The sequence below is a fragment of the Glandiceps talaboti genome, chromosome 19 (genome assembly GCF_964340395.1).
Source record: "Glandiceps talaboti chromosome 19, keGlaTala1.1, whole genome shotgun sequence".
Lineage (NCBI taxonomy): Eukaryota > Metazoa > Hemichordata > Enteropneusta > Spengelidae > Glandiceps > Glandiceps talaboti.
Window position 1 is genome coordinate 21,346,395 of NC_135567.1, and position 70,197 is coordinate 21,416,591.

Consider the following 70,197-nt stretch of genomic DNA (forward strand, 5'->3'; position numbering starts at 1 on the left):
CGGCCAGTCCATATAACAAAGTGTTCTTACAATCACTGGGTCTACTACACGGCCAGTCCATATAACAAAGTGTTCTTACAATTACTGGGTCAGCTACACGGCCAGTCCATATAACAAAGTGTTCTTACAATTACTGGGTCTACTACGCACATTGCCAGTCCATATAACGAAGTGTTCTTACAATCACTGGGTATAATGCATGGCCAGTCCATATAACAAAGTGTTCTTACAATCACTGGGTCTACTGCATGGCCAGTCCATATAACAAAGTGTTCTTACAATCACTGGGTCTACTACACTGCCAGTCCATATAACAAAGTGTTCTTACAATTACTGGGTCTACTGCATGGCCAGTCCATATAACAAAGTGTTCTTACAATCACTGGGTCTACTACACTGCCAGTCCATATAACAAAGTGTTCTTACAATCACTGGGTCTACTACACGGCCAGTCCATATAACAAAGTGTTCTTACAATTACTGGGTCTACTACGCACATTGCCAGTCCATATAACAAAGTGTTCTTACAATTACTGGGTCTACTGCATGGCCAGTCCATATAACAAAGTGTTCTTACAATCACTGGGTCTACTACACTGCCAGTCCATATAACAAAGTGTTCTTACAATCACTGGGTCTACTACACGGCCAGTCCATATAACAAAGTGTTCTTACAATTACTGGGTCTACTACGCACATTGCCAGTCCATATAACAAAGTGTTCTTACAATCACTGGGTCTACTACGCACATTGCCAGTCCATATAACAAAGTGTTCTTACAATTACTGGGTCTACTGCATGGCCAGTCCATATAACAAAGTGTTCTTACAATCACTGGGTCTACTACGCACATTGCCAGTCCATATAACAAAGTGTTCTTACAATCACTGATTGTATGTTGATTGTCACTTGGAAAGTAAACAATTGAAGCCATTATGTGTAATCTTGTCAACAGAGTTTTGTTTCTATTGTAAATGTCAGTTGGAAAGTAAACAATTGAAGCCATTATGTGTAATCTTGTCAACAGAGTTCTGTTTCTATTGTAAATGTCAGTTGGAAAGTAAACAATTGAAGCCATTATGTGTAATCTTGTCAACAGAGTTCTGTTTCTATTGTAAATGTCAGTTGGAAAGTAAACAATTGTTCTACCTAGGTAGTGCCAGACAGTCCTTGTTCTACCTAGGACTGCCTGGCACTATCTAGGTAGAACAAGGACTGTCTGGCACTACCTAGGTAGAACAAGGACTGTCTGGCACCTAGGTAGAACAAGGACTGCCTGGCACTACCTAGGTAGAACAAGGACTGTCTGGCACCTAGGTAGAACAAGGACTGCCTGGCACTACCTAGGTAGAACAAGGACTGCCTGGCACTACCTAGGTAGAACAAGGACTGTCTGGCACCTAGGTAGAACAAGGACTGTCTGGCACCTAGGTAGAACAAGGACTGCCTGGCACTACCTAGGTAGAACAAGGACTGTCTGGCACTACCTAGGTAGAACAAGGACTGTCTGGCACTACCTAGGTAGAACAAGGACTGCCTGGCACTATCTAGGTAGAACAAGGACTGTCTGGCACTACCTAGGTAGAACAAGGACTGTCTGGCACCTAGGTAGAACAAGGACTGCCTGGCACTACCTAGGTAGAACAAGGACTGTCTGGCACTACCTAGGTAGAACAAGGACTGCCTGGCACTACCTAGGTAGAACAAGGACTGTCTGGCACTACCTAGGTAGAACAAGGACTGTCTGGCACTACCTAGGTAGAACAAGGACTGCCTGGCACTACCTAGGTAGAACAAGGACTGTCTGGCACTACCTAGGTAGAACAAGGACTGCCTGGCACTACCTAGGTAGAACAAGGACTGTCTGGCACTACCTAGGTAGAACAAGGACTGTCTGGCACTACCTAGGTAGAACAAGGACTGTCTGGCACTACCTAGGTAGAACAAGGACTGTCTGGCACTACCTAGGTAGAACAAGGACTGCCTGGCACTACCTAGGTAGAACAAGGACTGTCTGGCACTACCTAGGTAGAACAAGGACTGCCTGGCACTACCTAGGTAGAACAAGGACTGTCTGGCACCTAGGTAGAACAAGGACTGCCTGGCACTATATACCTAGGTAGAACAAGGACTGTCTGGCACCTAGGTAGAACAAGGACTGCCTGGCACTACCTAGGTAGATAAGGACTGCCTGGCACTATCTAGGTAAAATGTGTACTCACATATAATCACAGGTGTAGTGACACTAAGACAGGCTATCACAGTCTCCTGTGGTCAAATACACCTTGTAGTGGCCACTCACACTGTAATTTTTTACATTAAGGCTACCATCTTATGTGGTCAAAACATACCCTGTTGTTATACACATATCATTTTATATTAAGGCTACAAACTCCTGTGGTCAAATTAAACCCTGTAGTATACACATATCACTTTATATTAAGGCTACAGTCTCCTGTGGTCAAATTAAACCCTGTAGTTATACACATCTCAGTTTATATTAAGGCTACAGTCTCCTGTGGTCAAATTAAACACTGTAGTTATACATATAGTATTATATTATTAAGGCTACAGTCTCCTGTGGTCAAATTAAACCCTGTAGTTATACACATATCATCATATCATTTTATATTAAGGCTACAGTCTCCTGTGGTCAAATTAAACCCTGTAGTTATACATATAGTATTATATTATTAAGGCTACAGTCTCCTGTGGTCAAATTAAACCCTGTAGTTATACATATAGTATTTTATATTAAGGCTACAGTCTCCTGTGGTCAAGGCAAATCCTGTAGTTATAGCATTTTATATTAAGGCTACAGTCTTCTGTGGTCATACCAATTTAAACCCTGTTGTTATACACATAGTATTTTATATATGAACACACCCATCATCATTAGTACCTGACGGCGATGGTATCACTAAGATGTACCATGGTGTAAATGAGTTCAATAAACCTGCTGTCTGTATGATAACAAGTTGATTATTAGCAGACCCTACCTAGTTCATACATACCTTTATAATCTATGATGAATAATACGTTATGTATATACAGATATACAACTTGTTTGCTTGTAACTTTTGTGTACAATGTAAAAGGACATCTGAGGACACAGTTGCAGATTTCTCCACCCTGGTGTTTTTCTCATATTTTTACCTGGTTGGCAGACAATCTTCCTCACATTCTATACCTGATGATTGGTACTGTATCTGTGGGGAGGTAAAACCATATCAACAGGTAACTTTTATGTTACTATATAAAAGGGTGTGTGAGGACACAACAGAGTATTATCTCAATCTCAGTGTTTGTCTCCTTTTTATGTGTAATACAGTACATGGTTCTCTCTTCATCAAAGCTGGATCTATGGAGTGCAGTATGACCTGTTGATATACTAAGTAACTTACATTGCTAACCTTTTGAAAGGACTTCTAGGGACAGAGCAGTGAATATTACACTCATACACAATATATTGTGTTTTAGTTTTGAGAGATATATGTACACATACCTATACTCTATCCTACTGGACCTAGGACAAGAACTGATATATGTACACATACCTATACTCTATCCTACTGGACCTAGGACAAGAAATGATATATGTACACATACCTACTCTATCCTACTGGACCTAGGACAAGAACGGATATATGTACACATACCTACTCTATCCTACTGGACCGAGGACAAGAACTGATATATGTACACATACCTACTCTATCCTACTGGACCTAGGACAAGAACTGATATATGTACACATACCTACTCTATCCTACTGGACCTAGGACAATGATACATGATAAAACTGTCACATTGTATCTAAGAACTTGAAATATTTGTGCATAATTGTGCAGATACATCAATCACTGAATTTTTCTCTCATGTAGGTTATTTTCGTTCAGAAGTGATTCTTCTGTACAACTTTGGCCTGTGATAAAAACACACACAGAGAGGTTTGGGTTACCCTTAAGCTACTTACCGGGTACACTACATCTTTATAGAGACTCGCAAGTCTATGATGTTTGCCTGGGTTAACTGACGTAACAACAATTTACACCAAGGACTGAGATTCTTTAACCATTGAATCCAGGAAGTGTCAAGTAAGAGCACAGTGCAAAATACAGTGTACAAGGTATGTATATTATTTTATCACATCAATTATTTAATATAGTGAAATATGTGAACAGAAGAACTCTCACTAAACAATAAAGAGTTGAACTTCTATCAAGATTTTAAACAAGGGAAAGAACTACTCTGTTTATTTATAGCAGATAATACAAAACACTACAATGAGTCTATAAGTAAATAAATAGATAAACTTGTCAAACAATACTTATTGAAGCAAATGAAAACAGAAAAGATTTTGTTAAAACTAATATAGAATAGTTTAGCCATTAGATTTTCTGACAACTAACATTTGAAGCAGACATTTTTATTTTTATTTTCATTTTATCAATAATTATTCTTACCTCACTTTGGTTTATTTTGTTGTTTATTCCTGTATTTGATTTTTACTCGTCTTTTTAGTAGTGTATGTATTTTAATTTTTTCTTAGTGCTGCTCCTAACAATCTTAGTCAGCCCCTGATACAAAAGGGATGCAATAAATAAATAAATAAATAAATAAATAAATAAATAAAATAAATTCATATTTGTGTGGTTTCAACTGTTGGTGTTTATGTCTATCTTACACTAAGTCTAAGTGCTATTCTTTATCAAATCTCAAGATTAAATCTCTTTAGGGCTAGAGATGTTTCAATATCACGTTGGCATCTGGACTACCTTACACTGTAACAAGTCTGGCTATTGAGAAAGTCAATGTAACTTTCCACAATTCTGTAACAATCAATAAAAGCAGGGATTAAAAAACATGATGAAATGTTTTAACATCTACCAAGTAAATACTGGTAATAAGGTGTTGGTTACAAGTGTTATTTCAATATATCTTATTTTATTGTTATTGAAATCAGCTACATCGCATACTATCTCAAGTTATTTTGTAGTATGCTAACATGCAAGTATCAGGAATTCATATTTTTAACAATTTGTGAATTATGAAATTCATATTTTTAACAATTTGTGAATTATGAAATTCATACTTTTAACAATTTGTGAATTATGAAATTCATATTTTTAACAATTTGTGAATTATGAAATAATGGAATTTAAAAACCATGTAACGATGATTGTGAAATTTTGAAAGTAATGTTTTGTTTGTATTTGTTTTTGCAAAAATTTCTTAATTCATGGAATTCACCTTAAATTGAACCCATGAATGATGTTTTTTAGTAAATAAATGTTTGGTGCAAACCTAAATTTCAGATGTGTCAAATCTTAAGAATTGCTACCTCCAGAAAACATTAGCTTACTTTTGAAAAGTTGGTCACTGCATACTTGTTGCCATGGACAACAACATTACCTGGTATATACATTCCACTAATCTGTAACTGTACCTGGTATATACATTCCACTAACAATGTATGTAAACAGTAGATAAGATAGAGTAATCCAGTGAACTCTACTCAAGTGACCTGAAAACACACAATCCTGGATGACCACATATTTCAAAAGTTCAGTTTGGTCATGTGGTTGTCACATGACTTATTATAATATGCAGCCTTGTAAACAACTGATCACATGACAGCGTAGACTGAGGATTGCAGTAGTCTCTATCTACTCTACTCTACTCTACTCTACTCTACTCTACTTACCTGATCACTGACTTAACTGATCACTGACTTACCTGATCACTGATATTTATTATTTTGAGGGGGGCAGCTATATTTAATTTGAGGGGGGTGGGATATATTTATTTCAACTATAGCTAATTTCTGATATATTTTCCTGGAGATATTTACTTTTTTGAAATTGTCATGTAATGTTGATTTCTCATTTTTTTTATTTTTTGGGGGAGGGGTGGGGCTTATAATTATCAACCAATACAAATGTTAACTAATCACTCACTCACTCACTCACTCACTCACTCACTCACTCACTCACTCACTCACTCACTCACTCACTCACTCACTCACTCACTCACTCACTCACTCACTCACTCACTCACTCACTCACTCACTCACTCACTCACTCACTCACTCACTCACTCACTCACTCACTCACTCACTCACTCACTCACTCTCACTCACTCACTCACTCACTCACTCACTCACTCACTCACTCACTCACTCACTCACTCACTCACTCACTCACTCACTCACTCACTCACTCACTCCAATCAATCAATCAATCAATCAATCAATCAATCAATCAATCAATCAATCAATCAATCAATCAATCAATCAATCAATCAATCAATCAATCAATCAATCAATCAATCAATCAATCAATCAATCAATCAATCAATCAATCAATCAACTGTGGACCAACTAGTTTTCATTAGTAAGTTTAAATCATTTTTCAAGTTATTTTCAACTCTGAGGTTTTTGGTTTGCATTGGAAATAACATCTACTCTTGCATTGAATAATGGCACTCCTAGTGGCAAACCTTGACAATCTGTTGTTTTTTCAACGACTTGCATATTACATACTTTGCAACAACATACTATTTTCCTTATTAACTGAAATTACTTAATGAAAGCTATACAACAGAAAAATCAGATTGAGGTGTTTAGTAGATTTTTAAAAGTTTTGAAATGTAATCTTATTTCATATATCTTTCTACTCAAGTGAAATATACAATATAGTAACAAATTTTCTAAGACTTGGGCTACTTCTGTGCTTATTCTCATAAAAACGTATTCAGCAATGGTTTCCATACTCCATAGTGTTGCTGCCAAACAGCGTCCTCAGTGGCTACAATATACATCTCTTGCTTTTCTTATGTTAAATAAAAAACCCTGCAACTATGGCATATTGCCCAGTATTAATTATTATTATTAGCCGTACTTCAGATATCAGGCATTTCAATTAGAATTCATAATTTTTTAACACAGTTTTGTTTTCATATTTTTTCCTTGTTTCTTACAGATTTTTATATAGAGGTGTTCCTGACATTTCCCTTCAGCACATTGCAAGGAAGTGATATCGGTACAATCAGAGGTACTTTCTTAAAAAGATAGAGTAGCATACAGCAGTTGATGAAATGGCGACAACTGTTGAATCTCCCCAAGAATCACAAGTGACAAAGGAAATGGAATACTACGATCGACTTGGTAAACTCCTCAACCATGGGGGCGCTATTGCATTCAGGAAATGCTTCGACAAGATACATCCTGCAAACACACTGAGACATCGACTCACTGACCGAAACATTCACGACACCCTGCGCAATTTGTGCAGACGTAACATCATCAACACTGCACAGTACCAGATATTGTACCCGACAACAGAGTGTGAGCCAAACTCAGAAAATTTTGACATGACATTGTTGGTAATCCTTCTGATCAATATCTGTAGTCTGCCAACACCTGTAGCTGGATGGGATAATATGCCACCAATAACAGACCAGACTAAAGCAGATGATATCGCAAGAGTTCTATATTTTCAGAAGAAGTTCATCTCCAACCAAAATGGTAGTATCAGTAAGAGAAATTTCCGAGACTATTGGAATGTTATCTTAGATGCTCTGGTACGTTTGGGTGCAAATAAAGCTGACCTAGATAAATGGAGAAAGCAACATGTGGATCACAAAGTGGGAGAGAAATATCATCAGGAAATAAGAGTAGGGTTGGAGACAGTAGACACATTACTGCAAGAAGGAATAGGGGTCGGAGGTCAAGTAGCTCAAAGAAGTGGACATCGTCCTATGTCATATGCAGACAGAGACATGTGGCAGCAATATGACAGGGAGATTTCAGAAGGTGAAGATATTATTGCAACTATTCTCCATGAAACAGAAAGAGTTCCTACACAAACACATTATCATGTTGAGGGGTCAAGAGATGACCGCCAAGCTTCACCTGTGGAGGGGCCGAGAGATGACCTCCAAGCTTCACCTGTGGAGGGGCCGAGAGATGACCTCCAAGTTTCACCTGTGGAGGGGTCAAGAAATGACCTCCAAGCTTCACCTGTGGAGTTTGAAGAACAGAAAAATAACAACTTAGCTGAGAAGGTTATGGTGGTTGAAATTCAACAGCCCTGTGGAAAGGAGTTTCACCAAGACCCAGTTATGCATGACAGGGAAACACATGATGACCATTTTACTTCATCTGAGCAATTATCAATACAAAAGCAGTACGATGAAGATCCTATACAAGCAGTTCCCATGGTGATAAGGAAAGGGTCATTGGAAGATGAAGAATTCTACTATGACACCACTGAAGAACCTCAGGCTGCAGCCTCCCCCAAGAACCTTGACCAGCAGTATGACAACGAACTTGATCAGCAGTATGACAATGAGATTACAGTAGGTGTGGTGATGTTGGAATCTCGGCCAATAGCAAAGAAAATAGTTGAAGATGAGGTCTTCTACTACAAAGATGACAAAGATTACCTGAGGGCTTCTGTCAGTGACTTGCATCAACAGGACCATGGAACACGTGGTGAATATGATGATGAGTATGCAGCACAGATGATGGAAAGGGAGAGTTTCTATAATGACCAAACAGATGACTCTAAAACTGCAAGTGAACTGGAGAAGCAAAGGCAGCTCTCTACACAGTCAATAGGTAGTGATTCTGCAAGTGAACTGGAGAAGCAAAGGCAGCTCTCTACACAGTCAGTAGGTAGTGATTCTGCAAGTGAACTGGAGAAGCAAAGGCAGCTCTCTACACAGTCAGTAGGTAGTGATTCTGCAAGTGAACTGGAGAAGCAAAGGCAGCTCTCTACACAGTCAGTAGGTAGTGATTCTGCAGAGCAAAGAATTGTCAAACATCAGTACGTACAGTGCAGTGAACATGAAGATGATCCGATGAACTCATCAATGTATTGTAGAACATGCAATAACCCTCTCTACTGTGTGAAATGTACACAAACAAAACATCAACATTTTGGACATGTCCTGGTATACATCACTGCAGAAGCATCACTATTACAACAAGAAATACGACAGAAGATAACGCAACTGGTAAGCAAGAAAGCGGAGATTGACAACAGCTTGAGTACAGCAAGAATGAGTTCACAACAGCTTGAAGAAAACTTTCGTCAAGTATCTGCAAAGATACAAAGAGCTGAGGTTGAAGAGCAAACAAAGTTACGACTGACTGAAAAAGTGAAAGACCAGTACAATGAAATGAAAGGTAAAATGGACAGCGAAAGGGTTGCACTAAGGAAGGGGGCGAAATCAGTTAATCAAAGCTTGAAGTATTTGAAGGAAGTTTGTAGTGAGCAGAATGATCCTTATGATGTCATGAGTGAGCAGAAAAAAGTTGAAGCATATCTGGAGCGCCCAATGCCAATGAAAACTACATTTTATAGTGTTTATGATTTGGTTGCCGAAGTGTATGCTGATGGTGGAAAACTATATCTCTTTTATCCAGCTCTTCCTGCATCATCAAGTGTCAAACATATTCAAGTCCACAAAATTAGTCTCCCATTACGAAAAAACGAGGAAGCAGTTTTTGATATCACTACGAAGAATTATTTTGGGAATACAGTTGATGAGTTTGAGGGGTTAGAGGCATACGTTAAAGACAGTGAGGGAGATTTAGAAATGTGTGATGTATTAAGAATAGTCAAGCGGGGCAAGTTTATTACTTTTAAAGTAAAATTCACTGCTTCCAAACAAGGCTTGCATGAGATATCGGTGAAACTGCGCAATCATCACATCTATGGCTCACCGCTTACGTTCAGAGTAGCACCCTCATTTAAGCTTAAAGGCATCAACATCAAGTACAGCATAAAAAATAAAAAGCTTGATAACTTCCTGTACAGACAAACTGACAACATCATACCAGGACGACAAAAATCAGCCATGACCGTAGGCAATGAAGGGCAAATTGTCTTTGTTGATGTAGCGACACATGCACCATTAATAGGCAAAGTCCTCGTTAATCGCCTACATTTATTTGATCAAGATCTTGCACAGTATAAAAGTGTCACTCTCTCATTACCGTGTAGACATAAGTGTTTAGATCCTAGGGGTATCGTGGTTTCTCCGGAGAACACCTTTCTCATAGCCAATAAATCAAAACCCAGGTGCACCGAGCATCCAATCATTGAGTGTGATTTAGATGGTAAGGTTATCCGTATTATTGGCCAAGGTAAGATAACATCAACATACGGCATAGCCATGAATTACGATAACAATAAGTTGTACGCGACTGACCAACGATTAGGCTGCGTGTATATATTTAGATACCAAGATCGTGACTACTTGCATTACAAAACTGTCTGTCATACCGGGGAAGACCAGAATGCATTGCTGAATCCTACTTCTATTGCCCTCAACAGTGATGGCCATGTCATCGTTTCCGATTCCGGTAATCGGAGGGTAATTGCATTAGATGAAAATGGAGAATTCCTGTTTGACATAGGTGGTCCCAGTGTTGCTGACATGATGACCCAACCGAGAGGGGTCATGGTCGACAGGGATGATAATATATATGTATGCGACAAACATCAAAGCAGCGTTCTCAAGTTTGACCAGTACGGCAAATATCCATATCGCATTCTGTCACGTAGAGACAAGATCAGCAAACCATATGGCGTGACATCTACTGATGAACCATTCAGATTATTGGTAATTGACAGTGATAGACACCGTCTTAAATGCCAAGAAGGAGTTTAAGACTTGGTGATTGACAGTGACAGACACCATCTTAAATGCCAAGAAGGAGTTTAAGACTTGGTGATTGACAGTGACAGACACCATCTTAAATGCCAAGAAGGAGTTTAAGACTTGGTGATTGACAGTGACAGACACCATCTTAAATGCCAAGAAGGAGTTTAAGACTTGGTGATTGACAGTGATAGACACCATCTTAAATACCAAGAAGGAGTTTAAGACTTGGTGATTGACAGCGACAGACACCATCTTAAATACCAAGAAGGAGTTTAAGACTTGGTGATTGACAGTGACAGACACCATCTTAAATGCCAAGAAGGGGTTTAAGACTTGGTGATTGACAGTGACAGACACCATCTTAAATGCCAAGAAGGAGTTTAAGACTTGGTGATTGACAGTGACAGACACCATCTTAAATGCCAAGAAGGAGTTTAAGACTTGGTGATTGACAGTGACAGACACCATCTTAAATGCCATGAAGGGGTTTAAGACTTGGTGATTGACAGTGACAGACACCATCTTAAATACCAAGAAGGAGTTTAAGACTTGGTGATTGACAGTGATAGACACCATCTTAAATGAGCAAATGAACAAATGACCTAAACATGCCATGCCATGTCATGACATTATAAATCTCATATGTTTTGTTTGAATGCATTCAACTTGGCTTGTGCATGATAGAATATGCAATGAATAAAATGTTGGCCATATGCACAAATAGTAACTTCTGATAGCTCAGTGTAGTACCATTTGGAACCATGGCAACAAAAGGGGTGTGGTCAGGTAAAGTTTGCATATATGTAGAAAGTTCTGATAAAACTCCTAGAGAACCTTATCTACTTACCACTCTCAACAAAAATACTGGGCTTATCTAGAGTATGCAAAATAGAAAAAACCCAGAAAATGTCCACTTCTGGTTCAAACACGTCACATCTTTATGACTGTAAATGTTAAAAGATGAAAGAGTATAATATGTTCTGACGTAATATTTTTATGCTGAAATATTTTGATGTCAATAAAATGTCTGTGTTTGTTTATTTCATTGCATCACATGTTATCAGCTTGCTTCTTTAGTGCACAGGCTTCCATAGGCAATTTGTATTTCACTATGTTTGACTTCATGTTTTATCTAGGCAATTTGTATTTCACTATATTTGACTTCATGTTTTATCTGGGCAGTATGTATTTCACTATGTTTGACTTCACATTTTATCTAGGCAGTTTGTATTTCACTATGTTTGACTTCATGTTTTATCCAGGCAGTTTGTATTTCACTAACTTTAATAGCTGGCAATGGCAGTCTGAAACTTAGCTGGCAATGGTAGTCTGAAACTTAGCTGGCAATGGTAGTCTGAAACTTAGCTGGCAATGGCAGTCGGAAACTTAGCTGGCAATGGTAGTCTGAAACTTAGCTGGCAATGACAGTCTGAAACTTATCTGAAACTTTAATAGCTGGCAATGGTAGTCTGAAACTTTAATAGCTGGCAATGGTAGTCTGAAACATAGCTGGCAATGAAGTAATGAACAAATACTCTCAATATAATACACTGACTATTTAGTAGAAACTTTGCATAGATTAAAGGTAGGAGTATGCACAATAATAAGACTTGATAAATAATGTGGCGGTGTATTATATTCTGGTATGCAAAATATTTTATGATGTCATTTTATGTAAATTAATATTACAAAAGAGCTGATTATGTCAATATATGTCTGGTTTTGTGTTTGTTTTCTAAATATTGGTAATTATATTAAGCTTAATTCACACTTTACATCCTATTTTATCTTAAAGTATTCTTACATAAATATCATATGTTACTTTCAAAATATATCAAATATTATAACTGAACACGTTACTTTCAGAGAAATTTAAGTTTCTTGAAATTATCCCAGTTTTATTGCCATGTTCTCACATTAGTGTTATCTTATCAGTTAATGGCCAGTGTTTCAGTCCCTGGTTCTCACATTAGTGTTATTTTATCAGTTAAAGGCCAGTGTTTCAATCCCAGGTTCTCACATTAGTGTTATCTTATCAGTTAAAGGCCAGGGTTTTCATCCCAGGTTCTCACATTAGTGTTATCTTATCAGTTAAAGGCCTGGGTTTCAATACCGGGTTCTCACATTAGTGTTATCTTATCAATTAAAGGCCAGGGTTTTCATCCCAGGTTCTCACATTAGTGTTATGTTATCAGTTAAAGGCCTGGGTTTCAATACCGGGTTCTAACATTAGTGTTATCTTATCAGTTAAAGGCCAGGGTTGCAATACCTGGTTCTCACATTAGTGTTATCTTATCAGTTAAAGGCCAGGGTTGCAATACCTGGTTCTCACATTAGTGTTATCTTATCAGTTAAAGGCCAGGGTTGCAATACCTGGTTCTCACATTAGTGTTATCTTATCAGTTAAAGGCCTGGGTTTCAATACCTGGTTCTCACATTAGTGTTATCTTATCAGTTAAAGGCCAGGGTTGCAATACCTGGTTCTCACATTAGTGTTATCTTATCAGTTAAAGGCCAGGGTTGCAATACCTGGTTCTCACATTAGTGTTATCTTATCAGTTAAAGGCCTGGGTTTCAATACCGGGTTCTCACATTAGTGTTATCTTATCAGTTAAAGGCCAGGGTTGCAATACCTGGTTCTCACATTAGTGTTATCTTATCAGTTAAAGGCCAGGGTTGCAATACCTGGTTCTCACATTAGTGTTATCTTATCAGTTAAAGGCCAGGGTTGCAATACCTGGTTCTCACATTAGTGTTATCTTATCAGTTAAAGGCCAGGGTTGCAATACCTGGTTCTCACATTAGTGTTATCTTATCAGTTAAAGGCCAGGGTTGCAATACCTGGTTCTCACATTAGTGTTATCTTATCAGTTAAAGGCCAGGGTTTCAATACCTGGTTCTCACATTAGTGTTATCTTATCAGTTAAAGGCCAGGGTTGCAATACCTGGTTCTCACATTAGTGTTATCTTATCAGTTAAAGGCCTGGGTTTCAATACCTGGTTCTCACATTAGTGTTATCTTATCAGTTAAAGGCCAGGGTTGCAATACCTGGTTCTCACATTAGTGTTATCTTATCAGTTAAAGGCCAGGGTTGCAATACCTGGTTCTCACATTAGTGTTATCTTATCAGTTAAAGGCCAGGGTTGCAATACCTGGTTCTCACATTAGTGTTATCTTATCAGTTAAAGGCCAGGGTTTCAATACCTGGTTCTCACATTAGTGTTATCTTATCAGTTAAAGGCCAGGGTTTCAATACCTGGTTCTCACATTAGTGTTATCTTATCAGTTAAAGGCCAGGGTTTCAATACCTGGTTCTCACATTAGTGTTATCTTATCAGTTAAAGGCCAGGGTTTCAATACCTGGTTCTCACATTAGTGTTATCTTATCAGTTAAAGGCCAGGGTTTCAATACCTGGTTCTCACATTAGTGTTATCTTATCAGTTAAAGGCCAGGGTTTCAATACCTGGTTCTCACATTAGTGTTATCTTATCAGTTAAAGGCCAGGGTTTCAATACCTGGTTCTCACATTAGTGTTATCTTATCAGTTAAAGGCCAGGGTTTCAATACCTGGTTCTCACATTAGTGTTATCTTATCAGTTGTACCAGACATTTGTTTTTGATATCTAAATATAATCCTGATTTGACATAGTCCTTTTAAAGACTAACAACTATGGGTGTGAGTGATTTGAAATTATCTTACAAGTATTCAGCCAAGCACACATGAAAGTTTATCACTTGAAGACAACATTGTTGATGTAATAAGTATAAAAACTGACATCAAAGAGTGATTTTCAGTCAGTATTTCTGCTATTGAGAACCTGATTGTGATTTCACAATTTTTGCAAGTGTAATTTGCAATTAAAATCAATATTTGTAAACTATTTATAAATGTTTCAAAATAGATAAAGCGATTGTTTCTATTGTGTTTGTGGGGGGGGGGGGGAGACACAAAACACACATAAAATGCTATGTTATCTACTGGGTCCATAAATGGATCACACCCAAGTATACCCTCTGAACTAACTTACCAAACCACACAATGTATTACCAGTATACCCTCTGAACTAACTTACCAAACCACAATGTATTTTACCAGATTTTAGTCTTCCATTAATATCTTTCCTCTTTGGTGACATACTTTTTATCATTTCAACCCACATCAACAAACATCAAGTTTTAAAAATTACATTTGGATGTTGGCTAGCAAGATGGCAACCACAATTCTAAGTCCTGCTTGCAGACAGTCCGATGTATTTCATTCACCACTGTCCTGTGGAAACCACGTAACCTGCCTATTTCGAGAGCACCAGCAAAATGCTTTCACTAGTAGTTGCTGATAACATCACAAAAAATTGTCAAAATCAGAACTTTTCCAGTTTTTAAACTGTAATTTCAAACGTCCCACAAGGTAAGGAGGAAACCCTGAAATTAGGGTTGAACTTGTGATTTAGTCACAGTTAGGTAAAATTACTAAATAGTAGATTTATTACTTATATTTTGACAACTAGGTGTCTTAATTCCTTAGTTACCCCGCAGACCCTACACGAAACCCGCATTTCTGGTAAAGCCCATGTTTCACGGTCTAGTTCCTGACGACTGTGTTCCGATTTTACACTAAATTATCTTCAGACATCAGTGTAATGTAATGTTTGAAGATAACATAGTGTACAATCGAAACACGGATGTCAGGAACTATGTACACTAAGCTTCCATGGCTGTCTCCTTGCAGGACAGAGAATGAAGGGACGACTTACTCCATCCGCTACAGGACTACCAGTAACCATGGTAACCATAACTAGATTCATGGCCTGGCCTTGCTAGCCTCTAATAAACAGAAATCATCCCTGTAAATTCTAGAGTTATAGTCTTTAGACAACTAAATGACAATTTGTTCATACACATAAATGGAAGTGGATTGAAGGGCGTGTTCGTTTTGACCTATCCATCATCATGTTCTTCGGAACTTCGAACCACATGAACCAACTAGTGGCGAAGTTGATATTGAACTTGAAGATAATTCACGTGTGTATCTTCCATTTTAACTTAATTACTAGAGACTGATGAATTCGAATACATACTTACTGTGACTCTAAAATCGTATCAATTTAAGCATGAAGTGGTAAAAATTCAGGTGAGTAGCTTCGAGAGGATCGAGTCTTGAAACAGAACTACATGTACGTCCCATTACATCCATGGTCCCATCGACGCAGTCTCCATTTAACAGGTGCAGGTTAAACCGTGCCCTCTACGGTCATTACAACCAAGATCTTTGTTTTTGTGAGGTGTGCTTACGCCCTCTATGTCATAAAAGTTCACGATCTTTGTTTTTATACCTTCGCATGTGCACAACAGTGATACACTGATACCACGTGTCTAACAAAGAGCCATTCAACATGGTGAGTTCACATGTTTCCTCTTTGGGACACTATATAAATAGAGAAAAAAAAACCATTCAATTTCCACATCATTGGTTATTCACTCATGTACAGACATGTGATTGACATTTTAATCAAGAGTGGCAACTCATTTTAATATGAGTTTGCAGGTTCCTTCAGCCACCTTTCTGAACTGGTCTTAGAATGCCACACTAGTGTATACACAGTCATGTCAGTAAGGACACTGGAGTCTTAGAATGCTACAGTAGTGTATACACAGTCATATCAGTAAGGACACTGGAGTCTTAGAATGCCACACTAATGTATACACAGTCATGTCAGTAAGGACACTGGAGTCTTAGAATGCCACACTAGTGTACACACAGTCACGTCAATAAGGACACTGGAGTCTTAGAATGCCACACTAGTGTACACACAGTCACGCCAGTAAGGACACTGGAGTCTTAGAATGCCACACTAGTGTATACACAGTCACGTCAGTAAGGACACTGGAGTCTTAGAATGCCTCACTAGTGTATACACAGTCACGTCAGTAAGGACACTGGAGTCTTAGAATGCCACACTAGTGTATACACAGTCATGTCAGTAAGGACACTGGAGTCTTAGAATGCCACACTAGTGTATACACAGTCATGTCAGTAAGGACACTGGAGTCTTAGAATGCCACACTAGTGTACACACAGTCACGTCAGTAAGGACACTGGAGTCTTAGAATGCCACACTAGTGTATACACAGTCATGTCAGTAAGGACACTGGAGTCTTAGAATGCCACACTAGTGTAACACAGTCACATCAGTAAGGACACTGGAGTCTTAGAATGCCACACTAGTGTAACACACAGTCACATCAGTAAGGACACTGGAGTCTTAGAATGCCACACAAGTGTATGTACATGTAGCATTTCTACAATTCTTTTTATTATCACAACACACTAGGAAATGTCAAATGTCCGATCGTCAAATTCTGCCCCTGTTATTTACTGACCTGATGATTATCTGTGAAGAGGGTAGAAGATAGTAACAGTTTTTGAAACCTTTGAGTAGAGTTTAGTTTAGATCATTCAATATCTTTTCTTATTTTCTGTAACATGTAAAACCTCAAACAAAACACTGGATTTCAAATTCTATACTTCTTTCGTAATGTTGGGGTTTGACTACAGACTGAGTGTAAACAGGATATTTACTGTTCTTAGAGGGTTATATAGTCAAATATTTACTGTGCTTTAATAGAGGGTCATATAGTCAAATATTTACTGTTCTTAGAGGGTCATATAGTCAAATATTTACTGTGCTTAGAGGGTCATATAGTCAAATATTTACTGTGCTTAGAGGGTCATATAGTCAAATATTTACTGTTCTTAGAGGGTCATATAGTCAAATATTTACTGTTCTTAGAGGGTCATATAGTCAAATATTTACTGTGCTTAGAGGGTCATAAAGTCAAATATTTACTGTTCTTAGAGGGTCATATAGTCAAATATTTACTGTTCTTAGAGGGTCATATAGTCAAATATTTACTGTGCTTAGAGGGTTATATAGTCAAATATTTACTGTTCTTAGAGGGTCATATAGTCAAATATTTACTGTTCTTAGAGGGTCATATAGTCAAATATTTACTGTGCTTAGAGGGTTATATAGTCAAATATTTACTGTGCTTTAATAGAGGGTCATGTAGTCAAATATTTACTGTTCTTAGAGGGTCATATAGTCAAATATTTACTGTTCTTAGAGGGTCATATAGTCAAATATTTACTGTTCTTAGAGGGTCATATAGTCAAATATTTACTGTGCTTTAATAGAGGGTCATATAGTCAAATATTTACTGTGCTTAGAGGGTTATATAGTCAAATATTTACTGTGCTTTAATAGAGGGTCATATAGTCAAATATTTACTGTGCTTAGAGGGTCATATAGTCAAATATTTACTGTGCTTTAATAGAGGGTCATATAGTCAAATATTTACTGTTCTTAGAGGGTCATATAGTCAAATATTTACTGTGCTTTAATAGAGGGTCATATAGTCAAATATTTACTGTGCTTAGAGGGTCATATAGTCAAATATTTACTGTGCTTTAATAGAGGGTCATATAGTCAAATATTTACTGTTCTTAGAGGGTCATATAGTCAAATATTTACTGTGCTTTAATAGAGGGTCATATATAGTCAAATATTTACTGTGCTTAGAGGGTTATATAGTCAAATATTTACTGTGCTTCGAGGGTTATATAGTCAAATATTTACTGTACTTAAAGAGTCATATAGTCAAATATTTACTGTGCTTAGAGGGTTATATAGTCAAATATTTACTGTGCTTAGAGAGTCATATAGTCAAATATTTACTGTGCTTAGAGGGTCATATAGTCAAATATTTACTGTGCTTAGAGGGTCATATAGTCAAATATTTACTGTGCTTTAATAGAGGGTCATATAGTCAAATATTTACTGTTCTTAGAGGGTCATATAGTCAAATATTTACTGTGCTTTAATAGAGGGTCATATAGTCAAATATTTACTGTGCTTAGAGGGTCATATAGTCAAATATTTACTGTGCTTTAATAGAGGGTCATATAGTCAAATATTTACTGTTCTTAGAGGGTCATATAGTCAAATATTTACTGTGCTTTAATAGAGGGTCATATATAGTCAAATATTTACTGTGCTTAGAGGGTTATATAGTCAAATATTTACTGTGCTTCGAGGGTTATATAGTCAAATATTTACTGTACTTAAAGAGTCATATAGTCAAATATTTACTGTGCTTAGAGGGTTATATAGTCAAATATTTACTGTGCTTAGAGAGTCATATAGTCAAATATTTACTGTGCTTAGAGGGTCATATAGTCAAATATTTACTGTGCTTAGAGGGTCATATAGTCAAATATTTACTGTGCTTTAATAGAGGGTCCTATAGTCAAATATTTACTGTGCTTAGAGGGTCCTATAGTCAAATATTTACTGTGCTTAGAGGGTCATATAGTCAAATATTTACTGTGCTTAGAGGGTCATATAGTCAAATATTTACTGTGCTTAGAGGGTCCTATAGTCAAATATTTACTGTGCTTAGAGGGTCCTATAGTCAAATATTTACTGTGCTTAGAGGGTCATATACTCATACAATGTGAAACATTCTTAGGATGAATATTTCTTTTAATAATTTAATTTTTCCTTTAAAATTGTTAGTTATTACATGGGATATTACAATTACTTGAAAGAAAAAAATGAAAATTTCAAAATTGCTATTTTAAATTATAGTTACATTTCTGTACAGTATGCATAAATGTTATCAGTATACATCAATGAGTTTTGTATTTGTGTGCATATTAATTATAATGTGACTACTACCAGTGGTATCTTTGCTTTTGGAGTTTGTTTGCTGAGGTGGGAATGTAGAGTCATGATGGTTGAATGGCTGAGTCTGCAAGTTGCAAGTCTGAGCCTTGTCACTGCCATTTAAGATTTACACACATGACCAGGCCTAGCTCTGAAGATTTACACACATGACCAGGCCTAGCTCTGAAGATTTACACACATGACCAGGCCTAGCTCTGAAGATTTACACACATGACCAGGCCTAGCTCTGAAGATTTACACACATGACCAGGCCTAGCTCTGAAGATTTACACACATGACCAGGCCTAGCTCTGAAGGTTTACACACATGACCAGGCCTAGCTCTGAAGGTTTACACACATGACCAGGCCTAGCTCTGAAGGTTTACACACATGACCAGGCCTAGCTCTGAAGGTTTACACACATGACCAGGCCTAGCTCTGAAGATTTACACACATGACCAGGCCTAGCTCTGAAGATTTACACACATGACCAGGCCTAGCTGTTAGAGAAACCACAACAGAAGACATGTCAGAGTTCTAAGAGGTAGCCAGGCCATGGATACAACTTACTAGCTAGCCTGGCCATGGATACAACTTACTAGCTAGCCGGGCCATGGATACAATTTACCAGCTAGCCGGGCCATGGAAACAACTTACTAGCTAGCCAGGCCATGGATACAATTTACTAGCTAGCCAGACCATGGATACAATTTACTAGCTAGCCAGGCCATGGATACAACTTACTAGCTAGCCAGGCCATGGATACAATTTACTAGCTAGCCAGGCCATGGATACAACTTACTAGCTAGCCGGGCCATGGATACAATTTACTAGCTAGACAGGCCAGGGATACAATTTACTAGCTAGCCGGGCCATGGATACAACTTACTATCTAGCCGGGCCATGGATACAACTTACTAGCTAGCCGGGCCATGGATACAACTTACTGGCTAGCCGGGCCATGGATACAACTTACTAGCTAGCCAGGCCATGGATACAACTTACTGGCTAGCCAGGCCATGGATACAACTTACTAGCTAGCCAGGCCATGGATACAACTTACTAGCTAGCCAGGCCATGGATACAACTTACTATCTAGCCGGGCCATGGATACAACTTACTAGCTAGCCAGGCCATGGATACAACTTACTAGCTAGCCAGGCCATGGATACAACTTACTAGCTAGCCAGGCCATGGATACAACTTACTGGCTAGCCAGGCCATGGATACAACTTACTGGCTAGCCAGGCCATGGATACAACTTACTAGCTAGCCAGGCCATGGATACAACTTACTAGCTAGCCAGGCCTAAATACAACTTCCTGGCTAGCCAGGCCATGGATACAATTTACTAGCTAGCCAGGCCATGGATACAACTTACTAGCTAGCCGGGCCATGGATACAATTTACTAGCTAGCCAGGCCAGGGATACAACTTACTGGCTAGCCAGGCCATGGATACAACTTACTAGCTAGCCGGGCCATGGATACAATTTACTAGCTAGCCAGGCCAGGGATACAACTTACTGGCTAGCCGGGCCATGGATACAATTTACTAGCTAGCCAGGCCATGGATACAATTTACTAGCTAGCCAGGCCATGGATACAACTTACTAGCTAGCCGGGCCATGGATACAATTTACTAGCTAGCCAGGCCATGGATACAATTTACTAGCTAGCCAGGCCATGGATACAACTTACTAGCTAGCCGGGCCATGGATACAACTTACTAGCTAGCCGGGCCATGGATACAACTTACTAAATCCAAGATATATCAGGAAATCCAAGATAACCTCGCCTGCAGGACATCCAGGATAACTCAAGAAATGCAAGATAACCCAGTCAACCAATGATGTCACTATTTGTTCTGAAACATTGACTCCTGTAGGTATTTCTATATATATACACACAAATGTAGAACATTACATGTCTAGCATACATTATATTATGTGGTCCTATTATTTTGTATATATATATAATAACCAATAGCAATATCACACATACAGATATTTTATTATGAAATGATGAAATACATAATGATACTTGAGTGACATGACTCGTAATAAATATACCATTCAAAGACTATTTACTGTTACTTCTATGTTCTACTACTACTGACTTCATGTGAATTCACAGAAATTGACATAAAATGGGCTAGTTCTATTAGTGCAGCCCCTTTAACGTCTATAATTCCTATCACCTAGCCAACACTATATATCCTTGCTTCAACAACAAGAATTTGAAGGTCCCTACAGTGCCACTGATGGTAAACCAAACAATACCAAAGTCATATAACTGTGCACAAATTTTCCCGTAACACTTCAATGTGGTACGTTTACTACTAAAACTGATTCATACTATCTGTTGACATATTAAATTGTCATTTCACACAGCACTGTGAGACCTTTAACAAAACAACTGATTCATAGCTATCTGTCACACAGCACTGTGAGACCTTTAACAAAACAACTGATTCATACTATCTGTCACACAGCACTGTGAGACCTTTACTAAAACAAATGATTCATAGCTATCTGTCACACAGCACTGTGAGACCTTTACTAAAACAAATGATTCATAGCTATCTGTCACACAGCACTGTGACACCTTTAACAAAACAAATGACTCATACTATCTGTCACACAGCACTGTGAGACCTTTAATAAAACAACTGATTCATTATTTTTAAGGTTTGACAATGAGAAACATAAATGTAAAAAAAGGTTATATTTTATAGCTACACTTCCTATGCTGGTGATTTGACAAAATTTTAGAGAAATATGCAACAATGGTATTTGAATTAGTATAACTAGTACCGGTATATACCTTCTGATTTGGTATAAGTCAAGTTACATAATAATGTGAAATGCATCTAACAAATTTGTACAACTGATTCTATGTAAGGTTAAAAGTTACAATACATTGCAATTCATATTTACCATTACATAGCATATATCTATGTGTTTTGTAATCACTCTGTAAACACCTATCCATCCCAAGTTCAGACCACAGTACCTATGTGTTTCACAATATATATTATTGCCTTGATATTGGGTTACATGCCCGATCATATCAAGGATATGATCTGCACGACACATAATCACTAGGTAAACACCTATCCATCCCATTGCATAATGGGGTGGTCCAATACAAGTGACATATAATAATCACTAGGTAAACACCTATCCATCCCATTGCATAATGGGGTGGTCCAATACAAGTGACATATAATAATCACTAGGTAAACACCTATCCATCCCATTGCATAATGGGGTGGTCCAATACAAGTGACATATAATAATCACTAGGTAAACACCTATCCATCCCATTGCATAATGGGGTGGTCCAATACAAGTGACATATAATAATCACTAGGTAAACACCTATCCATCCCATTGCATAATGGGGTGGTCCAATACAAGTGACATATAATAATCACTAGGTAAACACCTATCCATCCCATTGCATAATGGGGTGGTCCAATACAAGTGACATATAATAATCACTAGGTAAACACCTATCCATCCCATTGCATAATGGGGTGGTCCAATACAAGTGACATATAATAATCACTAGGTAAACACCTATCCATCCCATTGCATAATGGGGTGGTCCAATACAAGTGACATATAATAATCACTAGGTAAACACCTCCTCATTTTCAAACTTTGTATGTTCACCTCAGATTTTTTGTACTGATTGCAAAGTGAGAATAGGATGGAATTGTCTTGAACAAAGTAACAACAAAAAATTAAAGTTTTTTTTCTGATGGACATTCTAAGTTAATCTCAAGATTTAAGATACGTTAAAAAGTTATGTCAAACATTTTTTATTTACATTATTATCAATATGTACTACAGACAATGTTTATAACTTTACCAAACTACGCCACCACACAACGTTATTTGCATCATACAAAATAACTACATGTACTTTGAAATCAAATGTTTTTGAAAACAACGTCTTTGGTACATACAGAGCAACATAAGTGAGAGATCTCAGACTGTTACTATGACAACATACACATATAATTGCAATGTATAAATTTGTACATTTTGTACTGTACAATAATACATATATCCATAGGTAGTAAAATTTGTATTTCTTTTGCATCCTTACTTTGTCATCACCATAGTAATGCTATCACCATGGTGATATTATCAACTTTCAATGTAACCTACTGGATCTTCTATGGTGAGTTGTTTGATCATTTTGGATGATGCAACTTGTCTAGGGCTAGGGTTGTATTTTTCAAAATCTTCCCAGTCTGGGAATTTGAGTTCAAACTCCTCAGCTCTCCTCTCAAGAAGTGGCCATAGTTGTCTTTCTAAGAACTGCCCCCCTTCTAGTGAGAGTGTTATGCCATCACGGTTCAGCAGCTGGGTCCAGTTCTATCACAGAAAACACAGAACAAATCAAATAAGTTAGTTGTTTTCTACAGTGATCAATTCAAACATAGAGTCAACCAGTGTCCCCCTACGCTTTATGACATTGCAATAATCTATTAATGAAGAATGTGAGACTGATAGCTGAAAAGATAATTGGGTTAGGGAGGCATACATTTGTACTTACCATTTTGAAGTAATTTTTAACACTTTTGTTACTTTTAGTTGAAGAACAAATAATATATTTTTATATCAATATAAAAACTTAATTAGATTAGTGACACTGTACCTTTTATTTCTTGTCTAGCCAAACCTTTCACTGTATTAAAACCAACATTATAATCAGATTCCCAAAACACAATTTTATTACTACAGATGATGTGAATAAAATACAAGTAAAAACAATCAGTCTATCGCTTGAAAACTTCAACTTCTGAAGTATTGATAAATTGTTCTGAAGCAGTGTAAGGGACACCACTAGCAATTATAAGTAGCCAAGAGGAAGAACACCACCAGAGCCCAGGGGAAGAACACCACCAGAGCCCAGGGGAAGAACACCACCAGAGCCCAGGGGAAGAACACCACCAGAGCCCAGAGGAAGAACACCACCAGAGCCAAGAGGAAGAACACCACCAGAGCCTAGGGGAAGAACACCACCAGAGCCCAGGGGAAGAACACCACCAGAGCCCAGGGGAAGAACACCACCAGAGCCCAGAGGAAGAACACCACCAGAGCCAAGAGGAAGAACACCACCAGAGCCTAGGGGAAGAACACCACCAGAGCCCAGAGGAAGAACACCACCAGAGCCCAGGGGAAGAACACCACCAGAGCCCAATTATAAGTAGCCAAGAGGAAGAACACCACCAGAGCCCAGGGGAAGAACACCACCAGAGCCCAGAGGAAGAACACCACCAGAGCCCAGGCGAAGAACACCACCAGAGCCCAGAATAAGAACACCACCAGAGCCCAGAGGAAGGACACCACCAGAGCCCAGGGGAAGAGCAACAGCAGAGCCCAGAGGAAGGGCAACAGCAGAGCCCAGGAGAAGAGCAACAGCAGCAATCATAAGTAGCCAAGAGGAAGAGAATCACCAGAGCCACAGAGGAAGAACACCACCAGAGCCCAGAGGAAGAACACCACCAGAGCCCAGGGGAAGAACACCACCAGAGCCCAGAGGAGGAACACCACTAGAGCCCAGAGGAAGAACACCACCAGAGCCCAGAGGAAGAAAGCCACCAGGGCCCAGAGGAAGAACACCACCAGGGCCCGGAGGAAGAACACCACCAGGGCCAGGAGGAAAGGCAACAGCAGCAATAATGAATTGCCAAGAGGAAGAGCATCACCATGCCACTTCACACCAGAAAATCTCTAAACAACAATATGGCTGTTACATTTTTGCAATGTTTATCCAATAGTAATCATTGAATAACATTATCTTGTCTGAAAACTGTGACAGTGATTGTACTGTGACACATCATACATGCCATCATTGTGTTTACAAGTCTTCAAAAGCAACCCGAAATTTAATATGGCATGTGCACCACATACAGTGCGGTATTATTTGATGCATAGCAGCAAAAATGGAATTTTTTGTATGGGGACATTTTCATATGTGAACATTTCATTGTTGACAAAAGTAAATCATAAATGTCTTTACCTCTTGCTGCCTTATCACGTGGTATAGATTAATATATTCTATCCCAGCATCCTTTGCAACGTTACAACATGCTTCACTATACTCAGCTGCTAAAGCATCAGTTTTCCGTCTTCCATGACCTAGAAAATATCACCAATGGCATTGTAGCACAACTGTATTAGGCTGTTGCTATGGGCATGGTCTTGTTGCTAAGTGCTTTTGCATACATTTTTTGAATCTTTATTAACTTGCCTACCCTTCCCACTTTTTATCTTTGCAATATAAACCACCATGTACATGTAGCTGTTGCTATGGGCATGGTCCTGTTGCTATGCATATTTGCATACATTTTTTTTAATTTGTATTCACTTACCCACCCATCCCTATTATCTTTGTAATATACATCTCTATTTCACTGTTGCTATGGGCATGGTCCTGTTGCTATGCATATTTCCATACATTTTTTAAATCTGTATTCACTTACCCACCCATCCCTATTATCTTTGTAATATACATCTCTATTTCACCGTTGCTATGGGTGTGGTCATCGTTGCTAGAGCCAAATGTGTCAAAATGATTTTAACAATAGTTGCAGGATAACATCTCCGTAAACATCCCCATCAAGTTTCAACCCCATTCACCATGCAGTTTAACAATATGATACTATTGATAGGGGATCATCATGTCATGAACATATTAAACATCCTGAAGAATGTTCCACCTAAATTTCAGCCCAATCTGCTCAGTAGTTTTGGAATTAAAGATTTCTTACCAAAAAGACACAATTTTATATTAATTTGTATATCACTGATGGGATCATCATGTCAATTCTTAACAATTCTTAATCTAAACACCCCTAAGAATGTTCCAACAAAATTTCAGACTGATCTGCTGAGTATTTTGGGTTTAAGTTTTTTGACCAAAAATAATTTTCTTTTTACCATAAATCACACACCAGTGGTAAGATCATTTTGATTTGAACATTTCCCAATTAGACATCCAAGGTAATATATGCACCAAATATCATGGCAATCGGTCTAGTGGTTTTTGACTTTTAAGTTGTTTACACACACACACACACACACACACACACACACACACACACACACACACACACACACACACACACACACACACACATACACACAGACACACACACACACACAGACACAGTCACACACACACGCGTACGTACCAATGATATTACTTACACAAAGAACAAACAAGTCTTCTGAGAAGACACACTCCTTTCTAAAATATTTCTATTTGACTGAATGGTGACATATTTTAAAAGAAATTAGTGGCAATAAATAAATACTAAAATGTGACTGTGATATGTATGAAATGTCTGGATTTGAAAGTCAAGGTCAAAGGGCAAGGTCCCAAAGAAAGTTTACATGATTGTTCACTACAAATATGGCCACCATTGAGTTACAAGTTACATGAGCACCAAAAGTAATGCATGCAATACACATTTATCTTATATTCAAATGGAAATTCATCTGTGTTGGTTAACCATGAATTGAACTTTTGTGTCAAGCACAACTTTGAAAATTTTACCTGAAATTTTTTAACTGCACACTTCAGTCTTGTGTTTGGAACAGAAGTTTAATTGAATCAATAGTATTATATTTTTCTTGTTCTCTTGTTCTGTGTTTGTTACCTTTAGACATCATTTTGAAAAAAACCGGATCACACATCAATGCTACAGATTGTATACAATATGCAAGAAATACCTTGATTTTGATAATTGACCCAGAAGGTCAAGGTCAAAGGTTACATTTTTACAAGAAAGCTTACATGTAATTATATGGGTTCAGACACTTGAATAGACATTCTGTGTATTGAAGTTTTGGAGTTGTGCAGTAATATATTGATTTGTTACACCAAATGGTTGCCATTCACTAAAACGTGATGTGATATGAGCACTACGAGTAATCCTTGAATTTTTAACTACAGGTATGGCCGCTATTTAACTACAGATATGGCCGCTATTTAACTACAGACATGGCCGCTATTTAACTACAGACATGGCCGCTATTTAACTACAGACATGGATGCTATTTAACTACAGATATGGCCGCTATTTAACTACAGACATGGTCGCTATTTAACTATATACAGACATGACCGCTATTTAACTACAGACATGGCCGCTATTTAACTACAGATATGGCAGCTATTTAACTACAGATATGGCAGCTATTTAACTACAGTTATGGCCGCTATTTAACTACAGATATGGCAGCTATTTAACTACAGATATGGCCGCTATTTAACTACAGATATGGCCGCTATTTAACTACATATATGGCCGCTATTTAACTACAGATATGGCCGCTATTTAACTACATATATGGCCGCTATTTAACTTCAGATATGGACACTCTTTAACTACAGATATGGCCGCTATTTAACTACAGATATGGCCGCTATTTAACTATAGTTATGGCCGCTATTTAACTACAGATATGGCCACTATTTAACTACAGATATGGCAGCTATTTAACTACAGATATGGCAGCTATTTAACTACAGATATGGCCACTATTTAACTACAGATATGGCAGCTATTTAACTACAGATATGGCCGCTATTTAACTACAGATATGGCCACTATTTAACTACAGATATGGCCACTATTTAACTACAGATATGGCCACTATTTAACTACAGATATGGCAGCTATTTAACTACAGATATGGCCGCTATTTAACTACAGATATGGCCACTATTTAACTACAGATATGGCCGCTATTTAACTACAGATATGGCCGCTATTTAATTACAGATATGGCAGCTATTTAACTACAGATATGGCCGCTATTTAACTACAGATATGGCCACTATTTAACTACAGATATGGCAGCTATTTAACTACAGATATGGCCGCTATTTAACTACAGATATGGCCACTATTTAACTACAGATATGGCCGCTATTTAACTACAGATATGGCCACTATTTAACTACAGATATGGCAGCTATTTAACTACAGATATGGCCGCTATTTAACTACAGATATGGCCACTATTTAACTACAGATATGGCCACTACTTAACTACAGATATGGCAGCTATTTCACTACAGATATGGCAGCTATTTAACTACAGATATGGCAGCTATTTAACTACAGATATGGCAGCTATTTACCGGTAACTACAGATATGGCCACTATTTAACTACAGATAATAGCCAATTCAATGCACCACTGAAGCTCACTTCTTTCTTGTGACCCACAGAATTTGGTGTTCACTATTACTGTGCTGTGCGTTGACTCAAAGAAACACTGACTAGTTTTAATCATTTTGACACACAACCCAAATTGTGGTCTTTAATTACATTAGAGATCACAGTCCGTCAGTAGATGTTGAGATGGTTGATTTGGTATATATATATATATACATTGGTAAATTGCCTTTTACTTACAACATGTTGTCTTTGTATTCTCATTAACAGGAGGTGGTGACACAAAGATGAGTTTATTTGACGTCACTTTGACAGATTTAAGATAATCTATCATTCTCTGTAAAATATAGAAACAGTTACAGATTAGAGAGTTATATATTGGTACAGATTAGAGAGTTACATATTGGTACAGATTAGAGAGTCACATATTAGTACAGATTAGAGAGTTATATATTGGTACAGATTAGAGAGTTATATATTGGTACAGATTAGAGAGTTATATAATGGTACAGATTAGAGAGTTATATATTGGTACAGATTAGAGAGTTATATATTGGTACAGATTAGAGAGTTACATATTGGTACAGATTAGAGAGTTATATATTGTACAGATTAGAGAGTTATATATTGGTACAGATTAGAGAGTTATATATTGGTACAGATTAGAGAGTTACAAATTGGCACTTAAAAATTGGTAACTATGGATAGGCGAGTTAAAGATTGGTAACTATGGATAGGTGAGTTAAAGATTGGTAACTATGGATAGGCGATTTAAAGATTGGTAACTATGGATAGGCGAGTCAAAGATTGGTAACTATGGATAGGCGAGTTAAAGATTGGTAACTATGGATAGGCGAGTTAAAGATTGGTAACTATGGATAGGCGAGTTAAAGATTGGTAACTATGGATAGGCGAGTTAAAGATTGGTAACTATGGATAGGCGAGTTAAAGATTGGTAACTATGGATAGGCGAGTTAAAGATTGGTAACTATAGATAGGCGAGTTAAAGATTGGTAACTATGGATAGGCGAGTTAAAGATTGGTAACTATGGATAGGCGAGTTAAAGATTGGTAACTATGGATAGGCGAGTTAAAGATTGGTAACTATGGATAGGCGAGTTAAAGATTGGTAACTATGGATAGGCGAGTTAAAGATTGGTAACTATGGATAGGCGAGTTAAAGATTGGTAACTATGGATAGGCGAGTTAAAGATTGGTAACTATGGATAGGCGAGTTAAAGATTGGTAACTATGGATAGGCGAGTTAAAGATTGGTAACTATGGATAGGCGAGTTAAAGATTGGTAACTATGGATAGGCGAGTTAAAGATTGGTAACTATGGATAGGCGAGTTAAAGATTGGTAATTTTGGATAGGCGAGTTAAAGATTGGTAACTATGGATAGGCGAGTTAAAGATTGGTAATTTTGGATAGGCGAGTTAAAGATCGGTAACTATGGATAGGCGAGTTAAAGATTGGTAACTATGGATAGGCGAGTTAAAGATTGGTAACTATGGATAGGCGAGTTAAAGATTGGTAACTATGGATAGGCGAGTTAAAGATTGGTAACTATGGATAGGCGAGTTAAAGATTGGTAACTATGGATAGGCGAGTTAAAGATTGGTAACTATGGATAGGCGAGTTAAAGATTGGTAACTATGGATAGGCGAGTTAAAGATTGGTAACTATGGATAGGCGAGTTAAAGATTGGTAACTATGGATAGGCGAGTTAAAGATTGGTAACTATGGATAGGCGAGTTAAAGATTGGTAATTTTGGATTAGAGACTTCAAAGTTTAGTGGCCTGACTTAGAGCAAGTGACTGACTAAGGTATGAGTTACTGAGCAGTGAGTTAAAGATAATGTGTACTGATTGATCAATTGATTGATTGATTGACTGACTGATTGACTGATTGATTGAGTGAATGATGTAGGAAAGTGAGCTGAGCCAAAGATTTGGTGATTAATTGGTAGATTGGGTTGGTGAGTAACTGAATGATTGAGTGATTGATTGATTGATTGATTGATTGATTGAGTAAGTGAGTAAGTGAGTAAGTGAGTGAGTTCAGTTATAAAAAGTGTTATAAACAACATTACTTACCTGCAAGTTTTGTTTATAGGTTTCTATGGGAACATGTAATTTTTCACCCGGTGTGGTGCTATCATTGGTTCCCAGAAATATCACCATGGCAGCAACCTCCACTTCTGCAACTATCTCTCTATTGACAAGCTCTGGAAGAACAATTCTTGCCCATTCTGAGTTGTATCCAGCATATCCCCTATTTACTACATCACATCTCCTACAATAAAACAACAAAAAGTACTGAATGTATGAAGAACTTCAAATGTAACTTTTACCCAAATAACCCTAACTCTCTGTTTGTTCAAGAAAACAAGTGTTATTTCTCATCTTATGGAAAATGCTTTTAAAGTGCTGTGGTTGTACAGTGTTCTTTTTTTTCTGTTATCTCCACCCTTCTCATCAATAGGATTATGCACACACAGAGATGAAAAGATTGTCTGATACAGTTTGATACAGTACATGGTAAACACACATACAGTTTGATACAGTATACATGGTAAACACACATACAGTTTGATACAGTATACATGGTAAACATACATACAGTTTGATACAGTATACATGGTAAACATACATACAGTTTGATACAGTATACATGGTAAACATACATACAGTTTGATACAGTATACATGGTAAACATATATACAGTTTGATACAGTATACATGGTAAACACACATACAGTTTGATACAGTATACATGGTAAACACATACAGTTTGATACAGTATACATGGTAAACATATACAGTTTGATACAGTATACATGGTAAACACACATACATACAGTTTGTTTATATATCTTATCAATCATGTGTAGAATAGGATATTTTCTATCATGCGTTGAATACGATATATTCTATCATGTGTCGAATAGGATATATTCTATCATGTTGAATAGGATATATTCTATCATGTGTTGAATAGGATATTTTCTATCATGTATTGAATAGGATATATTCTATCATGTGTTGAATAGGATATTTTCTATCATGTGTTGAATACGATATATTCTATCATGTGTTAAATAGGATATATTCTATCATGTTTTGAATAGGATATATTCTATTATGTGTTGAATAAGATATTTTCTATCATGTGTTGAATAGGATATTTTCTATCATGTATTGAATAGGATATTTTCTATCATGTATTGAATAGGATATATTGTATCATGTGTTGAATAGGATATATTCTATCATGTGTAGAATAGGATATATTCTATCATGTGTTGAATAGGATATATTCTATTATGTGTTGAATAAGATATTTTCTATCATGTGTTGAATAGGATATTTTCTATCATGTATTGAATAGGATATTTTCTATCATGTATTGAATATGATATATTGTATCATGTGTTGAATAGGATATATTCTATCATGTGTAGAATAGGATATATTCTATCATGTGTTGAATAGGATATTTTCTATCATGTGTTGAATAGGATATTTTCTATCATGTGTTGAATAAGATATTTTCTATCATGTGTTGAATAGGATATATTCTATCATGTGTTGAATAGGATATATTGTATCATGTGTTGAATAGGATATATTCTATCATACGTTGAATAAGATATTTTCTATCATGTGTTGAATAGGATATTTTCTATCATGTGTTGAATAGGATATATTCTATCGTGTTGAATAGGATATATTCTATCATGTGTTGAATAAGATATATTGTATCATGTGTTGAATAGGATATATTCTATCATACGTTGAATAAGATATTTTCTATCATGTGTTGAATAAGATATTTTCTATCATGTGTTGAATAGGATATATTCTATCATGTGTTGAATAGGATATATTGTATCATGTGTCGAATAGGATATATTGTATCATGTGTTGAATAGGATATATTGTATCATGTGTTGAATAGGATATATTGTATCATGTGTTGAATAGGATATATTCTATCGTGTTGAATAGGATATATTCTATCATGTGTTGAATAGGATATATTCTATCATGTGTTGAATAGGATATATTCTATCATGTGTTGAATAGGATATATTCTATCATGTGTTGAATAGGATATATTGTATCATGTGTTGAATAGGATATATTCTATCATGTGTTGAATAGGATATATTCTATCATGTATTGAATAGGATATTTTCTATCATGTGTTGAATAGGATATATTCTATCATGTGTTGAATAGGATATATTCTATCATGTGTTGAATAGGATATATTGTATCATGTGTTGAATAGGATATATTGTATCATGTGTTGAATAGGATATATTGTATCATGTGTTGAATAGGATATATTCTATCATGTGTTGAATAGGATATATTGTATCATGTGTTGAATAGGATATTTTCTATCATGTGTTGAATAGGATATATTCTATCATGTGTTGAATAGGATATATTCTATCATGTGTTGAATAGGATATTTTCTATCATGTGTTGAATAGGATATATTCTATTATGTGTTGAATAGGATATATTCTATCATGTGTTGAATAGGATATATTCTATCGTGTTGAATAGGATATATTCTATCATGTGTCGAATAGGATATATTCTATCATGTGTTGAATAAGATATATTCTATCATGTGTTGAATAGGATATATTGTATCATGTGTTGAATAGGATATTTTCTATCATGTGTTGAATAGGATATATTCTATTATGTGTTGAATAGGATATATTCTATCATGTGTTGAATAGGATATATTCTATTATGTGTTGAATAGGATATATTCTATCATGTGTTGAATAGGATATATTCTATCATGTGTTGAATAGGATATATTCTATCGTGTTGAATAGGATATATTCTATCATGTGTTGAATAGGATATTTTCTATCATGTGTTGAATAGGATATATTCTATCATGTGTCGAATAGGATATATTCTATCATGTGTTGAATAAGATATATTCTATCATGTGTTGAATAGGATATATTCTATCATGTGTTGAATAGGATATATTGTATCATGTGTTGAATAGGATATTTTCTATCATGTGTTGAATAGGATATATTCTATTATGTGTTGAATAGGATATATTCTATCATGTGTCGAATAGGATATATTCTATCATGTGTTGAATAGGATATATTCTATCGTGTTGAATAGGATATATTCTATCATGTGTCGAATAGAATATATTCTATCATGTGTTGAATAGGATATATTCTATCGTGTTGAATAGGATATATTCTATCATGTGTCGAATAGGATATATTCTATCATGTGTTGAATAGGATATATTCTATCATGTGTTGAATAGGATATATTCTATCGTGTTGAATAGGATATATTCTATCATGTGTCGAATAGGATATATTCTATCGTGTTGAATAGGATATATTCTATCATGTGTCGAATAGAATATATTCTATCATGTGTTGAATAGGATATATTCTATCGTGTTGAATAGGATATATTCTATCATGTGTCGAATAGGATATATTCTATCATGTGTTGAATAGGATATATTCTATCATGTGTTGAATAGGATATATTCTATCGTGTTGAATAGAATATATTCTATCATGTGTTGAATAGGATATATTCTATCGTGTTGAATAGGATATATTCTATCATGTGTAGAATAGGATATATTCTATCATGTGTTGAATAGGATATATTCTATCATGTGTCGAATAGAATATATTCTATCATGTGTTGAATAGGATATATTCTATCGTGTTGAATAGGATATATTGTATCATGTGTTGAATAGGATAAATATCATGTATTGAATAGGATATATTCTATCATGTGTTGAATAGGATATATTCTATCATGTGTTGAATAGGATATATTGTATCATGTGTTGAATAGGATATATTCTATCATGTGTTGAATAGGATAAATATCATGTATTGAATAGGATATATTCTATCATGTGTTGAATAGGATATATTCTATCATGTGTTGAATAGGATATATTGTATCATGTGTTGAATAGGATATATTCTATCATGTGTTGAATAGGATATATTCTATCATGTGTTGAATAGGATATATTGTATCATGTGTTGAATAGGATATATTCTATCGTGTTGAATAGGATATATTCTATCATGTGTTGAATAGGATATATTCTATCATGTGTTGAATAGGATATATTGTATCATGTGTTGAATAAGATATTTTCTATCATGTGTTGAATAGGATATATTCTATCGTGTTGAATAGGATATATTCTATCATGTGTTGAATAGGTCACGTGTTGAATATATTATATATATGTTATATATAAATCAGAATATTTTGTCAATAAAAACCACAAGACAATGTTTTGTAATAATACATTCTCTGAATATATTACATTCTCTGAATCATAAAGTGCTATTCCGGGCATCCACTAACTTAGTAATTTGTAAACAAGAGGAATTCCAGCTGTTTTTGTATTTAATAATTGGAGACAATTGCATGTCAATGATGGAGTCAGGTTCTAGTGTTGAAGAATTAGATCCATCTATAGACATCTCTAGAATCTCCCAAACTAATGTTCATTGTCATAACTTGCAAGTCAATTATGGAGTCAGGTTCTAGTGTTGAAGAATTAGATCCATCTATAGACATCTCTAGAATCTCCCAAACTAATGTTCATTGTCATAACTTGCAAGTCAATTATGGGGTCACTAGGGTCTTGTTTTGAAGTTAAAGAATTCTTCAAGATTTGAAGACCATGATTAATTTACTAACACTCACCTTTGCAACTTGTTTTGTAGAATAGCTCCCCACTGGCTATTTTCAAATGAATGCTGTAAGAGACAGATCAATTAACAAATTATTGATAATGTCAATAAACAAAACATTTTTGTGCCTCGTAAATGTAAGTTTCACTTATAAACCTAACTCAGTTTGTGCCTCCTTTAATGTAAGTTTCACTTATAAACCTAACTCAGTTTGTGCCTCCTTTAATGTAAGTTTCACTTGTATGCCCTAACTCAGTTTGTGCCCCCTTTAATGTAAGTTTCACTTGTAACTCAGTTTGTACCCCCTTTAATGTAAGTTTCACTGGTATACCCTAACTCAGTTTGTGCCTCCTTTAATGTAAGTTTCACTTGTATACCCTAACTAAGTTTGTGCCTCCTTTAATGTAAGTTTCACTTGTATACCCTAACTCAGTTTGTGTCCCCTTTAATGTAAGTTTCACTTGTATACCCTAACTCAGTTTGTGCCCCCTTTAATGTAAGTTTCACTTGTATACCCTAACTCAGTTTGTGCCTCCTTTAATGTAAGTTTCACTTGTATACCCTAACTCAGTTTGTGTCCCCTTTAATGTAAGTTTCACTTGTATACCCTAACTCAGTTTGTGCCTCCTTTAATGTAAGTTTCACTTGTATACCCTAACTCAGTTTGTGCCCCCTTTAATGTAAGTTTCACTTGTATACCCTAACTCAGTTTGTGCCTCCTTTAATGTAAGTTTCACTTGTATACCCTAACTCAGTTTGTGTCCCCTTTAATGTAAGTTTCACTTGTATACCCTAACTGAGTTTGTGCCCCCTTTAATGTAAGTTTCACTTGCAGGGATCACCCTGGCTCCAGAGCTGCATGAGCCAATGTCCCATTTGGAGAAAATGAGTGAGACAATTTGAAAACTGTGTGGGACGGAAGTAAAAATATGGCAACTGTATGTGCGTCATGTGTATATTATACTGGTATACACTGTAACACACACACACACACACACACATATATATAATTGTGATCATAAGCCTATGGATTTCATATCAACTTTCATACTAGAATTTGCTACTGTACAAATAAACACAGTACATACACATCAACATATTAACTTCATGAAACATTTATTTCATAGGAAAATACCACGTCAACGGTCTATAACTCCTATACTTGTCTTGCATTGTACATCATTGTCCTTAACTGTAGATTTCTGCGAAGGTAGCAGATCATTTCTCCCTTGTCCTTATCGTGACGCAAAAACGACCCATACATAGCCAGCCAATTATTTTGAAATTTCCGGTTTGTCTTGCGACCTACACCAGGACATACCCATTCTTCGTCCTCACTAGCGAATGTAGTCGAATCCAGATTAGTTCCCAGCGAAGGAGTAACTTTTGTACAATAGTCCAAGATAGAGCATTTGCGTTTCTTGGTCCCACTCGTACCAATCTGATATTTGATAGGCTGGTTTTCCTGTATTTACCTTTATTCCATCGTTATTGCGTCTTTTTCGTGAGTTTTTTTCCCCCGGGCGAATGCCAGTTTTTTTTCCCCCGGGGAAAAAAACTCACGAAAAAGACGCAATAACGATGGAATAAAGGTAAATACAGGAAAACCAGCCTATCTAATATCAGATTTTAATCAGATTGCACTCGTACTGGCACCCGACGTCTTTGAAAGCTCCATTACGTACACATGTACGTGTGACTAATCAGTAATGAACATTTACTGTATCAACTCCGTTGATTTGTCGATGAGCGCCTGCCTTCATGTCGGCAACCAATCATAGACACTGTTTGAAAGGGGCATGATGCAGATAAACCTTGCCGCCTGAGGGCAGCAAAAGACATGCGTAGTATGCGCCTTGTACGTTAGTAGTAAACAAAAGCTTAGATATGATGTCGCGTATCTATCACAGTGACGCGCTATTAGTATCGACGGTGCGATTTTGTGTCCCAATTGAGTTTTCTGGACGCGATATTTTTGTTTTTACAGCGCAAATAGCGCGTGATCGCGGCCCAGAGTGATCCCTGCACTTGTATACCCTAACTCAGTTTGTACCTCCTTTAATGTAAGTTTCACTTGTATACCCTAACTCAGTTTGTGTCTCCTTTAATGTAAGTTTCACTTGTATGCCCTAACTCAGTTTGTGCCTCCTTTAATGTAAGTTTCACTTGTAACTCAGTTTGTACCCCCTTTAATGTAAGTTTCACTTGTATACCCTAACTCAGTTTGTGCCTCCTTTAATGTAAGTTTCACTTGTATACCCTAACTGAGTTTGTGTCCCCTTTAATGTAAGTTTCACTTGTATGCCCTAACTCAGTTTGTACCCCCTTTAATGTGAGTTTCACTTGTATGCCCTAACTCAGTTTGTGCCTCCTTTAATGTAAGTTCACTTGTATACCCTAACTGAGTTTGTGCCCCCTTTAATGTAAGTTTCACTTGTATACCCTAACTCAGTTCGTGCCCCCTTTAATGTAAGTTTCACTTGTCAGTTATCAGTTATGATGTACTTTATTCTTTCTAGATCATAGGTGTTACATGATTTATTTTGTAGAAAATATCTGATTTATATTCTAGTTACTACCCAGAGGCAACCTACATCTGTATGATAAATGTCTACATAGGGATACCAATAAAACAAATATAGTACAGGCAATTGAGAATTTGACCTTTGACCCTTATCTCATCAGTCACACAATTATGTCAATTTTGGATCTGTTAGATCAGTTACTACACTCAACCACGAAATTATAAAGATAAATCATTAGAACCAGGTTACATCAATTCTACTGACAGGTTACAGAACGGGACATGAATTCTAGATATGTACATGAACAGATGTAAAATTAATGTTAGAGTTAAAATAGCTATCGAATACTGTATATCTGAAGAAGACAGTATAATATAGATTCCACGCTTTGTGAATTTAATTGTATCTGTAGAACAGGATATTATAGTCTAAGAGTATAGTTGAAATAGCCATGATACACTGTAGAACAGAACACTATATATCATAGTTGAAATAGCCATGATATACTGTAGAACAGAACACTATATATCATAGTTGAAATAGCAATGATATACTGTAGAACAGAACACTATATATCATAGTTGAAATAGCAATGATATACTGTGTAGAACAGCACACTATAGTTTATAGTTGAAATAGCCATGATATACTGTAGAACAGAACATTATATATCATAGTTGAAATAGCAATGATATACTGTAGAACAGGACAGATTATATAATATAGTTGAAATAGCTATGTAGAACAGAACACTATATATCACTGTTGAAATAGCAATGATATACTTGTGCTGACTAAAGTCTGAGATATTGGGACTATAATGTCATGAATGATTGTGTGGAGAAATTAAGCCTGGATCATCTTATATCATGTCTGTTCCAACACAACAAAGGTGTGTATTTAATACTCAATAATACGTACATCTATACTAGAGAAACTGAGCCATGTTATCTGTTCCAACACAACAAAGGTGTGTTTTTAATACTCAATAATACGTACATCTATACTAGAGAAACTGAGCCATGTTATCTGTTCCAACACAACAAAGGTGTGTATTTAATACTCAATAATACGTACATCTATACTAGAGAAATTGAGCCATGTTATCTGTTCCAACACAATAAAGGTGTGTTTTTAATACTCAATAATACGTACATCTATACTAGAGAAATTGAGCCATGTTATCTGTTCCAACACAACAAAGGTGTGTATTTAATACTCAATAATACGTACATCTATACTAGAGAAATTGGGCCATATTATCTGTTCCAACACAACAAAGGTGTGTTTTTAATACTCAATAATACGTACATCTATACTAGAGAAATTGAGCCATGTTATCTGTTCCAACACAACAAAGGTGTGTATTTAATACTCAATAATACGTACATCTATACTAGAGAAATTGGGCCATGTTATCTGTTCCAACACAATAAAGGTGTGTTTTTAATACTCAATAATACGTACATCTATACTAGAGAAATTGGGCCATATTATCTGTTCCAACACAACAAAGGTGTGTTTTTAATACTCAATAATACGTACATCTATACTAGAGAAATTGAGCCATGTTATCTGTTCCAACACAACAAAGGTGTGTTTTTAATACTCAATAATACATACATCTATACTAGAGAAATTGAGCCATGTTATCTGTTCCAACACAATAAAGGTGTGTATTTAATACTCAATAATACATACATCTATACTAGAGAAATTGGGCCATGTTATCTGTTCCAACACAACAAAGGTGTGTTTTTAATACTCAATAATACGTACATCTATACTAGAGAAATTGAGCCATGTTATCTGTTCCAACACAACAAAGGTGTGTATTTAATACTCAATAATACATACATCTATACTAGAGAAATTGGGCCATGTTATCTGTTCCAACACAACAAAGGTGTGTGTATTTAATACTCAATAATACGTACATCTATACTAGAGAAACTGAGCCATGTTATCTGTTCCAACACAACAAAGGTGTGTTTTTAATACTCAATAATACGTACATCTATACTAGAGAAATTGAGCCATGTTATCTGTTCCAACACAACAAAGGTGTGTTTTTAATACTCAATAATACGTACATCTATACTAGAGAAATTGGGCCATGTTATCTGTTCCAACACAATAAAGGTGTGTTTTTAATACTCAATAATACGTACATCTATACTAGAGAAATTGGGCCATGTTATCTGTTCCAACACAATAAAGGTGTGTTTTTAATACTCAATAATACGTACATCTATACTAGAGAAATTGGGCCATGTTATCTGTTCCAACACAACAAAGGTGTGTTTTTAATACTCAATAATACGTACATCTATACTAGAGAAATTGAGCCATGTTATCTGTTCCAACACAACAAAGGTGTGTATTTAATACTCAATAATACGTACATCTATACTAGAGAAATTGGGCCATATTATCTGTTCCAACACAACAAAGGTGTGTATTTAATACTCAATAATACGTACATCTATACTAGAGAAATTGGGCCATGTTATCTGTTCCAACACAACAAAGGTGTATGGGGTATCAGGCTTTAATGACTTGGTTTCTGTAACTCTATGTAATTATGTATGGGGTATCAGGCTTTAATGACTTGGTTTCTGTAACTCTATGTAACTATGTATGGGGTATCAGGCTTTAATGACTTGGTTTCTGTAACTCTATGTAACTATGTATGGGGTATCAGGCTTTAATGACTTGGTTTCTGTAACTCTATGTAACTATGTATGGGGTATCAGGCTTTAATGACTTGGTTTCTGTAACTCTATGTAACTATGTATAGGGTATCAGGCTTTAATGACTTGGTTTCTGTAACTCTATGTAATTATGTATGGGGTATCAGGCTTTAATGACTTGGTTTCTGTAACTCTATGTAACTATGTATAGGGTATCAGGCTTTCATGACTTGGTTACTGTAACTCTATGTAACTATGTATAGGGTATCAGGCTTTAATGACTTGGTTTCTGTAACTCTATGTAATTATGTATGGGGTATCAGGCTTTAATGACTTGGTTTCTGTAACTCTATGTAACTATATATGTATAGGGTATCAGGCTTTAATGACTTGGTTTCTGTAACTCTATGTAACTATGTATGGGGTATCAGGCTTTAATGACTTGGTTTCTGTAACTCTATGTAATTATGTATAGGGTATCAGGCTTTAATGACTTGGTTTCTGTAACTCTATGTAACTATGTATAGGGTATCAGGCTTTAATGACTTGGTTTCTGTAACTCTATGTAATTATGTATGGGGTATCAGGCTTTAATGACTTGGTTTCTGTAACTCTATGTAACTATGTATAGGGTATCAGGCTTTAATGACTTGGTTTCTGTAACTCTATGTAATTATGTATGGGGTATCAGGCTTTAATGACTTGGTTTCTGTAACTCTATGTAATTATGTATGGGGTATCAGGCTTTAATGACTTGGTTTCTGTAACTCTATGTAATTACACCCTAAATATAGGGTATCAGGCTTTAATGACTTGGTTTCTGTAACTCTATGTAACTATGTATAGGGTATCAGGCTTTAATGACTTGGTTTCTGTAACTCTATGTAACTATGTATGGGGTATCAGGCTTTAATGACTTGGTTTCTGTAACTCTATGTAATTATGTATAGGGTATCAGGCTTTAATGACTTGGTTTCTGTAAATCTATGTAATTATGTATGGGGTATCAGGCTTTTATTTTAAGGAATTTTCATCAATGTTTTGGTATGCAGGTATCATTTCAAATTCATTTTCATCATTATTTTTTGTGTAAAAAATCCTGCTTGATCACATCTTTGCCTAGGTAAAGCTAGTTTGTACAGAGACTACATAAATGTGGTGATAACATCATACATTGGACAAAGTTCCCATAAAACCTTGCAGGAAATCCTCCAAAGGACTGATCACATGTCAAGTGCAGTAGGGCATCTTTACAAGATTTGAAAGTTGAACAAAGGTATTATTTAGCTCTGAAAATCACACGCAAGTTGATAGCATTAATATATACAAGATTGCCAGAAATATCTGTGCAGTCTTGCAATTATTTCCTTATTGGGGGAACAACTGCTGTGGAATGAAAAGATATGTTATAGTTCCGGGAGCACATACTTCCATCTAGCTAATTTCAACAGAAAGTGGAGGTTGAGCTTGAGAATTTATACAGCTGTAGGCATCTTACATCATATATCACTTTTATTAATGTAACAGTAAAAGTATGCTAGGAGCGCCAATTCCAATATAGCCCTAGTCAGTAGACACCAATTAATCATTTCAGATCTCTATACATGTATCATATTTACCCGTTTTACAGTTTTATGGCAGGAGGCACTTATTCACTGACGGCAGGCTTAATTTTCATTACAAATTATATCTGCTCTTACAGAAATAAACCTGGTATTATGGCTATAATGTAATAGATGACTGACTATACTGTGTAATAGATGACTGACTATACTGTAATAGATGTCAGGCTATACTGTGTAATAGATGACTGACTATACTGTAATAGATGTCAGGCTATACTGTGTAATAGATGACAGGCTATACTGTAATAGATGACAGACTATACTAGAATAGATGACAGACTATACTGTAATAGATGACTGACTATAATGTAATACATGACTGGCTATACTGTAATAGATGACAGACTATACTAGAATAGATGACAGACTATAATGTAATAGATGACTGACTATACCAGAATAGATGACTGGCTATACTGTAATAGATGACTAGCTATACTAGAATAGATGACTGTAATATATTGTTATTATTATCTAGATATTAGCATACTATATATAGATTGCTGAAGTATATTTATTTAATAAACTATTTTATCTAGTATATATTATACAATTTAATACACTGTATATATGTATATATGTATATGTTATTTGCCAAATTTATTTGTTATGTATGTTTTTTTCCTGGTGAAATCAATAAACCAAACCAAACCAAACCAAATACCGTTCTATATCTTGCTGCGAGAGGTAATTTTTCTGGTATAATGGAGAGCCGTAGGCGAGCCGTTTTACCAGAAAAATTACCTCAAGCAGCAAGATGTGGAACAGTATTTGGCAAATAACATACTTATACTGTAACATCACCTGCGACTATGAATTCATTTTTGAATGTCTAAAAATGCTGTTTCATGTTAAAATATAAAATATAATATAATAATAAAATATAATCACTTCCGCGTTATACTGTTGAGCGTAGTATCATGCACCTCTCTGATAACTGCAATGCGGTTGTTTACATGTCAGCCTTAACTTTATCGTCCAATCAGAGTGCGCGTTTGCTCAGTAGTATTACGTAATGTTTACTATTTGCATATCACTCAGCGATATATTCAAACTTATAACCATCAGCTGAAAAATGAGTGTGTCTTTGTTTTGCGTACTGTATTTCATTAAATGTACATAAATGTTCGTGATATGCTTTGTTGTTCTAGTTAATCAAAAATTACACCCTCTGTGGTGGTAATTTTCATATCCTTCATAATTTAGGAATTCATGTTTACGATCGCGTGCTGACCGTGCGTTCCTGTCACTAGACTTTCACGGTTGTGTGTGGAATTTTTGACTATTTCCCTGTGACATGAAAAGTACAGTTCAAAGACTTGTTACAATGTATACAACGGTGATATTTTGTTCGATTGACAACAAATTTGGCATTGGAAATGCTGGTTATAGCTCGATCTCTAGTTGTCTGCTAGATTTGTTTACAAGGGGACGTGCAGTGATCACGTGATACAACAAGCAAAAATACGGCTGTTGGTGAAAAATACGCCTGTGTATCTGCAGGGCTCTCGACCAATCAGAATGCGAGATTGGTGACTGGTGACGTATAAATATATATATATTACTCGGTGAGTATCTATCTGCTAAGACAGTGCTCTATACCGCAATGGCAGAGTGTAAACTATATATATATATGTATATATATATATATATATATATATATATACTAATTCAGTGTAAGAGGTAAGTCATAAACTGACTCAGAAGGAAAAGCGCTCAATACTGAGAAGTAGAGCTGTATTACACAAAATACACAAGTTATGGTATGGAGCCGTTACTCAGAGTTTCACGCTTGAATGCGATCTTCGGACGACTAAATTTTAACGGAAATTCAAGTGATCGAATTCGAACTCGCAGAAGAACTGGTACCCGGATGTGATGCGCGTTGAGGTTTGACATGGTGGAATGAAAGAATGTATTTGTTTTCATGGCGGCACTTTGAAATCAGTTCTGATCGTTTATTAAGGAGTCCTGATTTATTTGCACTGATGATAAACATCTTTTTTGAATTTCCGTTAAAATTTAGTCGTTTTTATATATATATATATATATATATATATATATATATATAAATGGTTATAATATATTTTAGCCATGGAAAGCAATACATGGTTTTATTTTTAAACATCTAATAATATGTATGGATGTGATGTTCAAAAATACAATGTTTTTCCTTCTCCTTCCCAATACAGCTTATTTAGACATCAAATTCCATGTAATACAGTGCTGTATATACAACCAGTTCATATTCCAAGTAATTTTACACAACCAGTTCATATTCCAAGTAATTTTACACAACCAGTTCATATTCCAAGTAATTTTACACAACGAGTTCATATTCCAAGTAATTTTACACAACCAGTTCATATTCCAAGTAATTTTACACAACCAGTTCATATTCCAAGTAATTTTACACAACCAGTTCATATTCCAAGCAATTTTCCATGTAATCTCTTCGTACTCCAATCTAACCTTATCTGACCTTGAACCTAAATACATAATAAGGTGATCGTCAGGTTACAAACACCCTTTATATGTATTTTGTCTGCCAATACCTGTCACACACAGGTAAAAAGACAGTCTCTGTATGTATTTTGTCTGTCATTACCTGTCACACACAGGTAAAAAGACAGTCTCTGTATGTATTTTGTCTGTCATTACCTGTCACACACAGGTAAAAAGACAGTCTCTGTATGTATTTTGTCTGTCATTACCAGTCACACATAGGTAAAAAGACAGTCTCTGTATGTATTTTGTCTGTCATTACCTGTCACACACAGGTAAAAAGACAGTCTCTGTATGTATTTTGTCTGTCATTACCAGTCACACATAGGTAAAAAGACAGTCTCTGTATGTATTTTGTCTGTCATTACCTGTCACACACAGGTAAAAAGACAGTCTCTGTATGTATTTTGTCTGTCATTACCTGTCACACACAGGTAAAAAGACAGTCTCTGTATGTATTTTGTCTGTCATTACCTGTCACACACAGGTAAAAAGACAGTCTCTGTATGTATTTTGTCTGTCATTACCTGTCACACACAGGTAAAAAGACAGTCTCTGTATGTATTTTGTCTGTCATTACCTGTCACATATAGGTAAAAAGACAGTCTCTGTATGTATTTTGTCTGTCATTACCAGTCACACATAGGTAAAAAGACAGTCTCTGTATGTATTTTGTCTGTCATTACCTGTCACACACAGGTAAAAAGACAGTCTCTGTATGTATTTTGTCTGTCATTACCAGTCACACACAGGTAAAAAGACAGTCTCTGTATGTATTTTGTCTGTCAATACCAGTCACACATAGGTAAAAAGACAGTCTCTGTATGTATTTTGTCTGTCAATACCAGTCACACATAGGTAAAAAGACAGTCTCTGTATGTATTTTGTCTGTCATTACCTGTCACACACAGGTAAAAAGACAGTCTCTGTATGTATTTTGTCTGTCATTACCTGTCACACATAGGTAAAAAGACAGTCTCTGTATGTATTTTGTCTGTCATTACCTGTCACACATAGGTAAAAAGACAGTCTCTGTATGTATTTTGTCTGTCATTACCTGTCACACATAGGTAAAAAGACAGTCTCTGTATGTATTTTGTCTGTCATTACCTGTCACACATAGGTAAAAAGACAGTCTCTGTATGTATTTTGTCTGTCATTACCTGTCACACATAGGTAAAAAGACAGTCTCTGTATGTATTTTGTCTGTCATTACCTGTCACACATAGGTAAAAAGACAGTCTCTGTATGTATTTTGTCTGTCATTACCTGTCACACATAGGTAAAAAGACAGTCTCTGTATGTATTTTGTCTGTCATTACCAGTCACACACAGGTAAAAAGACAGTCTCTGTATGTATTTTGTCTGTCATTACCTGTCACACATAGGTAAAAAGACAGTCTCTATGTATTTTGTCTGTCATTACCAGTCACACATAGGTAAAAAGACAGTCTCTGTATGTATTTTTTCTGTCATTACCTGTCACACATAGGTAAAAAGACAGTCTCTGTATGTATTTTGTCTGTCAATACCAGTCACACATAGGTAAAAAGACAGTCTCTGTATGTATTTTGTCTGTCAATACCTGTCACACATAGGTAAAAAGACAGTCTCTGTATGTATTTTGTCTGTCATTACCAGTCACACACAGGTAAAAAGACAGTCTCTGTATGTATTTTGTCTGTCATTACCTGTCACACATAGGTAAAAAGACAGTCTCTGTATGTATTTTGTCTGTCATTACCAGTCACACATAGGTAAAAAGACAGTCTCTGTATGTATTTTGTCTGTCATTACCAGTCACACATAGGTAAAAAGACAGTCTCTGTAAATACTATGTATTTTGTCTGTCATTACCAGTCACACATAGGTAAAAAGACAGTCTCTGTATGTATTTTGTCTGTCATTACCAGTCACACATAGGTAAAAAGACAGTCTCTGTATGTATTTTGTCTGTCATTACCTGTCACACAGGTAAAAAGACAGTCTCTGTATGTATTTTGTCTGTCATTACAAAAAGACAGTCTCTGTATGTATTTTGTCTGTCAATACCAGTCACACATAGGTAAAAAGACAGTCTCTGTATGTATTTTGTCTGTCAATACCAGTCACACATAGGTAAAAAGACAGTCTCTGTATGTATTTTGTCTGTCATTACCTGTCACACACAGGTAAAAAGACAGTCTCTGTATGTATTTTGTCTGTCATTACCTGTCACACATAGGTAAAAAGACATGCAGTCTCTATATGTATTTTGTCATTCCTACTCACACACAGACAATGTCTTCGAACAAACCTAGACTAATGTCTATGGTATGGTCTAGAATATTATCAAACTTTATGACATGCACTTTGTTATCATCAATGTATGTATAAAAATTATATTGAACTGGAAGCATGCACATGCATTCTTAAGCTATAGATTAATTAGGTTTAAAACAAACTGTTTGGTTCCAGTTAACTGACCCCCACCTAGTGTTTCACTGCCAACCCTAAACTATTGTTTATGTATTCAAGAAAAAAAAGAATTGAAAATTGTAATTTAAAAGTCTCACAATAAATAATGGATGCAGAAACTTAGACTGTCGACGGTCGTTCGTGCCTTTTTTGCTATGTTTTATCTAAAACTAAAGTCGTTGCCTCGCTCCAATCCAGAGCAATACTATAACCGCATACTGATTGAACAGTGAGTGCCGGAGGCACGAGTGACTGTTCTTCCTTGCCGCGCCCTCACACAATAACAGTAAGAAAATTTTCACTGTAGAATGTTTGACATTGGGGTCATAGTTCTCAAAGCTTGTCAATCAAAATCAACATGGCATTGCCAGTCACAACACGCATTGGAGAAACTTGGATATTCACACTTGAAAGACTTTCAGAGAAGAAAAATTATAGGCATGATAAACAGTCCATGAGTTGGAGCCATTTGAGCTAGCGACAATATAAAACTGTTCTTCCATTCTGTAATGGCTGTGCATCTAATGGGAAGAAACTAATAACACAGAGACCATATGGAAAACAACGGAAAACATAACTAAATGAACAAGACACTTACAAATGGAACAAAATATTTAAAAATCTACCTAACCCAACTATTCTAAACTTTTTTTAGGCCTTACCGAAAATCATTAACTGATGTTAATAGCTCAATGTTCATGCCATGGTATGTTTACCATCGATATACTTCAGTATATAGTATAATATAGTCAAATTTAAAGAATTTAAATAAATAAATAAATAAATAAACAAATAAATAAATAAATATAAATACATAAGTCGTAAAAAAAAATTGTGTGGTTCTGATTACATTCAATTTTAAAATAGGTGGGTAGGTAGATTTTTTATTTCATTTTATTATAAAAAAATGTTCATGTGTAAGTGTCTAGTTCAGGTTTTCCATTGTTTTCCAAGTGGTCTCTGTGTTGTTTGTTTCTTCCTATCAGATGTATAAGCCATTACAGATTGTGGGAAGAATCCTTTTAAGTTGATGTTAGTTTCCACACCCAATATTTCTTGCGAGACTTCACGATTTTCATGATTTTATTATCATTTTTCTAAAATACGTAAAAAAAAAAAAAAGTTTTAGGGTCAGCGTGAAAAACTAGGTGGGGGCAGGTAACCGGAACCAAACATTTTTTTTTATTTGGCCCTATATTTACAAATATGATGTAATTTTTGTTGTGTTGTTCACACTTAGTATTTTCTTATGATCAAGTATATCATTAAAGAGAACACTCACTCTATTGTTAATTTGTCACTTCCAATCAAAGAAAAAGATCACCCAAAACAAGCAAACAAATAAACAAATAAACAAACAATTAAATTAGATTGGAAAAATTGTATCAAAATAAAATTAAATTTCACAAAGATATATCTTGCAGCCATGCACTCTCCTTTTAATTATCAATAAAACTTCATCACTAAAATTAACTATAAACCCCTGAACACATTTTTCTCATTTTAACGTTGTCATGCCAACAACTGCCCTGCTATTGTGTTCAACGTTTTCCCCCTCAACCAAAATGTGGAAAAAAAGTGAAAATTGGAAAACAACAATTATAAATATCTGATGAATTCGGTGTGTCATGCCTAGCATATAGGGACACTATAGTAAGGGCTGTGAATAAATTTATTAAAAAATCAACAACAATCTGAACTGTGAATAAATTTATTAAAAAATCACAATAGACAAACATTACCTCACAGACTGCATCTCCGAAAAGGACTACCTTTGGCCATCGGCAATACATGATGGTTCCGTTTGATATCCGTTGACGACTGGATTTGACGGATGCAAATATCTCCGCGGTGTTAATCACATGTAATAGATGTATATAAGGATTGGGTGAAGTAATATCAACGCATTTTCCATTTTCAGGACACGTCTGGCATATTGTTATCTACACTGCATCACAACTCTATCGCACACAAGCGAAGGCGAGAGAATGATAGACTCGGCTCTCCTCCGGGGAAGGTAAAGCCCTTTAAGTTATAGTTAAAAGTATAAACGTGAGCAATCGCCATCATGATCTTGAAAAAATCGACATTGTTGTGTATTTCAAAATGTGCATACAGATACAATATTTCTTTTCAAATCATTACTCATGAAATTCAAAAAGTATTAGTTAGTTTTATTAAATCATAGCAATCTGTAGAAGCTGCCATATTGTTAATAAAGAAGAAGTTAAATGTCCCCCAGACGATACCCAAGCGATCAAGAAAAAAAATTATGAAAAAGATGGGAAGGTTGCGATAGAAGAGAGAAAACTTAACAACAGGTATTTGTTTTATACAATTTCAAGAAAAAAAATCGTCACAAGAATAAGAAGAAATTATGAGCCTGTACTATCCGAAGGTCATACTGTTCGGCGATGCGTTAACACAGGTAAGCAGCAGACGAAACTGAAAAAAAAACTACATCGCAAAATTCGTCTTTCTTGTATTTGATTTCTATGACAGCCATGCCAGCGACATGATTACATCGGGGTCGGTCCCAAAATGATGGGGGGGGGGGGGGGTGAATTAATTTAAAAGTTGTGGAAGCACTGTAGTTATCCAGTTATTGTAAACATGTAAACAAAATTTAAAAATTCTAGAGTAGAATTAAAACCAAAGAATGTATTATGCTTTGATCACAGAAGAAAATACATGGTCATCTTTGATTGAGGAATATTACATGTATAAACTGAAGTTGGTAATGAAAATTATGATATTCAAGCATTTCAAAGTAAAGTAAAATAAGTCAACCTGAATAAAATTTGGCTGCCCACCCTTGAAATGTTTGATTGAGAGTATAATAATATCTTAATAATATCTAATACTATCTAATTTACAGACATTTTCCCTATTGTTTATATATATACAAACTACACTACTAAAGCAATGAACTGTGATGCCTTCCTTGACACTTGTCTGTACTTATTGTACAGTGTCAACATTTTCAAACTCTAACTGTCAAGTAAATTCAGTGGATACTATGCTGTGATTGGATCAATGCAACAAACAACATTTTGGTGGCGAGAGGAATTACAGTCCAGTGGAGGACTCATCTATAGCCTAATTATGTAAGGGCTAGGTAGATATAAATGGGGGGGGGGACTTTACAACACCTAGCTTAAGAGGTCTTCTTGTATTAATGTTTTCTATGACTGTACTTATTATGTAAGGGCTAGTTAGCTATAAATGGGGGGGGGGCTTTGAAAGTACAACACCTAGCTTAAGAGGTCTTCTTTTATTAATGTTTTCTATGACTGTACTTATTATGTAAGGGCTAGTTAGATATAAATGGGGGGGGGACTTTGAAAGTACAACACCTAGCTTAAGAGGTCTTCTTGTATTAATGTTTTCTATGACTGTACTTATTATGTAAGGGCTAGTTAGATATAAATGGGGGGGGACTTTGAAAGTACAAAACCTAGCTTAAGAGGTCTTCTTGTATTAATGTTTTCTATGACTGTACTTATTATGTAAGGGCTAGTTAGATATAAATGGGGGGGGAGGACTTTGAAAGTGCAACACCAAGCATAAGAGGTCTTCTTGTATTAATGTTTTCTGTGACTACTTTATATTATGTAAGGGCTAGTTAGATATAAATGGGGGGGACTTTGAAAGTACAACACCTAGTTTAAGAGGTCTTCTTGTATTAATGTTTTCTGTGACAGTACTTATTATGTAAGGGCTAGTTAGATATAAATGGGGGGGGGTTGAAAGTACAAAGCCGAGAGCTTAGTATGGCAATGATAACAACGGGTAGTAACACAATTAGATAAATATTCCAAAAAATGTTATATAGTCTACCAACAACCAACAACTGAGAAGTTACACATAGATAGAATAGATTTGTATATGGACAAACATATTTTTAGAATTATCACAAACTTTATAGTTTTGCTACAATCCCATTAGCAGTATTTTTTATACTTTATGATTTATATAAATACCATGTTTGTAATTCGGTAAAAATGTTTGAAGTGGCCATATGTATGATAAATGGATATTTATTTTTACAGTTTATTGCACAAATAAATTTTTCAGGTGTGTTGTTTCAAGAAGAAGGAAAGTAGAATTGTCTAATTCTTATGAAAGCTCCAAAATAAATATCAACTTCTCATCCACGTGGTGATGCACTTTAAAATGATAACATATTTACTTTCATGAGTTTAGCGAAAACATTCTAATTTTGAATGTTGCCTTTTTTTTATCACAGACGTCATTCAGTAACCATAACAACATCAACAGTTGGGGAGCTGCTCTCTCGCATAAATTATCAAGGTAAGCATAGTTGCTTTCAATACACAATGGCAATGTCAAGTGGGTATAATTAAAATTAGTAGTAAATCTCTTGCCAATTGATAGTTTGAAAAAATGTGTAGGACATATTTTTAAGAATTTTGAGTTTTGTGAATTGTGTATAACGTATGGTTCAATTTGTAGATGTCTGTAAATAGAGAAAAAGATATTAAAGTACTATTTATTGTCATAATAATGTTTGCGTTTTGTAAAGTATGTCTGCAGAGTCTGAATTTTGTTAATTTTTTTCCATTGTAAATTGATGATGAAAATTGTTATATACCATGTAAGGCTGTAAGCTAGCTGTTAGGATGACCCTATTTTTTATTATTTTTATTTTATTTTTTGCTTCTCATTACTTTTCCATAGCGATTATGGGTCGGTTGATTTAAAAACAATTTTTAAACAAAAAACACCAAAAAAAAACCATACTTGAATAACTTCTGTCATGAAACATATTCTCTTAAATTGATGACAAATGCTGCAATGCGTGTCCTGTAAGCTACCATTCATGAATTGATTGACTTTTTTTTTATTGATTAGCTCTCTTAAATTGAATCAGTTTATTTTATTAATTAGTTCTCTTAAATTGATGATGACTGCTGTACTATATGTCCTAAGCTAACATATAAAACTTTAATTGTTATCAGGTGAATTCTGTACAGTAACATGATTTTGTTGATTTGTTGATAGATCTCTTAAATTGATGAGAAATGTTGTAGTACTAATTGTGATGTAAACTATCATTATAAAACTAGTGTGTTCAGTCTATACATCAGTCTACTCTCAATTAATGTAAACTATCATTATAAAACTAGTGTGTTCAGTCTATACATCAGTCTACTCTCAATTAATGTAAACTATCATTATAAAACTAGTGTGTTCAGTCTATACATCAGTCTACTCTCAATTAATGTAAACTATCATTATAAAACTAGTGTGTTCAGTCTATACATCAGTCTACTCTCAATTAATGTAAACTATCATTATAAAACTAGTGTGTTCAGTCTATATATCAGTCTACTCTCAATTAATGTAAACTATCATTATAAAACTAGTGTGTTCAGTCTATACATCAGTCTACTCTCAATTAATGTAAACTATCATTATAAAACTAGTGTGTTCAGTCTATACATCAGTCTACTCTCAATTAATGTAAACTATCATTATAAAACTAGTGTGTTCAGTCTATATATCAGTCTACTCTCAATTAATGCAAAGATTGGGCCATTGATAAAAACCCATCAATCAAACACTTTACAGTGTATTCTGATTTAATTGTTTCCCTTTAAGCTATACACATGAGATGTATCCAATTTCCCCTTTCACATATAACATGAGTACTGACGTGTTATTCAAAGATGAGGACACAGTGACCTCAATTTGATCACTGCAGAGATGTGTTGAAGTTGGCAAGTGATATTGTATTTCTTGTATATTGTAGGCAACTGTTAGTAGAAGACTTGTATTGTTAAAGAATTGCTACTTTAAGATCAAGACACAATAAGACTTTAATTTAATCACTGATGACTCAGCCAATATTGTGTTATTTGTAGGGTGACATGATAATTATTACCTATATATTTTTTCTAATTTACTTACTAAAGAGTGTAGTGGCAGCTTTAAGATTAAAAACAATATTACAGTTATATGTACACAATCTGATTACACCAGAAATATGTTGAAGTCAACATGATATTAGTTATTGGATGAAGTGATTTTGTAGCTATTTCCTGTGTATTATTTTAATCAGATTTAATTTAGAAACAGAACAGATACAATGTGGTTAATTGCTACTTAAGATTAGGAGACATTCATAGTGAAGTGATTTTGTACCCATTTCATGTATAATTAAGAGAGCAGTACATTTCTATCAATAAAATATTATCAGAGTTAAGGGTATAGAGTCCTCAATCTTAACAGCATAGACCACATTACAGAGAAGTGATATCTAATCTATATACTATTTCTTAGATAATTTAGGTAGAACATTACAATTCCATCAAATTAACAATTTATTATTATCACAGATACAAATATATATGGGTATAGAGTCCTCAATCTTATCAGGAGACCACACTACAGAGAAGTGATATCTAATCTATATACTATTTCTTAGATAATTTAGGTAGAACATTACAATTCCATCAAATTAACAATTTTAATATTATCATAGATACAAATATATATGGGTATAGAGTCCTCAATCTTATCAGGAGACCACATTACAGAGAAGTGATATCTAATCTATATACTATTTCTTAGATAATTTAGGTAGAACATTACAATTCCATCAAATTAACAATTTTAATATTATCATAGATACAAATATATATGGGTATAGAGTCCTCAATCTTATCAGGAGACCACATTACAGAGAAGTGATATCTAATCTATACCTATTTCTTGGATAATTTAGGTAGAACATTACAATTCCATCAAATTAACAATTTTAATATTATCATAGATACAAATATATATGGGTATAGAGTCCTCAATCTTATCAGCATACCTCACTACTATACCTATTTTTATGTAGTTATTAGACCATTATTAAATTACATATTCAACGACAGTGTTAATTGCTAATTAAGATTAAAACACAATCAGATATATGAACAAAATGCCTCAGGCTGATTGTTACAGTAATTGTATGAGGAAGTTATTTGTACAAGTCTATTTTGTAATTTAGGTAACCGTTCATATTTGTAATTGTATGAGGAAGTTATTTGTACAAGTCTATTGTTTTGTAATTTAGGTAACTGTTCATATTTGTAATTGTATGAGGAAGTTATTTGTACAAGTCCATTGTTTTGTAATTTAGGTAACCATTCATATATTTAATTGTATGAGGAAGTTATTTGTACAAGTCTATTATTTAGTAATTTAGGTAACTGTTCATATTTGTAATTGTATGAGGAAGTTATTTGTACAAGTCTATTTTGAAATGCGTCACACTGCACATGCGCCGCACGTGTTTTATAACTGCTGCCGTAGGTGGCGCATTTACAAATTGCCAGTGACGTCTGAAACAATACAGGGGAAACAGAAAAAAACCCGTACAATACGCATGGTTTGGTATGACGCGCGCGAGGACGGGAAACAATACTTTTTTTTTTGGCCTTAACAGTACAAGATATACTTTCCCCTCTGTCAATAGAGGGTGCTATATACATGTAATGTAATTTCACCATCACCCAGTTGATTGCTGATGTTATAATGTATTCACATATTCCCCTATCTCTTTGTAGGAAATGTGATGTATTCAACCGTGGATTTGCAGGATACAACACTGAAATGGCTAAACAGATTCTACCAGAGTTAATTTCTAAGAATATGGCAATTGAGGTGGCAGTCCTTGTTATTTTCTTTGGTTCTAATGATGCAATTTTTGAGGAACAATCCCCAAAGCAGCATGTACCAGTGGAAGACTACAAACTGAATTTAAAGGTATGCAAAGATGTTGGGTTTTGGCTCAGATAGAAACAAACTAAAACTATTGATAGTATTGCTCTTTGATATGTTGTAGATTACACAAGTGGGTGCATGTGTTGTGCTAAGATAATCACACTGTAATCAAGATAGTGTGTAGCCACTCAAGAAACCCTCTGTTGTGTAGATAATCACACTGTAATCAAGATAGTGTGTAGCCACTCAAGAAACCCTCTGTTGTGTAGATAATCACACTGTAATCAAGATAGTGTGTAGCCACTCAAGAAACCCTCTGTTGTGTAGATAATCACACTGTAATCAAGATAGTGTGTAGCCACTCAAGAAACCCTCTGTTGTGTAGATAATCACACTGTAATCAAGATAGTGTGTAGCCACTCAAGAAACCCTCTGTTGTGTAGATAATCACACTGTAATCAAGATAGTGTGTAGCCACTCAAGAAACCCTCTGTTGTGTAGATAATCACACTGTAATCAAGATAGTGTGTAGCCACTCAAGAAACCCTCTGTTGTGTAGATAATCACACTGTAATCAAGATAGTGTGTAGCCACTCAAGAAACCCTCTGTTGTGTAGATAATCACACTGTAATCAAGATAGTGTGTAGCCACTCAAGAAACCCTTTTGAGAATAGAATAGAATAGAATAGAATAGAATAGAATAGAGCAATGGCCATAATTAACTAATAGAGATGCTATTGTGGTATGCATTTATCATAGTTGCATGTAATCTCATTTACATATTATTAATATGTACTTATAGTGCCACATCCCAAAGTCGCTATGGTAATGTGTTAATTATTCTTATGACTTACAAGATTGACTCACTGGTTTATATTTGTAGGAGATGGCTCAGTACCTGCTAACAGTTAGCATTCTGAGAGAGAAGATTATCTTGGTAACACCACCACCAGTTGATGATGACAAATGGGAAAAAGAATGTAAAACTAAAGGTAATACTTACATTTGTAATAGTTGTCAGAGTGTACAATATAGTTACTTTAGAACTGTAAATTGGAAACAAATGTGGCATTTGAATCTGCCTACTACAGACCTTGATAAAGCAATGATTTCATTATTCAGCATTAATGTTTGTCTCTGAACTGACAGAAAAACAATTTACATATACCGGTAATGTTGTTTATATCATGTGATACTGATTAACTTTATATTATTTATGTTACATTTATAGATATGTCACTTCATTTCATTCCATTCACATATCTATACCATTTCCTTATTATTATGCAATCTCAGCAGGATTTGTGGTTGTCTACCCTACTATTTCACAGTTTTGACATGTATACCTATTGACTACAGGATTTGTGGTTGTCTACCCTACTATTCTATTTCACAATTTTGACATGTATACCTATTGACTACAGGATTTGTGGTTGTCTACCCTACTATTCTATTTCACAATTTTGACATGTATACCTATTGACTACAGGATTTGTGGTTGTCTACCCTACTATTCTATTTCACAATTTTGACATGTATACCTATTGACTACAGGATTTGTTGTTGTCTACCCGTCTATTCTATTTCACAATTTTGACATGTATACCTATTGACTACAGGATTTGTGGTTGTCTACCCTACTATTCTATTTCACAATTTTGACATGTATACCTATTGACTACAGGATTTGTGGTTGTTTACAATCTTGACATGTATACCTATTGACTACAGGATTTGTGGTTGTTTACAATCTTGACATGTACACCTATTGACTACAGGATTTGTGGTTGTTTACAATCTTGACATGTATACCTATTGACTACAGGATTTGTGGTTGTTTACAATCTTGACATGTATACCTATTGACTACAGGATTTGTGGTTGTTTACAATCTTGACATGTATACCTATTGACTACAGGATTTGTGGTTGTTTACAATCTTGACATGTATACCTATTGACTACAGGATTTGTGGTTGTTTACAATCTTGACATGTATACCTATTGACTACAGGATTTGTGGTTGTTTACAATCTTGACATGTATACCTATTGACTACAGGATTTGTGGTTGTTTACAATCTTGACATGTATACCTATTGACTACAGGATTTGTGGTTGTTTACAATCTTGACATGTACACCTATTGACTACAGGATTTGTGTTTGTTTACAATCTTGACAGGTATACCTATTGACTACAGGATTTGTGGTTGTTTACAATCTTGACATGTATACCTATTGACTACAGGATTTGTGGTTGTTTACAATCTTGACATGTATACCTATTGACTACAGGATTTGTGGTTGTTTACAATCTTGACATGTACACCTATTGACTACAGGATTTGTGTTTGTTTACAATCTTGACAGGTATACCTATTGATAGGAAGAACTCCGTCCATGGAGATTACAGTAAAGCATGCTGTGCTGCTGCTAAGGATTATGGGATAGACTTACTTGATCTCTGGACTCTCATGCAGAAAGAAAAGGTTAGTTTGTCAATTTTAATGAGGTAAGGTTTATAGCCATTTTTAGTCCCCAATGAAGGAACTATTACAATGAGCTCTGTGCATAGAAGTTATTGAGATTGTGTCTTTTAGGAAGACTTATTATTACAATATTTCTGTTTGACCCAACCCCATAAAATATGGATCCTGTATGGTACAATTTGAAAGTGTGTTATTTTGACAAAACTGAGCTTATTATTAGCTTGCGCTGCCGCGTAGCAGCTCAATGACTAGTAGGCATACGCATCGTATATACTATGCGAAAAAAAAATTGGTGGTTCTCCCAGGGATGCATTGTGGCACACAGTGACTACGCATGCGTCTTCCATATACTATGTGCATTCTCCACACGCTATCATATCTTCATATATGATATAGGTGACATAACATTGCCATGCATTGCAATATATTGTAACAGTAGGCTTCTTGGCTTGATTATTGTAACATGTAACGAGTATCGAGGCATCATTGTACCCCTAGAAGAATAATACTATTTGAAAGTTTGACGCACAGTACGCGATACGGACCACTGATGTCATAGCGCAGTTGAATTTCCGGGTTGTGGAAGTGCGGTTTTGACATTTATATTGTCAATAATTGAATTTAACTACTTTCCTACGTTTGTTGGTACAGTAACATTCCTAAATCATTGAGTTGAGTTGAGAAATCATGATGTTCGGCAACATGTCAACAAAACATTTGTCCAAAGACCAACGTTGGTGGAGGGTCTATGATAAGTTGGCTGATTGAAAATGAACAATAAATGGCTATGATGACCAACAGCTGCATAGAGTGTTGACTTTCTTTACGTCTTGTCCATGTCAGAGAATTAGATGTCATTCAATAAAATAAATTTTGATGGTCAACACCCCTGGAAAATGACCCAAATCAATTGTATCAACCCTAGCCCAGGCAGCCGGTCACAAATGAATCTACCCTGTGCGAGCTTATGGGCTTTGCCTAGTTTGGATATTACAATACCCTATTTCTGTATGACCCAACCCCGTAAAATATGGATCCTGTATGGCACAATTTGAAAGTGTGTCATTTTGTCAAAACTGAGCTTATTATTACAATGTTTCTGTATGACCCAACCCCATGAAATATGGATGCTGTATGGCAGAATTTGAAAATGTGTCCTTGTGTCAAAACTCAGCTTATTTGTTCACATTTCATGTTTATTTGTTTTGATTTTGTGAGTGCATTACATAATGTTTTGGCCCATGTTTAGTCCATGTCTCATAGCAAATGAAACAATCACAAGTTCAACAGTTTTCCTAAGACATAGTTCAACAGTTGATCAACAGAATTGGCAATCTTTCCTAAAGACTAATTAGTTCAACAACAGTTGATCAACAGAATTGGCAATCTTTCCTAAAGACTTAGTTCAACAACAGTTGATCAACAGAATTGGCAATCTTTCCTAAAGACTTAGTTCAACATTAACAACAGTTGATCAACAGAATTGGCAATCTTTCCTAAAGACTTAGTTCAACAACAGTTGATCAACAGAATTGGCAATCTTTCCTAAAGACTTAGTTTATCATTTCATCAACAGAATTGGCAATCTTTCCTAAGACTTAGTTCAATAGTTGATCAACAGAATTGGCAATCTTTCCTAAGACTTAGTTCAATAGTTGATCAACAGAATTGGCAATCTTTCCTTAAGACTTAGTTCAACAACAGTTGATCAACAGAATTGGCAATCTTTCCTAAAGACTTAGTTCAACAACAGTTGATCAACAGAATTGTCGATCTTTCCTAAGACTTAGTTTATCATTTCATCAACAGAATTGGCAATCTTTCCTAAGTGATGGTGTCAACTTGTCTCCAGAAGGAATCCAGTTTTTATCAAAACACCTAACAGAGAAGATAGAGACAAGAACAGACAGCGTTCCCATTAAGTTTCCCTACTTCCGTGATATCAGTAATGTCCCAGAGAGTAAACGTGAACAGTATATATTGGATAACAAGTTTGTACACAGAGAAGAATCTAAGTTAAACTGCTCTATATTGTAATGTTTCAAACAAGCCAAACAATTTGAAATTTAGAAAGTTAAATTTTGCGTAACTTAGGAAGAGTCTAGAGTAGTAATGCAGCATGTATGTCAGACTGTGTATTGTATAACTTAGGAAGAGTCTAGAGTAGTAAATTCAGCATGTATGTCAGACTGTGTATTGCATAACTTAGGAAGAGTCTAGAGTAGTAAATTCAACATGTATGTCAGACTGTGTATTGTATAACTTAGGAAGAGTCTAGAGTAGTAAATTCAGCATATATGTCAGACTGTGTATTGTATAACTTAGGAAGAGTCTAGAGTAGTAAATTCAGCATATATGTCAAACTTTGTATTGCATAACTTAGGAAGAGTCTAGAGTAGTAAATGCAACATGTATGTCAGAAATAAAACTTTAACCCATTAGAGGAATGTGATAAAATATGTGCAATGAATATTTTGTAACTTGCTATGATATTAACATCCTATCTATATCTTACTTTAAAAAAAAAAATACAGCACATAAATATGTGTGCAATATTTTATGATATCCATAATGTCCAGATGCAGAGTCAAACTCTAAGTATTCCTCTATATCATGATTTAAATCAATCAAGTACATGGTTACAAAAAATAATGAAATTAAATTTAACCAATTTTAGTGATTATCATGTGAAATTAAACTGAAAGAATGTTCAACTCATTATAAATATGAATATCTTACACTATATATTTATTTATTTGTCAAATATGGATATAATATCTTGTTAAAACTGTTTGTGGAGAACTAAATTGTGTCGTTTAATATATTAATTTGTGTATACAGATATGATTTAAATCACTGTATATGGTTTGTTGTAGCAAAGTACATGTAATGATTGTAATAGTTATATATTATAAACTATAGACACACCTTCCATTTGCCATCTCTGTCAATTGACAGTAGACAGTAATTGTTACTACAAAAATGTTACATTGTAACGTGCGCCAAAATGTAAGTTAATATGTAGATTAGCAGTCAAACCTTTTGTTTTTTGTTTTTTAACTTGTGTTTCATATATATATATATATATATATATATATATATATATATATATATATATATATATATATATATATATATATATATATATATATATATATATATATATATATATATATATATATATATATATATATATATATATATATATATATATATATATATATATATATATATATATATATAGTTACATATATACCACTCTATACTGCAGTATTACGCTCTGCCTCTGCGGTATAGAGCACTGTCTTAGCAGATTGATATTCACCGAGTTATATATATATATATATATATATATATATATATATATATATATATATATATATATATATATATATATATATATATATATATATATATATATATATATATATATATATATATATATATATATATATAAACAAACTATTATGCTCTGCCACTGCGGTATAGAGCACTGTCTTAGCAGATTGATACTCACCGAGTTACATACGCTCCTCCTCCAAGTCGAGCACTCTACTCAACCAGCTACCAGACCCAGAATGGAACAGCCACAAAACTATTACGCTCTGCAACTGCGGTATAGAGCACTGTCTTAGCAGATTGATACTCACCGAGTTATATATATATATATATATATATATATATATATATATATATATATATATATATATATATATATATATATATATATATATATATTCTCTTATCTATTGTCAAGGGTAAATAAATTGACTAATTTATCTGAGCTATAGTAATTGACAATTTATCTGAGCTGTAGTAATTGACAGTAATTTATCTGTAATAATTATCATAGCTGTCAATAAGTCAATAAAGTAATGAATTGTTCTAACTAGTATCAAGTCAGTTATTGTGTTATTGGTGCCAGTCATCCCCTTACACATGTCCTGAGTATATATATAAAGTGGAACAATTTTCCGTTCCCTGCTAAGTAAGAATGCAGGTGCTTCACTAAGTCACTTGTACCTTGCCAAACAGACTGGTACATAAATCACGGTGAACTAAAGACTTATATTTGCACTACTTTTGTTCTAATTTTCTGTTGAATAAATGTGACTGTATAAATGATGAGAGTGATTTTATATTTTATTTTATTTTATATATATACTGTTAAGAAAGAGAAAAATGCATGATCGAGTGTTTGTCCAGTGTGATAATCTCCCAGCAGATGAGAGATAAAGCAAACTATTAATGTAAGTGATCTCTCGACAAGTATAAGATAAGGGATGTTTTAATTAAGATAAGAGGCGAAGAATGGACAAGGCGTCTTATAAATAAAGAAAAGAGAGAATTACATACAGCCTCAGACTGCTAGTGGTCTGAGATATAGCTGAGAGCAAAGTAACAAGGGAAAGAAAAAGAGATAGTTTTAAAACTCAATGAGTGAATTGATCAATATCACACACAAAATAAGTTATATTGCACCACAAAAATTGATCATTCAATCGTTCAATCATTCAACCATATAATAAATCAATAAATCAATAAATCAATCGATCGATCGATCGTTCAATCAGTTACATGCTCGCTGCCCCCTGTGGTCAAACACTGGGTTAATCATTTTGACAGCTAAAGTGTCAAATATTTGCTCCGTGTTAGATACATCCATGTTTTACGTTACTTTCCGTGTTGCCAAATTTAGCTGATGATGTCATGTCAAAAGCCACGTGGTCTAAAAACCTGAATCTCCGTAAATAAATTTCAATATGCAATTATTTATCCATGGCGTTTAGAATTTTGATTAGTTAATATAGTTTCAACAACTCAGTGTGCCCCACTAATGTATTATGTACCAGTATGCAGTATGTCACCGGGCATGGCCTTGGTTTTTTTGTTTGATTCAATATCCAAGACTACGTAATGTCTGGTTTGTTTGAAAATAAATTCCAAGTATTTTTTACTATGATATCACAAATATAGACCAGTTACAGAAAGTAGTAAGTGTCAACAAAATACTGTAACACCGACATTTTGAAGATATTAGGGTCGGGTCCTTGGTGCTTGGATTATTCTCGGGATTATTTTATGGTTCACGCACGTAACCTAGCCAGTCTATAGGAAGTAGTGCACGTATATTTTATCACTAGATTTTGTTTATATCGAAGTGGAATAGGCTGAAGCAGTTCTTATTTGAGCAGGAAAAATGTTGTCCATATGGGTTACATGTAATATGTAAAAAAAACTCATCAGCAACATAAATAGTATTATCAGTGTATTGTAGTTAATCGAAGTCAGCCATTTTAGATAGGAGAGCTGCTATAATTGTAGTGTTTGTGATTTTGATGTTTTTTTACATACTGGTGATTACCTGCCCTGGCGTTATTGTGTGCACACTAGTGGTCTTATGACATATGTACTGGTGATTACCAACACTGGTGCTAGTGTGCACACAATAGTGGTGTTATGACACACTTACTTGTGATTACCTGCACTGGCGCCTGTGTGTTCACACTAGTAGTGTTATGACATATGTACTGGTGATTACCTGCACTGGTGCTAGTGTGCGCACACTAGTGGTGTTATGACATACGTACTGGTGATTACCTACACTGGCGTTATTGTGCACACACTAGTGGTATTATGACATACATACTGGTGATTACCTACCCTGGCGTTATTGTGCACACACTAGTGGTATTATGACATACATACTGGTGATTACCTACCCTGGTGTTAGTGTGCACACACTAATGGTGTTATGACATACGTACTGGTGATTACCTGCACTGGTGCTAGTGTGTGCACACTAGTGGTATTATGACATACATACTGGTGATTACCTACCCTGGTGTTAGTGTGCACACACTAGTGGTGTTATGACATACGTACTGGTGATTACCTGCACTGGTGCTAGTGTGTTCACACTAGTGGTGTTAGGTTACACGTACTGGTGATTACCTGCACTGGCGCTATTTTTTTTCCTGAAAGTATTCTTTGACCAAATTTTCAGGATAGGTGTATATTAATATCCTTGACTCATGTTATAAATCACATGTCTCAATGGCTAGTCGAAGTATGTTTGTTTGACTGTTTTTTTTTGCCATTAGGTTAACATGTGGAAAACTGTCATTATTTGTAAAAGGCATTTATCTATATAAATTCACCGGGGTTTTTCTTTTGTCTTGAAATACTCTTATTAATTAGAATGACTAATGTCATAAATTGCATGTCACAATGATTAGCGGAAATATGTTTTTGGAATTTGAATTTTTTCTACATTATTTTAACCATGTTAGCCTATGGGGAAAAGTAATTTTAATTTTTAAAAGGCACATTTCTATGGAATTTCACAAGTTTGTGTGTGCTGAACTACTCGTGTTAATGATCATGAAGCAGACACTTAATATCTTGTCTGAGTCTTTTGCAGAAATATGGTTTCTAAATTCTAGTGTTCACTTATTTCCAATTTTGGTGCATATTTCACGGTGTACAGGGATTTTGAAGGATTTTGCGTGGTCACCTTTGAACTCTTACTGTTAAGCAAGGCATAGACTTAGGACCAAAGTGATTTCTGTTTTGGATAGCACATGACAAATTCTCCTGCCATTGGAAGCCATTTTGTAAACAAAACACTATTAGTAGTACAGTGGTGGTCAAAAGTGTACACTAACATGTATATGTTATTTCCTACATGGATAACTTTGCTATCAAAACCAATACATACCCTGCTCTGGTATTAAATATAGTTTATAACTTTATATAGATATTATGATTTTCTATTTGTAAATGGTGAAAAAAATTCATGATATAAGTTCTAAATAGAGCACTGGTTCTCACTACTTTGACCTTTGACCTTTGACCTTTGACCCCCCAATTTCAGTGTCGGGTAGATAAGTTAGTTGGCAATGTAACTTGACAATTTCATAAAGATACATTAACAATAAAGTACATTTGTGAAGCCCCATGTTGGGTATTGAACATTGCCAAAGTCATCAAAAGAAGAGTACTTTATTACCTGAATATTGCCACTAGGGGGCACAATTTTATTTGAAAACAGGCTAATTTTGCACCTTCCTGATTGAATTTTTTGACCCAATCTTAAGGATAGATGTATAAAAATTACTTGCATTGATTGAATAAATTTCGGGGGTCAAATGTCATCATAAGGTTGTATTGTGGGTAATATGTTTATGCATATCCCTAACCGGTTAATTCATTCAAGGAGAAATGAATTTAGGTTTAATGCCATCAATATGTTGTTAGGTACCCTAAATTGTACCTGCTCACCAAATGTGGTCGAAAAAATAATGAGAAATGAGTGTTTTTCTAAGTTGTCAAAATGTCAAAATAAACGTTACCACTGAGGGCGCGCTTCGCTTTTCAATTAATACTTTTTTTCCTGTAAGTATTCTTTGACCAAATTTTCAGGATAGGTGTATATTAATATCCTTGACTCATGTTATAAATCACATGTCTCAATGGCTAGTAGAAGTATGTTTGTTTGACTGTTTTTTTTTGCCATTAGGTTAACATGTGGAAAACTGTCATTATTTGTAAAAGGCATTTATCTATATAAATTCACCGTTTATTTTGTCTTGAACTACTCTTATTAATCAGAATGACTAATGTTATAAATTGCATGTCACAATGATTAGCGGAAATATGTTTTTGGAATTTGAATTTTTTCTACATTATTTTAACCATGTTAGCCTATGGGGAAAAGTAATTTTAATTTTTAAAAGGCACATTTCTATGGAATTTCACAAGTTTTTGTGTGCTGAACTACTCGTGTTAATGATCATGAAGCAGACACTTAATATCTTGTCTGAGTCTTTTGCAGAAATATGGTTTCTAAATTCTAGTGTTCACTTATTTCCAATTTTGGTGCATATTTCACGGTGTACAGGGATTTTGAAGGATTTTGCGTGGTCACCTTTGAACTCTTACTGTTAAGCAAGGCATAGACTTAGGACCAAAGTGATTTCTGTTTTGGATAGCACATGACAAATTCTCCTGCCATTGGAAGCCATTTTGTAAACAAAACACTATTAGTAGTACAGTGGTGGTCAAAAGTGTACACTAACATGTATATGTTATTTCCTACATGGATAACTTTGCTATCAAAACCAATACATACCCTGCTCTGGTATTAAATATAGTTTATAACTTTATATAGATATTATGATTTTCTATTTGTAAATGGTGAAAAAAATTCATGATATAAGTTCTAAATAGAGCACTGGTTCTCACTACTTTGACCTTTGACCTTTGACCTTTGACCCCCCAATTTCAGTGTCGGGTAGATAAGTTAGTTGGCAATGTAACTTGACAATTTCATAAAGATACATTAACAATAAAGTACATTTGTGAAGCCCCATGTTGGGTATTGAACATTGCCAAAGTCATCAAAAGAAGAGTACTTTATACCTGAATATTGCCACTAGGGGGCACAATTTTATTTGAAAACAGGCTAATTTTGCACCTTCCTGATTGAATTTTTTGACCCAATCTTAAGGATAGATGTATAAAAATTACTTGCATTGATTGAATAAATTTCGGGGGTCAAATGTCATCATAAGGTTGTATTGTGGGTAATATGTTTATGCATATCCCTAACCGGTTAATTCATTCAAGGAGAAATGAATTTAGGTTTAATGCCATCAATATGTTGTTAGGTACCCTAAATTGTACCTGCTCACCAAATGTGGTCGAAAAAATAATGAGAAATGAGTGTTTTTCTAAGTTGTCAAAATGTCAAAATAAACGTTACCACTGAGGGCGCGCTTTGCTTTTCAATTAATACTTTTTTTCCTGTAAGTATTCTTTGACCAAATTTTCAGGATAGGTGTATATTAATATCCTTGACTCATGTTATAAATCACATGTCTCAATGGCTAGTAGAAGTATGTTTGTTTGACTGTTTTTTTTTGCCATTAGGTTAACATGTGGAAAACTGTCATTATTTGTAAAAGGCATTTATCTATATAAATTCACCGTTTTTTTTGTCTTGAACTACTTTTATTAATTAGAATGACTAATGTCATAAATTGCATGTCACAATGATTAGCGGAAATATGTTTTTGGAATTTGAATTTTTTCTACATTATTTTAACCATGTTAGCCTATGGGGAAGAGTAATTTTAATTTTTAAAAGGCACATTTCTATGGAATTTCACAAGTTTTTGTGTGCTGAACTACTCGTGTTAATGATCATGAAGCAGACACTTAATATCTTGTCTGAGTCTTTTGCAGAAATATGGTTTCTAAATTCTAGTGTTCACTTATTTCCAATTTTGTTGCATATTTCAAGTGATTTCTGTTTTGGATAGCACATGACAAACTCTCTTGCCAATGAAAGCCATTTTTTAAACAATGCACTATTAGTAGTACAGTGGTGGTCAAACGTATACACTAACATGTATATGTTTTTTTCTACATTGATAACTTTGCTAACAAAACCAATACATACCCTGCTCTGGTATTAAATATAATTTATAACTTTATATAGATATTATGATTTTCTATTTGTAAATGGTGAAAAAAAATTCATGATATAAGTTCTAAATAGAGCACTGGTTCTCACTACTTTGACCTTTGACCTTTGACCCCCAATTTCAGTGTCGAGTAGATAAGTTAGTTTGCAATGTAACTTGACAATTTCATAAAGATACATTAACAATAAAGTACATTTGTGAAGCCCCATGTTGGGTATTGAACATTGCCAAAGTCATCAAAAGAAGAGTACTTTTTTACCTGAATATTGCCACTAGGGGGCGCGATTTTATTTGAAAACAGGCTAATTTTGCACCTTCCTGATGGAATTTTTTGACCTGATCTTAAGGATAGATGTATAAATATTACTTGCATTGATTGAATAAATTTCGGGGGTCAAATGTCATCATAAGGTTGTATTGTGGGTAATATGTTAATGCATAACCCTAACCGGTTAATTTATTCAAGGAGAAATGAATTTAGGTTTAATGCCATGAATATGTTGTTAGGTACCCTAAATTGTACCTGCTCACCAAATGTGGTCGAAAAATAATGAGAAATGAGTGTTTTTCTAAGTTGTCAAAATGTCAAAATAAACGTTACCACTGAGGGCGCGCTTCGCTTTTCAATTAACTTTTTTTTCCTGTAAGTATTCTTTGACCAAATTTTCAGGATAGGTGTATATTAATATCCTTGACTCATGTTATAAATCACATGTCTCAATGGCTAGTAGAAGTATGTTTGTTTGACTGTTTTTTTTGCCATTAGGTTAACATGTGGAAAACTGTCATTATTTGTAAAAGGCATTTATCTATATAAATTCACCGTTTTTTTTGTCTTGAACTACTCTTATTAATCAGAATGACTAATGTTATAAATTGCATGTCACAATGATTAGCGGAAATATGTTTTTGGAATTTGAATTTTTTCTACATTATTTTAACCATGTTAGCCTATGGGGAAAAGTAATTTTAATTTTTAAAAGGCACATTTCTATGGAATTTCACAAGTTTTTGTGTGCTGAATTACTCGTGTTAATGATCATGAAGCAGACACTTAATATCTTGTCTGAGTCTTTTGCAGAAATATGGTTTATAAATTCTAGTGTTCACTTATTTCCAATTTTGGTGCATATTTCAAGTGATTTCTGTTTTGGATAGCACATGACAAACTCTCTTGCCAATGAAAGCCATTTTTTAAACAATGCACTATTAGTAGTACAGTGGTGGTCAAACGTATACACTAACATGTATATGTTTTTTTCTACATTGATAACTTTGCTAACAAAACCAATACATACCCTGCTCTGGTATTAAATATAATTTATAACTTTATATAGATATTATGATTTTCTATTTGTAAATGGTGAAAAAAAATTCATAATATAAGTACTAAATTGAGCACTGGTTCTCACTACTTTGACCTTTGACCTTTGACCCCCAATTTCAGTGTCGAGTAGATAAGTTAGTTTGCAATGTAACTTGACAATTTCATAAAGTTACATTAACAATAAAGTACATTTGTGAAGCCCCATGTTGGGTATTGAACATTGCCAAAGTCATCAAAAGAAGAGTACTTTTTTACCTGAATATTGCCACTAGGGGGCGCGATTTTATTTGAAAACAGGCTAATTTTGCACCTTCCTGATTGAATTTTTTGACCCAATCTTAAGGATAGATGTATAAAAATCACTTGCATTGATTGAATAAATTTTGGGGGTCAAATGTAATCATCAGGTTGTATTGTGGGTAATATGTTTATGCATAACCCTAACCGGTTAATTTATTCAAGGAGAAATGAATTTAGGTTTAATGCCGTCAATATGTTGTTAGGTACCCTAAATTGTACCTGCTCACCAAATGTGGTCGAAAAATAATGAGAAATGAGTGTTTTTCTAAGTTGTCAAAATGTCAAAATAAACGTTACCACTGAGGGCGCGCTTCGCTTTTAAATTAAATAAAAATTTTCTGTAAGTATTCTTTGACCAAATTTTCAGAATAGGTGTATATTAATATCCTTGACTCATGTTATAAATCACATGTCTCAATGGCTAGTAGAAGTATGTTTGTTTGACTGGTTTTTTTTGCCATTAGGTTAACATGTGGAAAACTGTCATTATTTGTAAAAGGCATTTATCTATATAAATTCACCGTTTTTTTTGTCTTGAACTACTCTTATTAATCAGAATGACTAATGTTATAAATTTCATGTCACAATGATTAGCGGAAATATGTTTTTGGAATTTGAATTTTTTCTACATTATTTTAACCATGTTAGCCTATGGGGAAGAGTAATTTTAATTTTTAAAAGGCACATTTCTATGGAATTTCACAAGTTTTTGTGTGCTGAACTACTCGTGTTAATGATCATGAAGCAGACACTTAATATCTTGTCTGAGTCTTTTGCAGAAATATGGTTTCTAGTGTTCACTTATTTCCAATTTTGGTGCATATTTCAAGTGATTTCTGTTTTGGATAGCACATGACAAACTCTCTTGCCAATGAAAGCCATTTTTTAAACAATGCACTATTAGTAGTACAGTGATAGCCAAACGTATACACTAACATGTATATGTTTGTTTCTACATTGATAACTTTGCTAACAAAACCAATACATACCCTGCTCTGGTATTAAATATAATTTATAACTTTATATAGATATTATGATTTTCTATTTGTAAATGGTGAAAAAAAATTCATGATATAAGTTCTAAATTGAGCACGGGTTCTCACTACTTTGACCTTTGACCTTTGACCCCCAATTTCAGTGTCGAGTAGATAAGTTAGTTTGCAATGTAACTTGACAATTTCATAAAGATACATTAACAATAAAGTACATTTGTGAAGCCCAATGTTGGGTATTGAACATTGCGAAAGTCATCAAAAGAAGAGTACTTTTTTACCTGAATAAAAATAATGCCACTAGGGGGCACAATTTTATTTGAAAACATGCTGGTTTTGTTCTTTCCTGATTGAATTTTTTGACCCAATCTTAAGGATGTATGTATGTATGTATGTATGTATGTATGTATGTATGTATGTATGTATGTATGTATGTATGTATGTATGTATGTATGTATGTATGTATGTATGTATGTATGTATGTATGTGTGTGTGTATGTGTGTGTGTGTATGTATGTATGTATGTATGTATGTATGTATGTATGTATGTATGTATGTATGTATGTATGTATGTATGTATGTATGTATGTATGTATGTATGTATGTATGTATGTATGTATGTATGTAGGTAGGTAGGTAGGTAGGTAGGTAGGTAGGTAGGTAGGTAGGTAGGTATGTATGTATG

The 70,197-nt window shown here is 34.9% G+C and overlaps 2 protein-coding genes across 2 annotated transcripts; one reads left to right on the forward strand and one right to left on the reverse strand.

The window, feature by feature from the left end:
• Positions 1-23,177: 23,177 nt before the first annotated feature.
• On the reverse strand, positions 23,178-49,158 carry LOC144450197 (isoamyl acetate-hydrolyzing esterase 1 homolog). Its single transcript, XM_078140782.1, has 6 exons — positions 48,915-49,158; positions 35,381-35,433; positions 30,716-30,914; positions 28,857-28,953; positions 25,449-25,567; positions 23,178-23,797 (listed from the first exon to the last, which is right to left on the reverse strand). The coding sequence occupies exons 1-6, from the start codon at positions 48,963-48,965 to the stop codon at positions 23,567-23,569; spliced, it is 750 nt and encodes a 249-aa protein (XP_077996908.1). The 5' UTR covers positions 48,966-49,158; the 3' UTR covers positions 23,178-23,566.
• A 292-nt stretch (positions 49,159-49,450) lies between these two features.
• On the forward strand, positions 49,451-60,431 carry LOC144450280 (isoamyl acetate-hydrolyzing esterase 1 homolog). Its single transcript, XM_078140879.1, has 6 exons — positions 49,451-49,600; positions 51,422-51,486; positions 54,756-54,954; positions 55,797-55,905; positions 57,284-57,402; positions 59,212-60,431. Exons 1-6 carry the CDS (start codon positions 49,550-49,552, stop codon positions 59,437-59,439), a joined length of 771 nt encoding a protein of 256 aa, XP_077997005.1. The 5' UTR covers positions 49,451-49,549; the 3' UTR covers positions 59,440-60,431.
• The last annotated feature ends 9,766 nt before the right edge of the window (positions 60,432-70,197 follow it).

Bases quoted from the DNA above. Each gene is read 5' to 3' on its own strand.
- LOC144450197 (XM_078140782.1), bottom strand. From the start codon at position 48,965: ATGTATTGCCGATGGCCAAAGGTAGTCCTTTTCGGAGATGCAGTCTGT. The intron at 28,954-30,715 runs GTAAGTAATGTT...TATATTTTACAG, and splicing joins CCTATAAACAAAACTTGCAG to AGAATGATAGATTATCTTAA. The intron at 25,568-28,856 runs GTAAGTAAAAGG...GATATTTTCTAG, and splicing joins GAATACAAAGACAACATGTT to GTCATGGAAGACGGAAAACT.
- LOC144450280 (XM_078140879.1), top strand. From the start codon at position 49,550: ATGAGCCTGTACTATCCGAAGGTCATACTGTTCGGCGATGCGTTAACA. The intron at 49,601-51,421 runs GTAAGCAGCAGA...TTTTTATCACAG, and splicing joins TCGGCGATGCGTTAACACAG to ACGTCATTCAGTAACCATAA. The intron at 55,906-57,283 runs GTAATACTTACA...CAATCTTGACAG, and splicing joins AAAAGAATGTAAAACTAAAG to GTATACCTATTGATAGGAAG.